The 70,609-nt window shown below is 51.2% G+C and overlaps 1 protein-coding gene across 2 annotated transcripts; it reads right to left on the reverse strand.

Annotated features, from left to right (window-relative positions):
• Positions 1–23,210: 23,210 nt before the first annotated feature.
• TGFBI (transforming growth factor beta induced) lies at positions 23,211–56,910 on the reverse strand. 2 transcript variants are annotated; one of them, XM_039242301.1, is made up of 17 exons: positions 56,737–56,910; positions 51,596–51,694; positions 41,037–41,101; positions 39,608–39,768; positions 39,102–39,266; positions 38,698–38,844; positions 36,554–36,695; positions 33,642–33,854; positions 32,688–32,825; positions 31,954–32,099; positions 30,788–30,924; positions 29,915–30,045; positions 27,360–27,484; positions 26,031–26,133; positions 25,372–25,451; positions 24,313–24,337; positions 23,211–23,850 (listed from the first exon to the last, which is right to left on the reverse strand). In XM_039242301.1, the coding sequence occupies exons 1-17, from the start codon at positions 56,868–56,870 to the stop codon at positions 23,810–23,812; spliced, it is 2,052 nt and encodes a 683-aa protein (XP_039098232.1). In that variant the 5' UTR covers positions 56,871–56,910; the 3' UTR covers positions 23,211–23,809. The 2 variants fall into 2 exon arrangements, 1 of the variants encoding a protein (XP_039098232.1); XR_005530243.1 differs by lacking the exons at positions 23,211–23,850; positions 24,313–24,337 and having other exon boundaries at positions 27,356–27,484.
• Between the last annotated feature and the right edge of the window lie 13,699 nt (positions 56,911–70,609).

Consider the following 70,609-nt stretch of genomic DNA (forward strand, 5'->3'; position numbering starts at 1 on the left):
GATTTTCGCCCAAGATAAATTTTTCTGTGAGAGCAAATGCCATTCACAAAGCAGCTGTCTCATGAATAAGGAAAACTTTGGGGGCCCTCTCTTGCTCTTACCCGGTGGTCTCTTTGTTCTGCCATAGGGTACTGTGTGGGGGGCGGTGGTGATTCCACCACCCTCCTGAGGCCCTAAACCCTCATCTGCACTTGCTACATAGAGACCCTCATTTCTAGAAAATTCAGCCTGCTCCCACCGTCCTTATTACCTCTCACTCTTCCCCATGCAATTAAACTCCAGATGTTTTTTCTTTCATGACCTCAAAACTGCCAAGCTGTCACCTGACCACAGGTCTCCACCCACAAAGCCCCCTCCTGCCTGCAACTTTATTCTGAGACCCTCTCCTTCTTTCACTTCACTGCCCTTTCGTGCGTCAGCTTGAATAATACGTGCAACATTCCTTCTTCTCACATCTTTCACAATCGAACCTAAGATCTTTTACTTTAGTCCTTGCTTTTCTTTCATGGCTTTTATCACAAAATATAATCACAGAGTTAGCTGTATTTTTGCAGCTAGGTGTCAAATGTCTCTTTCTATCCCTAGAGGACAAGCATCTTGGGGGAGGGGGGGCAGGGTCTGTTTTATCCATGACTCTGCTCAGTATCTAGAAGAGCACCTGACCCAGGGTGGGCCCTCCCTAGATAGTGATGGGATGGGTGAGCGCATGTTCATGACCAGGCTTAGACACACTGGATGGTCCCTGGAACACAGAGGGTGGCCTGCTTTCAGGAACAGGGCAGCTCTTAAGAGCCTTCCCAACAAGACATCAACGGCCTTTGCATGACTTTGGCACAATAAATAATCAGGAAGGAGGGTTTCCAGGAAACCCTGGTGCCCGGAGAGCAAATGGATGGCATGGAGCGCCATATTTCCATTTGCTTCTTAGAGACCTCAGTCAGGACTCCTGCATCCTCCTTAACAGAGTATTTTGGGGCCTCTGTTCAGCTAGATTAACTAGAAACCCCTGGCACAATCACATTTATTTTCACAGCATGAGAATGGTAACCATCAGATGCAGAGAGTATGTAAAAAACACCTGAGCGGCAAAGTTGAAGAAATGTGCCTGATCAAGGTGTTGGACACTCAGTACAGAAGAAAGTGGCTTTAATGTTAGAATGCTAAAAGCATTTTATGAGCATTTTTGTATTGTTTTCTTTTATTCCTTATAGTATAGAATAATGCCACAGCAAAGGCCTTGGGGTCAGCAAGACCTGGGTTTTAATCGGGCCCTGCTACTTACTTACTAGCTGTGTGACCCAAAGCAAGTTGCTTAACCTCTCTGGGCCTTGGGGCTTTTTTTCCTTCTGAAAATGGAAGATAATATCAGAACCTACCACATAGGTTATTGTGATGGATGGGCATCAAAATGGCATAATCAATGCAAAGTACTTATCACCATCTCTGGCATCTAATGAACTACTGTTGTGAGCTACTGTTGTCTTCTGTATGTTGCTTCTGTTGTAGATGTAAGGAAAGCACCTAGAATGGAGGAGGGTGAGTGATACACAGCAAATATTAATGGACTGGCGCTACTCTTTTGGGTCCAGCGCAGGTGATATTCAAATATTTAACAACCCTGACACCAGCCAATCACAGCGAAGCCAGGCAGTGACCTTTGGGTGGCTGGACTTGTTAGGTGAATGGGTACCATGGGACATAGGGATAAAGGATTACAGGGATGCCTGTGATGGTCCAGAGTCATTATGGGGGGGCGCGGGGTGTCTGGGCAGTGGCTAGTGACCAGCCCGTGCAGAAGTGGTTCTGCAGTGAACCCTAGCATGGCTGCACCAGCGCAAACCAGCTCACATCAGCCCTGGAGCGGTTACTGGGCTGGAACCTGTGGATGATCCGAACCCAGGGGCATGGCTGGTTCTCACCCAGTTAGAAAATTGCTTCTCAATGCTCACATACACTGCCGGGGCGTTATCAGGCCTCAGCCTTGGCCTCCTTTTCTGGACCCATCTCCAGCGACTTCCTGCACAGGAGCCATGAACTCTGTCCACACCCAGAGATTTTCAGCCTCAACACCTCAACTGCGCTTTGTAAGGACTGGCCTCAGCCCAGGTTCCCCTCTCTCCCCAACCCCACCCCAGGCAGAGGTGGAAGCCACCCCACCCTCACCAGCAATATAAGAGCAATATCTGCTGTCCTATCGGTCACTACCAGCCCCATTCCACCCCCCACCCCCACCCCGCAACTCCCCTCATTGTGAGAGCCTTGGAGGCCCTGAACTTTGCCCTGTTTCCATTTCCCACTTTCCGGCAGGGGTGCCAGACCCTCCAACGGCCAGAAGCTGTAGGGCTGGGGCTGCCTTCTCACCCCCAGCTGACTCCCACTCAGGAAATGGCCAGTCTCTATTTTGAGCCGAAGAACGAAGAAGAACGTGTCACACCTCCCTGGGACGGGACACCTCCTCCCTTGTTAAGAAACCACACTCCCACTGCGCTGAGCCAATGACATTTCAGTCGTGGTCTGCAAAAGCCCTGGGGACCTTTCAAGTTGCCTCAGTCCTCTGAACCTCCAAAAAGTAAATCTTATTTTCTCTTTCTTCCCCAAAGTCAGCTATATATAGCTCCCTGCACAATAGCTAACCTTGGAGGACTGGACTCTTGGACAGGGGGTGGCCTATTGTTTCAACGCCAGCCCACGTGCAGCCGGAGGCCCACGCCCAGCGGGATGCTGTCTGCAGGGAGGGGTCCACAGAGATGGGGAACAAGTACACAGCCATCTCAGGCCCCTCACACCCTGGCCCCACCACCCCTTCGCTGTGCACGTTTGGAGAACTGGCAGGATGCTGCTGAGACTCATTTTCTAAACTGTCAAAACTACTATGAATTTACTGGAAGGGTCGAAAGGATTACTATATGTATTTGTCGAGAATCTGACTCAAGGACGGGGGTCAAGTTGGTTGGTAAATAAATACTTGCTGTTAATTGTATTGTGCGGTGGCTTTCTGAAACCTCTGGTTATTTGGGCACTTGAGAAAAATGTCCTCTGTTTTTGTGTGTCACAAACGGCAGGCTCACACACATCCTCAGAGAATTCTATTTGCTTTTTCTTAATGTTTAACTCATTACTGGCCCATCATGGAGCTTGTCCCTAACATTTACGGAACAAAAGGCAGAGTAACAGGGAGATCAACATACTATGAACCTAGATACTCAACAGCTTTATTGACGTGCAATTAATACAATACATGGTATGCAATAGGTTGAACACATGTATACACCCATGAAACCATCAGTGCAATCAGACTGTGAACACATCTAACAGTCCCCAAAGACCCTTCCCGTGGAATAATCCCCCCCTGCCATCCCCAGGCAACCACTATTCTGCTTTCTGTCAAAAGGGATTAATCGGCATGTTTTAGAGTTTTATATAAACGGATCCATATTGTATGTACTCCTTTCATTTGGTTTCTCCATTTTAGTATCATTCTTTTCTTTAAAATTTATTCACTTTGAGAGCTAGTGAGGGAGGGAGGGGCACACAGAGAGAGAGAGAGAGAGAGAGAGAGAGAGAGACAATCCCAAGCAGGCTCCATGCTGTCAGCGCAGGTCAAGCCCAATGTGGGGCTTGAACTCACAAATCCTGACCTGAGCCAAAATCAAGGGTCAGAGGCTTAACTGACCGGGTAGCCCTCAGCATCATTATTTTGAGATTCATCCATGTTGATGAAACTACCAATATTTCATTCTCCTTTACTGCTGAGTAGTATCCCATTGGATAGATATAACACAGACTGTTTACCCATTGACTAGTTTTTAAATGTTTTTTTAATGTTTATTTTTGAAAGAGAGAGACACACAGAGTGTGAGCGGGGTAGGGTCAGAGAGAGAGAGAGAGAAAGGAAGACACAGAATTCAAAGCAGGCTCCAGGCTCTGAGCTATCAGCACAGAGGCCGATGCGGGGCTTGAACCCACGAACCGTAAGAGTATGACCTGAGCTGAAATCAACTGCTTAGGTGACTGAGCCACCCAGGTGCCCTGTTTTTGACCATTTGTTTCCTGCCTGGGGTTATTAGGAATAAAGGTGATAGGAATATATGTGTACAAGATTTGGTTTCTATATATGCTCTCTTTTCTCCTGAGGAAACACCTAGGAAGGAAAAAACTGGTATGTTATGTGCACATTGACTTTTTAAGAAACTGTCCAACTTTGCCTTACACAGATTTGCAGCATCACTCATTCCTACCTGCAGCTCATGAGAAAATTCCAGTTCCTTCCCACCCTCGGCTGTGTCTACCACTTGGACAGGTCTCTTCCATTCTAGCCATTCTGACAAATGTGTAGTGGAATCCTATTGTGATTTGAACTTGCATTTCCTTCAACAAGAATGATGCTGAGAATTTCTTATCATGTACTTTTGTGTCAACCCTGTATCTGTTTGGTGAAATGTCTGTTCAGACCTTTGGCCCTTTTTTGAAAACTGAGCTGTTTATTTTCTTGATATGGAGTTTTTGAGAGTTTTTCTGTTTTGTGTATTCTGTACGCTTTATCGGGTCTGTGATTTGCACATGAAATTTAAACAATCATTTTTTTCCTTTTATGAATCATGCTTTTTGATCTTGTATCTATGAAATTTTTGCCTAGCTGAAGGTCAGAAAGATTTTCTCCTGGAAGCTTTATGGGGTTTGAGTTTCTCATTTAGGTCTATGATCTGTATGTTCTTTAAGAAAAAAATTTCTTATGATTCCATTTTGTACATGGTGGTAAATATGGCTTAAACTTCCTTTCGCATATGGATAAACCAATTGTTTGAGCCTTATTAGTGGAAAATACCACATCTTCTACACCGAATTGCCTTTGTGAATTAGTTAAGAATCAGTTGTCTATTTTTGGAGTCTCCATTCAGTTCCGTTGATCTATTTGTCCATCTCGATGCCATCATCACTGGATTTTTGCAGTCTTCCCATCAGGTAAGATTAGCCCACCCATTTTATCCTTTTTCTAAGTTGTTTCAGCTAATACAGGTCTCTTACTTTTTATATGAATTTCAACATAAACTTGTCAATTTTTCATTTAAAACAAACCAGATGGGATTCTGATTGGGAGTATATTAAATCTATAGAACACTGTGGTGAGAAGACAGAGCAACACAAAGTCTTCTGATCCGTGAACAAACTCAAAGTCTTTTCCATTTCTTTTGGTTTTTAAAATTTGTCTCAGCCAAGTTTATTCTATGGATCTGGCACATCATATGCCATGTTCTTCCCTAAGGATTTTATAACTTCTGGTGCTATTGTAAAAATAGTATTATGTTAAATTTCATTCTTGGTTGTTTATTGGTGTGAAAGGAAATAGAATTGTAGGCTGATCCTGTATCCTGCCACCTTGCTAAATGTGTTTAACAGTTCTGGTAGCTTGTCTTCAATCTCATCAGATTTTCTCCACCAATGATCACGTCATTGGCTCCTAAAAACAGTTTTCCTTCTTCCTTTCTGATGGGTAGCTCATTACTTTTTCTTGACTTACTACACTGATTAGAACCCTCAGTACAATGTTAAATGCGAGTGCTAAAAGCAGACATCCCTGTTAACTACTTGATCTGAGTGGGGAAAGACTTAGTCTCTTCTACTTATGCAAGATGTTACAGCTGCTCCTCTTGTTGATAACCGTTATCAAGTTGAAGAAATTCCTCACTGTTCCTGGGGTGCTGACAGTTGTTTTTTGTTTTGTTTTGTTTTTTATTAATCAGGAATGGACAATGGACTTTCAAATGTCTTTTCTGCATCTATTGCTATGATGTGTTCTCTTGGCTTTAGTTTAATATAGTGAACTATGTTGATTTTCAAATGTTAAACCAACCTTCCACTTCTGGGGTAAACCCTATGTGGTCATAATATATTGCCTTTTTATAGATCGTTGGTTTCCATATGCTATAAGTTTATTTAGAATTTTCACATCAATGTTTATGAGGGATATCAGTTAGTTTCCCTGCCATGAATTTTTCCCATGTGCAATGAGACTGATGCTAACCTCAAAAAGGGAGTTGGCTTCCCCTTGGGTAAGGTCTGTTCTAGGGAGGATATGAGGAGGAAAAGGTTCACAAGGACCCAAGGAGACACTCAGGGCCATTCTGGCAGGTGACTTGAGTATTCCAGTCACCGAGAGTAAGATCTAAAAGGGGTCCTTGCTGCCCAGGACTAAGACACACCACCTTCATGAAGCCTTTTGGAATTCTGAGAGCCGTCATCTGGAGTCTGCTCAATACAGAGCTAACCTCTCTCCCCCCCGGAAGCCTTGCTGTGTGAGTCATCCTGCTGAAAACACTCTCTAGGGAGTTTTCAACTTCCCTTGGCTACTACTGCCTTCCCCACAGCATTCAGACATGCTCAAGGCTCTCATCTTTTTTTTTTAATGTTTATTTTTGAGAGAGACAGAGAATGAGTGGGGGAGGGGCAGAGAGAGAGAGAGAGAGAGGAAGACACAGAATCCAAAGCAGGCTCCAGGCTCTGAGCTGTCAGCACAGAGCCTGATGCAGGGCTCAAACTCGGGGATGGCAAGATCATGACCTGAGCCAAAGTTGGACGCCTAACTAACTGAGCCCCCCCCCAGGGGCCCCTCCAGGGTCTCATATAAAGACCAATAAAAAATGAAGCTCTCCCCAGTCTTGAAGACCTTTGCCACTACTTGCTCCCTCTCTCTCACAGCCAACTTTCAGAAAGAGCTGAACACCATCCTTCTGTCCCTGCATCGCATCCACCCCTATAAAATGCGATCCTCACCCCCACCACTCCTGCCAAGGCCACCAACCAAATCCTTGTTGCCACTTAGGAGCCCTTCTCTGATTCACTACTGACACCCTTGGGCACAGCTAGCTGTATCTCTGCCTTGGATCATGTTCTGTTGGCTTCTGTAACACCCAGCTCTTCTCCTCTCTATCTGACTTTTACATTGGTGCACTACATATTGGTGCTCGCCTGAGATCTGTTCTTTCCTCCCTTCTTGCTCCTCAGACCGGTCCCCTAATTCCAGGTGATGTACTGCATCCTCACTAGCAGATCACGTTTGCTTGGGTCGTGCGCAGCCTGACTACAGACAGCACTGTTCACGCTGTGGTCATCCTGCAGGGCAGAGCCCAGGTGTGAGTTAGGCACAACGTGGCCACATGTGACTGCTCTGCTTCTCCACAATCTCAACATACCCCTTGAATCTTCCACAGCAATGCTCTGTAGGCTGGAAAGCTTTTAAATGCTCAATGTTCCTCTGAATCATCTTTGACAGGCCTGGTGCATAGTAGATGATCTTTAACAGTGTGCTGTCTGGGGCAGTCGCAGCCAGTATAGATTTCTCCACTGAGAAAGGCCACTCTGTCCCAGGTGGGGGGCTGTCCTTCTTTTGAACCCTGCGTTCTCTTAGACCAGAAGAAGGGGTTCAGCCTGATTCTAGGTGTGTCTCTTCCTCTGCGTCTTTGAGCCTGAGTTTGTTCAGCCAGCAAATAATACCATCAGTCTTATAGACTGTAGGCAGGGAGGGTGACTGAGGCAAACGTCCCCTGCCTTCTGTCTCCCTCAGTCATCCCCAGGGCAATACCTCCAACAAAAGCTACCCCAGGAAAAACATTTTCTTATCCCAAGGAGATAAAAGGAGCCCAGACCCCAGAAGGTATGTCCTGCTTGACCCCTGCTAGTTCCCGAGATCAGTTCTACTCCTGCTTGTAATAGCATCATGTATGTGCTCACTTAACAAAAGCCAAGAGCTTGCCACCACCAGGTGCCGGGCCAGGCATTGGGAGCCAAGGGCTGTGTGTAAGGCAGATACAGCCGCCGTCCTCAGGACATTTCTGAGTTGAGCTTGCTGTGGACTTGCTAATAGAGGAAAAACACCAGCTGCCATGACAAAGAAGAAGGTGGGTGCTAAGTAGAGAGGAGGCCCTTTAGGCGGCATTCAAGGAAGGGCCCTCTGAGGAGTTCAGTGTTAAAGAATGAGATTGAAGGGTGAGGAGACTTTTGAGACAGAGCACAGCAGCTCGAAAAGGCATGTTTGAGGAACCGGAGAAGGCAGCGTGGCAGCAAGGCAACGAGAGCGGGGCGCCAGGTATCACTGGAAAAGGAGACACGTGCCAGATCGCCCAGTGAACAGAGTCTGCGCTCAGGGTTCAGAGCAGGTGTGCGGCGGCTTGCGTTAGGCTTTCCAGGTAGAGCATTTCCTTACTGTCAAGGGACATTTGCCCACCAGGGGGAGCACCCGCAATGTACCCGCAGAGTCCTTCCCTCCCTGCCGCCCAGCTCTTATTCCTAAACCCAGGCTCCAAAGCCTGCGCTACCTCCAACCAGGAGCTGGATGGTAGAGAAATGATCGTTGGCAGGTGAACTAAGTTCATAGTGGACTGAACCCACACACCTGGCCCAAATGAGGCACACTCTCTCTGCACAAATTCCCAGCCCTCTATCCCACACAATATTATCAATACCCCCATTTTGGATGGCAAGTTGGTGATTACAATTTTGCATGGGTAACTGTCTGCCCAGCAACTCCACTGCAGAGAATTCACCCTCAAGCCATAGTCCTCTGTTTCCACCAAGAGGCTTGGGCAAAGATGTTCAATGGAGCACAGTTTTAAAACTGGTTAAAAAAAAAAAGAAAGCCAGAATCAACTTCGGTGTCCAATTCTACCAGGGACATGGCATAATAAATCATGGTTCATGTGCTGTCCTCTTGGGGAGCTATTATAAATAAGGAGACATCTCCAGACACTGTTGTGGGATCGTTTCCCAGACACAATGGAGTTTCCCACAAAGCTGGCTCATTGGAGTCTGATCACAGCAAACAAAACAGAGACGTAAGCAAAATAAAGCTATTTCTAGTTACCGTCCTATGTAAATTTATAGGAAGAGAACTAGGAAGGAGGCACAGCAAACTTATCAAAAATAGGTATAATTGGGGCGCCTGGGTGGCTCAGTCAGTTAAGCACCCGACTCTTCATTTCAGCTCAGGTCATGATCTCCCTGGGCTCATGGAGCCGGCTTCTTAAGATTCCGCCTCTCCCTCGCGCTCTGCTCCTCCCTCCCTTGCCATGTCACGCGCCCACTTTTCTGTCTAAAAATAAAAAAACAAAAATAGGGAAGGATCGGGACGAATAGCTAAAATTAGGTCAAGGGTGGCTTTTATTACCTGTACTGGCTTTAACTGCTCATGCAGTTTTTGTTTCACATATTTTTTTAAAAACCAAGTAATCAAACATTTGAGCTTCTAGTTTCGAGGACAGTTTCTAGAACAAAGCTGTTCGACTCTTCCTGTCACTCACTCACGTTTATAGATGATCTACCGTGGTCCCCACGCTGTGCCAGGCACAGGGTGACGGTAAAACAAAAGGGAGTATCTGTCTGGTGGATCTTACTAGTTCTTGGGGACATTTTAAAACCAGGTGGGCAGAAAGACCCTTACAGGTACGACTCTGTCACTGAGTCGTTGTCCCTCTTTTTCAATTCTTACCATTTCAGTTACTTAAATCCTGAGTCTGTTTATCTACAAAATGAGCTAACATTACCAATTAGGGTATAAGTTAGACAGAAGCTTAACCCAGAGCTTTTCATGGTGCTGTATGTATGCTCTCAATGGGTAATTATCCTTGAGAGTCCAGTCTCTTTTTTAACAATTGTGTAGGTGGGGTCTCTATCCAGCTCCTGAATCCCCCAAGAGGAAAGAAGTGTAGACCCGCCATGGGAGGGGGAAAAAAGTAAGGATAACTCGGCCTACTTTATTCTTGAGAAGAGTTTTCTTATGACTTTTGAGGCTTTCAAGTTTTGAGCCTCCAAGCTCAATTGTGGGCTACTTCTTGGGGTCCAGTAACCGGAGCCTCCTTCATCCATTCACTCACACTCCATCCAAAAGCGTTTGCACATCACCAACTCGAACTTAGTCACTAGGGGCCAGCTCAAGGGCCTGGCACAGAGATGAAAGGATCTGGTCTCAGCCCTAGGCAAAATGACATGCTGTAGGGGGAGATTTTACTGAGAGTTGGGCTCCCGGGATGTGCTCAAGGATACCTTGAGAAGTTTCCAGCAGAGGAGAACTCCAAGTGCTGGCTGCTTATCCCACCCCTCAATCTGAAAACCCACCCCTCGATCTAAAAATCCCCTCCCTCAGCTCCTCGGGTAAAGAACCAGAAGAGCTCCCGGAACACAGGGAACAGGCAGGGCTGGGTGAGACGGGCGGCTCCGGGGGGCGAGGAGAAACGCAGCCCCGCCCCCCTACGTCACTCCGCCAGTACAGTTGAGAGGCTGAAATTGCATACCAGCTGCCGGGTCGGCTTTAGCTCAAGCGGTTACTTCGCGACTGGTTACTTCTAACCTCCCAATCCCTTCGTGGGGTTCGAGACCCGCGGGTGCTTTCTGACCCTTTTGTCTTCAAATTCTAAAAATTCCTTTTTGAGAGTTTTAGATTCTGTTCTGTTTCAGTCTCCATTTTGCTCCGTTATTTATCCTTTGGTAATATATATTGGTGTAGCTTTGATAGCCCGAAGGAGATTATGAAGAGGGTGGCTCCTGGGCCCAGAGGCAGACTAGTCCTGTAGGACAGGCTGACCAGCCTTAGCTCCTGCTGCTTAGTCGAACACCTGCGAGAGGGATGAGGGGGAACGCCGTACGGAAGAGGCAAAGGGCAAGTTCAAAACCGTGTAGTATGGATTATGGATTTCATTTCAAGCTTTAGAGAGCCTCTGTAACTTTAATAGCAATCACTGCCATTTATTGCTCTTTGACCCTTAGAGACTATTTTGTTTGCGTATACCAAGCTCCCCAAGGACCCGCTGGCTTAACCATGGCTAATGAGACCTTCCCCTCCTTTCTTACCCCAGATTTTTCTTTCAAGTCCTAGAATGCCCGGCGTTCCTCCTGCAGCAGCCTGTGAGTTCTTACTCAGGTGGGCGGTCCCTACACACGCCTCCCTCCCAATCAAAAGGCAATCTCTCCTTTTATCTGTCCGCCACCCCTTACTGGTTTTCCTCATAATGCTTACGCAATTCCTAGACATTTTATGGGATTTTGTTTAATGTGAGGGCTCTCTTGAGAATATAAGCCGCATGAGGGAAGCGTCTTTGACCCCTGCTGCACCCTTTCAAGGTTAGATCGAGTTAAGGCACACCTGAGGGTTTTAGATACGTGCGGCCCAAAATCCCTTTGGGAGAGGTCCGGTTGCGGTGGGGGCCGGGGGGGAGGGAAGGGGGTGGGCCTTGCTTCTCACTGGAAGCAATCCCTGCAAGCCCAGGGAGGCTGAGACTGCGCGTGGGGCAGGGGATCCTGACAGTGCCCTCGGGCTACACTTCCGAGCCTCATTCTCAGCTCTGGAGCCCTTCGGGGACAGCCGACCAGCAGTCCTGCCTTGCAGTCTACCCCGCCTCAGCTCTGGACAGTCTCCATGCGTTGGAGATCACACCATGCTGAAGCATGCTTCTAAGTCTTCACATGCTTCCGAGTCTTTCCACCTCCTGGATGCATGGTTTCAGCCCTGCAGCTTCTGCACCCTGCCTCCAAGGACACGCCTCCCCTTCCGCCCACGCTGGGGTGGGGGCAGGGAGGCGGAGGTCCCGGGGGCACCACCGCCCCTCCCTACTGGACAGGCACGGATCCTGAAAGGCACTGGGAGCAGCGAACAACCCCAGCCCACCAGCAAGCACCTCTATCTGGGAGGAACCTTCCAGGCACAAAGAAAGGAGCACGGGTCCATTACAACCCACCTGGATCCCAGCTCCTAACCTCCTCTAGCATCACCGACCTCTCCCCCTCTACTGGGTTCTTCCCATTGCCCTACAAACTGGCCTTGGCATGGTCCAGCCTACCAAAACCAAAATTAAGATCTGCACAAAAAGATTCCTCCTAACCCATGTCCTCTCCGGACAACATTCCTTTCCCCACCCCCACCCCTTGTTGGCCAAGCACCTTTGTCTCCATTTGCTTAGCCTCCTTTTCTCTTCTCACTGGGTACGGGCTTTCCCCTCCATCAGCTGAGTTACCCCCAGGCTACATGCAACTGTCAATTCCCTTTCCTGACCTTATTCTACCCCAGCGACTTCAGCCACACGTACTGCTCTGAGCCTCCTGCCACCACTGGCTCCTCTTTGCCCACCTGCCTCACTGGCCTGCCTTTCCTGGTCTCCTTTGCTGGCTCCTGCTGTGGACCCCCAAGGGTTGGAGGCCCCGTGGCTCCACCATCTTTTCTGGGACTACCCTATCCTTCTTCCCTCCCTCTGTAACCTTATTGCACCCTCTGCCATTCAACTCCCAGTCTGCAGACGATTTCCAAATGCAGATCTCAAGCCCAGGTCTTTTTTTGACCTTCACATTTTAAAATCCAATTGCTTACCTGATATATCTCTGACATTTCAAACTTGATTAACCCAAACTCTTGATTCCCTCCCTCTACCCACCCAAACAGGTCCCTCCCTCCTTCCTATCAGGAAATGGCAGCACTGGCTGCCACTCGCTAGCTTCATCCTGAATTTTGGGTGCGATCTTTGATTTTCCTTACTCCCCCCAATTCAAGCCATTTAACAAAATCCTAATGATTTTACTCGTAAAATACATTTTTAATTCATTGCTTCTCATCGCCCCTGTAACCTGGTCCCCAAGCGTCCTGAATCCATCACTTTTCACCTAGACTTCCTTGACAGCAGCCAGCTGGGCTCCCTGCTTTACCTTAGTATTTTCCAGTTCATCTTCCACAGGGCAGGTCACCTGCTAATGGTGTATGAAAAGAGCAAAGAAATACGCAAAGCTACTGGGGTCTTAGAAGGATATGGAAGCTGGCTGCTTCAGAGGGGCAGAGAGCGGTGACATGAGCTCCGTAGGCTCCCTTAACCTGATTCTGGGGAGGATGGCTGGAGACACCTACATCCTTAACGCAGCAGCTGGGGCAGGGATGGGAGGGGGGACACAATGCAGGGTGAAAAATCCATGTATCTGGCAGAGGGTGAGGCGGAGGCCATGTGCTCCTCTGCTCTGCCCTCCACGGCTGGGTGGCTCTGGAGGCTCATGGCTGCACCATTGACACAGCATCCCTGCAACCCGGCTTCTCTCCTCTGGGAAGAGCTCTCAGCCCTTAGCTATCAAGAGCCCTACAAGTGGTGTCCTGGTTTTTAAGAATCCTCTGTGCAGGGCCAAGCAGAACAGCTGGGCTTTGAAGGGGTGGGGGTGGGGCCTCATGTGACTGCTCAGCTCAGGGAATAGGGAGCTGGGGGGCTGGACTTGTTCTCTTGGACACAAGAGGCCATTTGGCCCCCAGTAACCCCAGGGCTCTTGTTCTCCCTGCTTCTGCTCCTTCAGCTCTGAGGCCTCTCTCTACAAGGCCCAAGGCTCCAGCTCAGAAAGGCATACCTATTATTCCGGGCTCTACTTTTAGAAAAAAGGGAACCCATCGGAATGCCCCCTAAGACCCCTGTTTATAAGCTAGACATTCCCGGAATGTAGAAATGCGTCCCTGGAAAGGGTACCTGGTGGCCTGCAGAGGAGAGGATCCTGGCACCTGCCTCTGGGTCGGCGGGACGGGATCCCTTCCCACAATAAATGGTTCTGCCATTTCTCACTCTGCTTCCTAGCACAATGCGGTACACACCAGGCATTCAATATGTATTTACTCAAAGCAAGGCTGCATCAACGTTCAAAGTGCTAACTCCACCCTCTCCTTTCATGGAAGGGCTCACTCTAGTCATCAGGCCAGGGAAATCCTCAAAACCCTTTCCAGAAAAGGGTATTGAGGCTCCAGAAACTGAGGCACTGAAAAAAAAAAAAAAACTAAACTGTATCGCATCCTTCAAGAATGTTCAGTTTTGCATATTTGCCTTACAGTGCCTACCTGGCTGCTCCAGACCTTGTCAAGAAACTAGGAATTTTTGCTGGTTCCAGTGTGGCTACTGGGAGCCTTGTTTGCTTCCTGTATCACTGATATGTCCTCCTGGCCAAACGAAGCTTTGCCTTTGGAGCCCAAAGCAGAAACAACGAAAAGAGCAGACCCTTTCTCTGCCAGCCCTGAGCTGCTATCCCAGATGTGGCCCATTTCTCACTGGTTCTCAAAATGTACCCTGCCATCAGAATCCCCTGGAAGCGTATTCAAAATGCTTGGCTCCGCCCCCTGATTTTCTAATCCAGTAAGGCTGATGTGGGGCCCCCCAGTTTTCCTTGCTGTTAAGTCTGCACATGACGCTGCTGGTCCCCAGACTACACTTTGAGAAACATTGGCCTAGGACACTTCTTCTAAGTCTGCGAGGACATTCTCCACTTACAATGTAAGCCCCTGGACCAGTACATTCATGTCAGCCAGACACTTGTTTAAAATGCAGAATCTGAGGTTACTTCTCAGACTTATGAATTAGAATCTTCATTTTTACCAAGGTTCAATAGCACGAACCAGGGCTAGGGGTGAAAGAGGCTAATTCTTGGTCTTTACCCCACCCCAACAGAAACTGTCTCAGGGAGGCCCGGGGACCTGCACGTGTCAGGAGGGCTCCAGTAAGGTCCTTTTGCATAACAGTGGCAGAGGCAGTTCTGCACCTTAAAAATCACCAGGAGATGCTCAATCAACTATTAAGGCACAGGTTCCCTTAAACCCAGTTCCTATCCAAGTAGAGCTAGGGCTTTCAGAAGATTGCTCATGCAGCAATCTTCTTTTAGAAGATTCTAACATGCAGCAGTATGATAAGAAGCATTACTCTGGGTTGTGGCGGAGGCATTCCTGCCCCTTGGCTACCCAAGGTAGCGGTGACAAGAGTCTAGACTCAGAGCTCGATCAGAATCCTCACCTTAACATTTACAGTGCCTCCTCAGGTACATTATACAACCTCTCTGACCCTCAGTTTCTCCCTCTGTAAATGAAAACAATAAGATAATAAAAAGAGACTGTGAGTTTAATATAAGCAGCATAAGGCTTTGCAAAGCCAGGCATTCAGTAAAACAGGTCTTTGATTACTAGGATTGGCACCACAGGGTGAGATCGGTGGAGCTCCAGAGTCCTTGTGATTCAATTTCTCTCCCACCAGTCAGTCCTATGACCATCGTTGGCTGCTATAGGATAGAAACTTGCAGGCTTTTACTTGTGTTAAAATGCAAAAGCAGGAATTTGTTCCCAGAAGGCCCTCTGAAGGCTCACAGGCTCGTAATTTGTCAAATAAACTGCGTGGATCCTCTTGTGAGTCTGGGAGAGTTTTACGGGCAGGGAAATCACTCTGCTTTGTGGAGTGGGTAGGCAGTGGGGCCTCACGCGGCCTGGCCCTGAATCCCAGCCCCAGAGACTCCCTCTTGACACAGGCTTTCCTTGGCACCAGAGCCATCAAGAGGCCACTGCAGAAGCGGAGTAGAAAAAAAATGCAACTAAATCCACAGGATCATTCCCCAAAGTGATTTTCCTAATATTGAAAATATAGTTAGAAAGAGAAATGCACTTTCCTGTCTAATCGTTCGCTAGTTTAAATGCCTGCATCAATTTCTACTGCCGTGTAAGAAGTTACCACAAACTTGGGGGCTGAACACAGCACCCGCTGCTTCCCAGTTCCAGGAGTAGGCTGCGTGGGCTAGAGAGGGTTCTCTGCTCAGCGTCTCCTAGGCTGACAGTAAGGCGTGGGTGGGCTCTTACCTGGAACCTGTGGAGCAGAATCCATTTCCAAGCTCATTTAGGTGGGTGATCAAGTCTAGGTCTTTGAGGTCTTGGTTCAAAGTCCCTATTTCCTTGTTAGCTCTCAGCGTGAGCTACACTCACTGTTAAAAGCTGCCGACTTTGTTTTCCACTTGACAGTCTCCAAATTCAAAGAACGACTCTGCCCCCTCCCCTCCCCTCCCCCCCCCCCCCCTCTCCAAATTCAAAGAACGACTCTGCCCCCTCCCCTCCCCTCCCCACCCCTCCCCAACCACTCTAAACACAACACCTTCCTAACTTCCTCTTAGGCCCCCAGCTGGAGAAAACTCTGCTTTTAAAGAGCTGTGTAATTAGATTGGACCCACCTGGCTCATCTCCCTTTTGCCAACAAAGCAGGAGTAACCCTAGGGAGCCAAGGTCACAGAGGCCCCCTCCAAAATTCCGTCTACCGCAACACCTGCTCTGTTTTTATTTTGAGACTTGTTAATAATTTATTTTAGCACAATCAAGGGAGATTATGATCTGTTACATATGCTCACAGTTGCCTCAAAAACGAAGTCTGAAAGGGCCTGCTCCAATAATTTGACAAGGGTTGTCTCTCATTGGCAGACGTGACCTTTACTTTTTTCATTCCACTTCTCTGTATTTTCTGAAACTTTTGCAAGGAGAAAGTGTTAATTTCGCAAAAAGAAAAAAGTTATCTTCAAAAGCAAAGAAATCTGACTCTGAGGTGTTAAAAGATATTAAATTAGCACCAATGGATGGGGTGTGGTCAGGTGCCAGCACAACTAGGTAGATCAGAGGAACGGAAGATGAGAAACATGGCCCTGAGAGACAGCTGAAATGAGTAAAAATCAAAAGTATCTCTGAGAAGGCAAAACAACATAATGAGGGAACAAGTAACTGTTGAATTTCTGGCAGTGGGATAAAGTCTGGAGGTGCCATTATTCATTAAGATCTGAATTCCTGGGGTGCCTGGGTGGCTCAGTCGTTGGTTAAGCATCCGATTTCAGCTCTGATTATGATTTCGTGGCTCATGGGTTCGAGCCCCGCGTCGGGCTCTGCGCTGACAGGTCAGAGCCTGGAGTCTGCTTTGGATTCTGTCTCCCTCTCTCTCTCTGCTCCTCTCCCTCCGTTGTGCTCTCTCTCTCTCTCTCTCTCTCTCTGTCAAAAATAAATAAACATTAAAATAACAGACCCTGAATTCTTGTCTTAGAGTCCATCAAATTCAAATCGAATTTATCAATGAACACGAATAAGATAGATGCATTAGATTCTTCTCAAGCTAAAAAGGTAGGTGGAAAGATGACCAAAGGGCTTTTATTTTTAATCACTTCCTGGTGTAAATTCCATGATTTCCAAAAAAGGTGTTAGACTATTGAGAACTACCTTCCAAGACCGACTTTCCATCTGGGGTGTTCTTGTGGCTGAGCTGATACAAGGATATAAACTATAAACCCCCCACATAGTGGTGTTTCCCCGCCTCTCAAGGGCCGAGGGGGTTCCCATCGGGGTGGATTCTCTCATGTGGAAAACATCATGAGTTCTGAAGAAAGGTCTTCTCACCATTTCCATCTGCGCTGGTGTGTGGGCCATGCCAGGAGACCCTGGCAGGCTTTTGGGCATCAGGCTCGGTGACGGCTTTCTCAGGTCCCTTGCCATCTGGCTGCCACTGTGTCTCTGACGGACAGCCTGTGTGCACTGTTACAGGCGCAGAAACTGGGCTGCTGTGGGGTGGCCCACATTTTATATTTATTGGTGTATAGTTTATATTTGCTGGTATATGTTTGATATTTTGTATAATTATTTTTATTTATTTTGTAAATATATTTTGTCTCTATTGCTGTATATTTATTGACCGTGTGTCTAAGTGGAATGCTGTGGAGGGAGAGGACTCACGGTCAAGACGCTCGCAGTGCTATAGAATTCCAGTCCGTATGAACTGTATTTAGACCGGGGCTTAAGGGGGAGTGGTCATTCAAACTGTATAAGCGCCCATGTCCCCGGGAGAGGGTCTCCGCTTGCACAGAGAGCTCCGGGCTCTAGGAAGATGAGGAAGCCCTGCTCTGGGCTGGAAGTTGATAGGGGCTGATTGGTGGTGTTTCCTGTCAGAGTAGGGCTGGGATCTGAGGCTGCATCTTGGCAGGTCAGAATCTGTTATTGCTTTGTTCTCAGATATGTGTGAGTTCTTGCGTCTGTAGGATGGAAGAACTGAGGATACAGGGGTGTGTGTGTGTGTGTGTGTGTGTGTGTGTGTGTGTGCGCGCGTGCGCGCACGCTAGCCCCGGGTCACTTCCCCTCCCCGACAGATGACCACGGTGTGACTACGCCACCCCCAGGTCTGTTTGCCTCACTCTCCACTTCTGGGAGCCCGACTGAGAGCTGAGAGCTGAGAGCTGTCATCAGGGAAAGGTCCCCCCATGCAGATGGCTTCCTTGAGTTCGAATTATTTATGGGCTGTTGCCAGGAAGCCTGAGGGATGTACTGGCCCCAACTGACAGGGGAGAGAGTGGTTTTTCCATCTGTTTGCTCAAAAACTCATTTCCGCCCAAATGAGGATATTTAATCAAAAGTCTTTCCCCTCTGTCTCTGCTGCTTCCAAATCGCAGAACTTCTTCCTTCAATAGAACTGGAGGGAGAGGATTCCGCAACTGGTGAAAACAACCTAAGCACGAAACTTCCTCCCCAGAGGGGTTAGAGGGTCAGGTCACCTGCTCAAGATGAAGTCACCCGCTTGGCGGTGTGATTAACCAGCCATTTGTTTGGTCCAGACATTCTCCTTCACCTGAGGCCTGCTGGCCCACGGGTGCCCCCTCTCAGTGCGGGGGTGCCTCTCAGCCAAAGTGGATGGAAGCGGAGCAAGCCACCCTCCACTTTCCTAGGCTCGGATATTGAAAAACCTCTTTGACACCCCACCTGGATGTTGAACTGGCTTCCCCAGCATCAAATATCCAAAGTAAAGCTATTAGTTTTGTTCTCCCCACACCTTCTCCCACATTCTTCTGCATTCTAGAAAAGCTGGCACCGCGTTTCAGCCAGCGGTTCAATGTGGAAACGTTTGCACCTTTGAATTCTCCTCTTCTTTCATGTCGCTCCTCTAACCAAGTTCCAAGTCCAACCTGTGCCGCCTCCAGACTAGATCTCATCCCACCGTGTCCTCCCGTCTCCAGTGCCACCACCCTGGTCCTGCACCGTCTCTTGACCACATGACTGTAACAGCCTCCGGACTGGCTTCCCAGCTTCCACTGCTTCCCTCCACCCTGAAGCCAAGGCAATTCTTTAAACACCAACTGGAAAATTAAGAAAACAATGCCATTTACAATAGCATCAAAAAATTAAATGCCCAGGAATTAATTCAACCAAGGTTCTATGAAGGGCTTACACACAGAAAAGCACAAAACATTATTGAAGGGAATTGAAGAAGACAAAAGTAAATGGAGGCCATCCTGTGTCCACGGATCAGAAGACTTAATATTCTAAAGATGTCAGTACTACCCGAAGTGATCTCATTTTCAGTGAAACCTCTACCAAGATACCAATGATTTTTTTTTCAGAAATAGAAAAATCCATCCTAAACTGCATATGGAAATCTCAAGGGATGCTGCTTAGCCCAAACAATCCTGAAAAGCAACAAAGTCAGACAACTCACATTCTTGATTTCAAAATTCACTACAAAGCTACAGTAATCAAAACAATGTGGTTTTGACATCAAAATCAACAGATAGACCTACAGAAAACAGGTCCCGGATATAAAACCTTGCACGCACGGCCAAATAATTTGCAAAGGTAGTGCCAAGGCCGTTCGACAAGAAAGGGACAATCTTTCCAACAAATGTTATGAGAAAACTCGATGTCTGCGTGAAATGAAGTTGGACCCTTACACCACAACTCAAAACAGGTCAGAGATCTAAATATAAAAGCTAAAACTATGAAACTCTTAGAAGAAACATAGGGCAAAACCTCACGACATTGGATTTGGCAATGATTTCTTGCATATGACACCAAAAGCATAAGGAACAAAAGTAAAACAGAGACAGTGGGCTTAATCAAAATTAAAAATTCCTATTCATCAAGGGCAATATCAACAGAGTACAAAGGCAACCCACAGAATGGGAGAAAATATTTGCAAGTCATATATTTCATGAGTGATTCATATCCGGAATATATAAAGAACTTCTGTAATATTCAAGAAGCCAACAACCTAATTCAAAAATGGACGCTGACTTGAGTAGGTATTTCTCCAAAGAAGATACGCAAATGGCTGAGAAGCACGTGAAAAGGTCCTTGACATCACTAATCATTAGGCCTCAGTCACGTGCGGCCTGCCCCCAACAGGCCTGAGGGCACAGCTGGAGGTTCCTGGGGGGACAGTGTGTACCTGCTGCTACCTTCCTTCCCCAGGTTCCAGAGTCCCCTCGTCACCACCACTTATCCATTCCCCAGGCTCTGCCTGGGGCCTTTCAGGCCTGTGGAGGGGTGTGTGTACAAGTGGGTGCGAGTGAGTGTATGCATGTATGTGCATGTGTATGACTGTGTGAGAGTATGTGCGTGTGTGCAGGTGTGTGACCGTGTGTATGTGTGTGACCACGTGAGAGCGAGTGTGCATGTGTGTGTGAGTGTGTGTGACTGTGAGAATGAGTGCGTGCCTGTGTGTGATGATGTGAGAGTGTGTGTATGTAGGTGTGTGCGTGTGAGTGTGTGACAGTGTGTGCATGTGTGTGACTGTGAGCATGAGTGCGTGTCTGTGTGTGACCATGTGAGAGTGTGTGCATATGAATGCGTGAGCATTCGCGAGTGTGTGTACTTCTCCGAACTGCTTCAGTCCAGCATTTGGCCACAGGATCGCACAGAAGGGATGTGTTTCTCTCCTCGCCAGCCTGGGACGGCCAGAGGTGGCCTCATTTGACTTGTCTGGAAAGGGCACTGGGCCCATCCCTCATTCCATGGCTTTCTCCCCTGGCTTTGGAAAGATTTCTGAGCACAGTATTCCGGGCAGCTCCTCTCAGACCATGACGCTGAATTATGGCTTCAGGCACAAAGGCATTTTCCCTGCATGCAAGATCCCTTTCCTCTCTCTTCTTTCCTGATATCCATGAGGCCAGGCCATCCATGGCTGTTGCTGACCCCCTCCTGGCCACCAGCAGCACGGAAACAAGTTATGGTCTAAATTGTGCAAACAGAGACCAGGCTTTGTGGGGCTTCTCAGAAGGGCTGGGGTGCCATACCCTTTCCAGCCCCCCAGCACCATGTCCTACTTGGCCAGGCATCTGGCACGGGTGGAGCAGGAGCCATGTGGGCCAGGTTTATGCTCCCGCCTCTGCCCAGTCTGCCATCTGGCACACGGCCTTTTTAAGCTCCCATTTCCACAGCAGTAAAATGAAAACTAATCATGCTTATTTTATAAGACTGTAAGGAATAGAAAAGAGAGTGCATTTAGCACATAGCCCAGTGCAGTGTTCCCTCCTCTGGCCCCAGAGCTGGGCCGGCCTCTCAGCTGGCCAACGAGGCCGGGTCTAGGAAGCCTCTCCCCACCTTGTGGGAAAGGCACGGCCCTGCTCAGGGCCTCTGTAGGCCTCCTTACCCCGGAGGCATTGGTGGCCACCCAGTGATGGCAGAGAGAGACCAAAGCCAAGCAGAGCCCTCTCCCTTCTCCCTCTCCTTCTTTCTCCCCATTGGGGCCCAGTGATCAGGGCTCAGCCCACAGTTGGGCTGCCCTCTGGCCTTCTGTCCAAGGGTGACACAGGGCAAGCATTCACCTCCCTCCAGCAGTCACCCACCCCTCAACCATCCAGAGGCTGCTCCCCCAGCCCTGGGCATCCATTCCCAAATAGGAGCATCTAATGCTCAGCCAGGCCTCCAGAAAAAACAAAGGCAGGGGTGGGGGGAGTTTAGGACCCAAAAGAGGGAGCTCGACCCTCTTTGCCTGGGAAGGGAAGGCAGGGCCAGGCTGTATGTGCTGCTCCATCACAAGGAGGACATGCCAGCTGAAAGAATGGAGCCCCTTGTCGGGGAGGCTGGGCTGGAGGCAGGGCAAGGATCGCAGGGACACCTGGAGGGGTCTGGGCATGTTTAAGCAACTTGTGTCGATTTTTCGTTTAAATTAAGGGATCTTTAAAAGTGACACTAACCACTTCTTTGGATGTTTTCTTGGAAAGTCTGGGGTGTGAATTTTGGGTGCTTAAGTGAGGTGTGGCTGCAGCACGTCCAGTGAGAGCTAGCTACCACTGGCAGCCCAGCTGGCATGACCCTCTGGAGGCGGGTGAGCAGGCCAGAGCTGGGGGAACAGACCAGGCACCGCAGAAGGGGCTAAACGTGACCTCTCAGAATACTCTCTCCGGAGAGCCCTTCACCCCCGGGTTAGCTTCTGCACCTGCTCTCACTCCTCCCACTTCCAGGAGCTCTCCGACATCCCTTCCTCCAACCCTACATCCTCTGATTCTTCGTCATCTGTCACAGAAGCTCAGGGGGTAGCGCCATCAGCTGATTCACAATTTGCTTCCCCATGAGCAGGGAAGCTTCACGAAAACAGAGCCTGACACAGGTATTTGTGGAGCCACTGAGAAGTGCCATGGGGCGATGGATGAGTGACTATAAAGTGTGAGAGGTAATGCCTGTCTGTCCCCAGGCTGCACGGAAGGGGGTCTATCTGCTCCTCCACGGCTCTGTTCCCAGGAGCGGCACTACAGACGCACCATCATTGGGTCTCTGGGTCCTGGAAGTGGAATGAGCTCTGCCTGCTGGAGCCAGACAGCCCTGGCTTCTGAGTGTGGGACGGCAGCACTGTCCTCTGCTCCAGGTAGGTGGGCTGCCTTCCTTTGGAAAGACACCAGAGAAGGCCTCCCAGCTGCCCTGAGCCTGAGCAGGGCAGGACATCAGGATGGGAATAAGGGTACCTAATGCCATGCTAAGCGTTTTAGCAATCATCTCATTTCTTCCTCAGGATGGACCTAGGAAGTAGAGGCTATGATCACCCCCTGGTACAGATGAGGAACAAAGACCCTGAGAGGTGAAGGCCACGCAGGCAGGGAGCAATGATGCCCCGGTTGCACGAGCCAGTCTGTGCAAAATGGAGAGAAGAGAACGGAGAAGACAAAAGGAGCAGGGGAAGGGATTTCTGTGTGGGTCGGCACAGGGGATATGAGCCTAGAAAACCTTGAGTGGCTCCCCTGGCCTTGTCTCTGGAAGGCAGAAGGCTTGGGAGGCAGTCCCAACTCAGCTTTTTTCTGTGTTGCCAGTGGCTCTCCCTTTCCTGAACCTTGGTCTCCTCATCTGTATAATGGGACTATACCTATAAGCTCTTCACAGGGCCACTGCTGAGCATTCAAAAGTCCAACCCAAAGGCGGGGGTCACAGGCTGCAAGGGAGATGGGCTCTTGGGGAGAAAAGGGAACACTGAGGATTTGAGCTCCCAGGGCCAGTGGAGACTGAAAGGAATAAAATTCAGCAAAGACAGCACGGCCCACAGACTGTCCCCTCAGGGCTCCTTGCTGAGCTGCTGGTGGGTGGAGCCTAGGTCAGAAGGACCGGCCCAGCCCCAGGAAACGGAAGCCTACCCCTCATGAATACCCAGGCCAGCACACAGGTCCCATCCACACAGGCACACGTTTCTTTGGTTTTATTATTACCAACACACGAAGGCTCTGCCACACCTGGGGAATCCCGGGCTCCGCGGGCTCTGCCTGCCCTCTCTTTTCCACCTGGACAGGGTCACAAAGGAGCATCCAAGCCATGTGCAGGCACAAGACATGCCTGACAGAGCAGTTCCAACTCATAGCTTATAATGATGCCATGTCTCCAGTTGCAAAAGAGCTTTACAAAGACCGTGCCAGGACTCCCCCTCAGGAGGTGGGAGTGTGTGATTCGTGTTTTATGAGCTCCGCAAAACCTCAGCTCCCTTTCCCAGAGCACTTGGCATGGGCTCCACGGGTGGGACCAGTCCTTTTTGGAAGCAACTCTCAGGCAGCGATGTCCAGGTCTCTGCATGCAGTAGCTTACCAGCCGTGTTTGGGGGGAACCCAATGAAAAGGACATCTCTTTCCCTCCTCCCGCCACCCACCCAGGGCTCAGACCTCACCATGGTGCCGCCCAGGTACACTGATGTGTGTGTGATATTTGATTTCAAAAACATTCAGTCTCTTTGGTAAACTGAGAGAAAGAGGCAGGGAGCTGCCGAAGTGCGTTCTTGCTGCGACTTCTGCACTAGTGCTTCATTCTCTCCAATAACCGCTGATAGACAGGAGCTGCAAGAGGGGGGGTTTTGAGGTGAAAAGGTGCAAACTGCCCGTGTCTGTCAAGACACCGTCAAGAGGCACAAGCGCATGGCCAGCAGCCCCTTCCGCCACTCTCTCCTGCACATCCCAGGTGCTTTTGGGTTCGTAAGACTTGCTGTCTTACGTGACAATGTTCTGGATTTTCTCCATCTTCCAGCTTAGAGCCACCACGTGCTCCTGGCCTGTCCCCGTGCAGTATGCCCGGGTTCCCAAAGCCCAAAACCCCCAGCAGCCCTAAAAGGTTGGTACGCTTACTATCGCCAGCGGACGGAGAAGGGAAGTGGGGGTCCTGCGTCTGACCCTAAAGGCCAGGCTTGTTTTATTTTTGCACCACGATGTTCTTATTTATACACAGCAGATAGCAGATTTGGGCCTGCTTCAGGGAGAGGCCCCGACTAGCACATAAGGACTTCAAATCCCAGCCAGACTTACCTAGTTTCACAGAGGTCCGGGCGGCCTGCAAAAACAACACACACACACACACACACAAAGTGTCAGGTTTTCCAGTGAAAGTTGTTCCTGCGCGTGTTCATAGCAGTAGTTTTGCCCACTGCCACAGCTACTCAGAAAAAATGCAGGGCTGAGGGAGACGAGTGGGAACGTGCAGCTGCCCGTCGGTCTCAGCAGCCCCAAGGGAAGTGTAAGCACCAACCAACTGGAGTCTGAGGTGGATGTTCCTGGGAGACCCCAAAGCCTGGCTTCCATCGAGACCACAGCCCAGAGCTGGGGGGGCTGGGATGGCCTCAGGGGTGGCCCTGAAGAGTAGGAGCTCAGAGCCAAGAAGCCTTCTCACTGAGGAAAATTCTCTGTCCAAAAGCAGGGGACACGTTCCAGCTCTGGGTCCCTGGGGTAAGAACCACCTGGAGCACACCCTCTTGTCTTCTGTAAGGTGCCCACATTCCCAAGGGGCTCCGCGTCACTTGATGGAGCAAAGGAGCCCGAGTGGGGCTCCTAGGAGGCCCTGGGCAGGCCGGGGAGCAGGAAGGGAAGCACAGGAAGAATCACAGAGGCTCTGCGAGGGCAGGAGAGCTGAAGCAAGGAATGCAGGTTCCCACACACACCTAGCCCATCTCCAGAACCCCCAGTATCACCCAAGTCGGGTCACGGCATGGAAGCCAGAGGGTGGCTCAGAGGCCCGGGCTCAGGCCAGGCCAGGCCACACCATAAAGCTAACTTGGAACGGGTTGCCCTCGTTGGACAGATGGATTCCAGAACTCTATCTGTTCTCACCAGCAGTGCCTTCCCCAGAGAATGAGGCTCAGAGGCCTTGGTTTACAGGCCTGGGGTTTTGCCCACAAAGGAAGCAGGGGCTGCCTGGGTTCTTTTCTCTGAACTCCACATAGGACAGCGCTAAGGATGCCCGAATGGGAGCGAGGAGAAGTTTCACGGGAGCCCAAGGAAGACAGGGACCCAGAGAGTCCTCTGCCACCACGGGTCCACACAGAGGAGTCAAGGGTCCTCAGGCCACAGGCAAACCTAGTGGCATCTTACCCTGGAATACGCTGATGCCTGTTTGAAGATTTCAAGTGCAGAGTCTGCCAGCTCATCCTCTCGTTCCTGAGGTCTGACAGCTGGCGATGAAAGATAAGGCAACTTTGGTGAGAGCAGAACTATTAGCACGGCATTCAGAGCAGCCATGACTGAGGGGCACTGTGGGGCTTCCTGGCTCCCAGTCGCCAATGAATTTTTCCTTCATAATGTTTCATAACTCACAGTGGCATGGGGCCCATGGGGAGAGAGCTCAAAGAAAGGTGAATGTACAGTGCAGATGGGGGCTGGACTCCAGTGCAACTTCGGCGGGGGTTAAGAGAGCTCCCATGAGGCGAGATGCTATAAGAAGTGTGCTTGGAACCATGGTCACAGCAACCACGTGTGACAAATATGTGGGCTGTGGCTGAGTGGGGGCTAAGATAGCCAGGCAACTCAACAAAAAGAAATCTGGCTTGAGTTTCTGGGGTAGTTAGTCTGAAACCAATAGTTCCTAATTCAGTTTTCAATCAGCCACGGCAATGCTGTCCATGGAGGCTTGGTCAGCATGTGGCACATAATTCTTTCCTTTGCTTAGCACAGTTTTCCTGCTGAGTACCAGCTGCTGTGTGGGAAATGGTCAGCTGCAGACTAAGGGGCCATGAGATCCGTCAGGGCCTTACCTGGAGGCTGTAGGACACTAGAGATGGCATAGACCACGCCATTTGTGGCCATGATGTCAGCTTCAGCAACAGGCTCCTTATTGACACTCACTACATTGTTTTTCTGGGAGAAAAAGAGACCACTGTTGAGCATGGACCCTCTGTATCTTACTCTCAGCAAGTGCTTACTGAGCAGTTCTGGATGCAAGATCCCGTGCTAAGTGTGAGTGCCACCTGGTGAATGGAACGGTCCTTGCCAGCCACACACCTTTAGTCGGTGGACTCATTCTAATCCCTTGTGGGGCTCAGCCAGTGTAATTTACAAAATGCCCTTCTGTGCTAATCCCTTGATCTTCACAGGAGTATGTGGTGAAGATGCAGATAGCACTGTCCCACTTAGCAGAAGAGGAGAGAGAGACTCAAGAGAGGTCTGGTGCCTCCTTTAAGCTAAGCAGGTGAGACAGCTGGGAACAGAAGCCCAGCTCCCAGCTCTGGCATAGGGCTCCTTCCTTCTGCTTGTCTCCAGTGCCTTACTTCTCCCATGGGAAGTGCACCCAGGCATCTCTCTCGGGCCTTCCTGATCCTTAGGGGTCACACCCAAGGGGAAGGAAGCACAGAGACCGTGACAGCATCTCACCCAAAATGAGGAGCTGGGAGATTCTCAGATGACCTGGAGAAGTCCACAAGTCATCACATTCCTGTCTCCCTACGTGCTTCCTCACGCTCCGGAGGGAAAGTGATATGCAAAGGGATAGTGGAAAGAGCAGTCGCTCTGCGGGGAAGCCCAGTGCCCTTGGCAGGTACAGCCAGGGAGTTCAAGGGCAGCTTCACAGAGCTGGGCCAGCTACCTGTCCCCTCTCTTCAAGTATGAACCCCCTGAGGCAGCCTCAGAGCAGAATGTGTGTCATCACAGCATGCCACAACAGAAAGCTCGCAGACTGAGTGTCTGAAGCAGAAGGCTCTTTGGATGGTGTAGCACATGGTGCGGCTCAGTGAGGCCCCAGACTGGAAGGGATGGGGCGGGAAAGGGCCCCGGTGGCTGAGCCCTCAAGACGCATAACTAACTGCCTATCGTCTCTTTAAGGCGAGGAAGATATCATGGCCTTTCCCAGATGCCAATGGATGCTTGATTCCTGGGCAAACCCAGAAGTTCTTATTTGTGTGCCCCCACAATCTCGCCTCGTTTCTCTGAAAACCCTTTACTCTTTTCTTTCTTTGGACAGAATGCACTCAGAGATCCAAGGTGCATCTTCCAGATCATGTGTGTGTCTGACTCTGCCCAGGGGCGAGGGACCCCTGGAGCCCCAGTGACAGTGCATGGCCAGCCATTTGGTTCCCAAACACACTCACTGAGCTGACTTCCAGCTTGTCGCCCCGGAGAGACTTGAGCCGCACCAGGGCACCAACACCCCCGCTGACCAGGATCTCGTCGCCAACATGGTATTTCAGGATGTTGGCAAGCTCTTTAGCATTGCCTGCAGGTTTGTGGGAAAGAGAGGAGAGCAGAGTTAGTTCCAAGGTTGGTCATGGGCATGGTCAGGGAGGGCCAAGGGGATGTCTCACCCGAGATGGAGAACCCTGCCCCCCAGCAGGTAATGAGCGCTCTCTGCTGTGTGCGCAGCCCTTAGACCCCCCACTTGCCTAAGGCTCAGGGGAATGAGGCTCATGTCTGCGGCCATGAATTTGCCTCTGCAGTTAGGGGGCTTCTGGGCTAAGCCAGAGCTCTCTGTGATGCTGAGAAGGAGTTAATCCATACTCCTCTATGAGTGTGACTCATTTTTCCATGAGCTAAATATTTGCTTGGAAAGCCAGGAACTTTTCCAGCCCCGGCATCTGGGACATTTCATCATCAGCACGGCTCCCGATGGCTATAACACAGTAGTGAAATATTTACACATTCTGCCCTCAAATGCATATTCTGAGGCGGCTGTTTCCTGAAGGGAGAACTTAAAAGAGTCAACAGCTGCAGTCGGGGTTGGGGGGGGGACTATGGAGCCGATGAGGTCATGGCTGAGGGGGGTATTCCCGCCACGGCACCCCTCCCGTCACGTCTCAACATTCCTTCCAGCCCACATCAGCTCCTCCAACAACTGGGGAGAGCATCCGATGGCTCATAAAGGTGCACAGGCATTTTCCAAATTAAGTGTGGGAGGCAATTCCTGAGGCTGCCAGCTGTCCTCTCCTCTCCATCACGGCCGCCCCAACACTCACAGCCCCAGCCAAGTGGCTAGATTTCCCCCAGGGCCTAGGGACGGCTCTTTCTAGCATCTTAAAACTGAGAATGGAGGAAGTTTTAAAGCATTTTGGAGAGTTCACTTGGTTACTGACAAATCCACATTCATGCCTGTGGGATGGACCCACCAGGTACCAAGTAATTTCCAAACATCCACGACCTGGCGGACATGAATTCCCATTCCATGAAAATACTGCCGGGAGGTGCTGAGCCAAGCCAGCCCCTGGGGTGCGAGAGGCTTCCTTCTTCCAAGACATCTAATACCTGGATTGACCTCCTACACCTGGACGGCCTTGCGTCTCCATCTCCCAGGAGGGCTGGAGATGGCAGAGATGGCTTCTGCAGGCCTGGCGGAAGGTGTGTCTGGGCAGCTTTGCCCACACCAGCACCCCACCGCCACCCCACCCCTGCCCCTGCACGACGGAACACGAGACGGAAGCAGAGCAAGCCTAAGGCCACTGGGGACTATCGCCGTCCTGCCGGACAAAGAGAAGATGGAAAGTTTATGTGCAGAATGAACTTCTCCCTCTGCTCAGGAACATACGTCAGCATCAAAGACACAGGCATTTGCCAGGCAATCAAGAATTTTAAACAGCACACAACTTCAGCACAGAGCTGCCTGCAACCTGAATTTCCTATTTTCCTGCTCCAGAGCAGGAAGGAAGGTGTATATGATGTGGGCCCCAAGGTTTGGCCAAGGCCCTTCCTCCTCCTCCTCTTCCCTCTCTTCCCCTCCCTCGCTCTTCTTCCTTCTCAGGCTCATCTTTTCGTGAGGTGTTTGTCATGGGCAAGCATCAGAGCTCAACACTCAACCAACCCACCTCCTCCTCCTCACAGCCATCACTGAGGGAGGACGCGTGCCCACCACCCTCAGTGCGGGCAGCACATTTATTCCGCACAACACACAGCAAGGTGCTCTCATTTTCCTAATGGGAAAACTGAAGCTCAGAGAGGTTAAGCGACTTGCTAGAGGTCACTCAGCTGGTGAGTGAGTGACCAGAGCCAGGAGGTGAAGCTGCTTTGAGGTAATCCCAGAGCCTAAGCTCTGAACCGCTAGGATTGCCTCCGAAACGTCCTCAACTAAATTTCTCAGGGCCAGGAATAGCTTGTCAGTAAATGTCCCTGTGTCCCTTTTATCCAGAGGAACATTTCGTGCAGGTAAATGGTTTCATTATCGTTGTCCTCAGTGGAAGACATGCCTCAGTGACCAGGCTGGCCGTCACCCACTCAATGCCTTTCCACTCTTCTCTCTGCCTTGTATGGTGCCCAGGGAGGCGGCCGCTGTGAAGCACATTGTCCATCGTCCCTTGCCCCCGCTCACAGCTAACAGGAGGCCCACGGCAACAGGTATGTGGGAAGAGATCAAGGAGGCTAAGGTAGTCCTGGCCCCCTTACCATGGTCCTGCCAGCAGTGGCCTGTGGCTCTGGCTGCTGTTCTGTGTCCCTCCTCCGAGGCTCTGGTCCTCCCTCTCCCCTCCCCCACCCCCTTCCCAACCCCAGGTCTGGGTGTCATCACCCTTTGCTGGTCCTTACTCCTGCCCACAGTTTTACAGTCTCCTCATGAAATTCCTTTCAGTGAAACCCTCTGTAATGTGCCACCTGTTTCCTGCCGGTCCCCTGACAGATACAGTCACTTGAGAAACCATGCAAAATGTACTCAGTTGGTCTTTACCCAAGAGCTTGTTCAGCTCTCCCGACGGCATGGCTTGGAAGGCTTCATTCGTTGGAGCAAAGACAGTGTAGGCTCCTTCCCTGTTGAGCATCTCCGTCAGCCCTGCAGACTGGATGGCGGCCACTAGCATGCTGTGGAGACACCAGAGGAAAAGTCACCTGCCTATGTTGGGGAGGGGGCGGTGACTTCCCCAAATGCCTCTCCATTGTGGGGAGGTGGGGCCCAGCTCCAGAATTCAAACCCTTGCTGGTTTTCACCCCCAGCTTATACACGAAGAGGGAAGATTCCAAGCTGCGTCTTCTCTCTGTAAATGCTAAGCTCAGTCAAATGGCCGGAAGTCAGAGGCCAGAGGGGGAAGGGGGAAGGGAGAGGCCGCAGCATAGCTGACCCACAAACTGGGGATGCTGGCTGGCCTCCCAGGCTCTGGTGTCATGGCGCCCTGTGGTAAGTGAGCAAGTCAGAAAAGGAAAGAGGGGAGCAAGAAAGCAAAGCGACACAGGCAGCCTGAGAAGGAGTAGCAGGGAATCTTCAGGACCCAGGAGTGGATATGGCACAGAGCAAGTCACTCCACACTCAACACCAGGTGCTCTCCGCTGACTTGGGACTTTAAAAAGAAAGCATGATGTCTTCCTTGGACTTCTGCATAAAAATGCAGCTCCCTCCCTGTTCCCAAGGATGTGAGGATTACATTCCCATAACTCTTTTTCTCAACATAAGCTTCCAGCATGACCTTCACCCATCCCAGTTCCCCAGCCCGGAAGGTCACCAGTGCCCCGCCAGTGTTAACTGAATCCCTGGGGAAGAGGGGGGCTTGAAGGATAGCTGAGACCCAGCGTCCTGGCCCAGCGTGACCACTTGGGAGCAACTGGTTACCTGAAGCGATTGTCCGCCTTCAGGACATCCATGACGGTCCCCATTGGGGGGGTTAGCATTCGGTCCATGGTGAAGAGTGTCCCATACCTGCCCCTCTTGTCATGAGCGGCAATGCAGCTGTTCTCAATGCACAGGCTCTGTGCAAAAGAGGGGCAGAGAAAGGGCATGTTATCCTCCCACAAGCGGGCCTCCTGTTTTGCTCAGGGCAAGTGCCTGCCCATGGCTTCACCGCAAAGGTCAATGGATACACACTGGAGTAGGTCATTAAGACTTGGATAAAATGTTGCCTTTTCTCCAGAAAAGAAAAAATAAAAATTGTATTAAGGAGAAAGTGCTACTGGGCCCCAATAAAGATAGAGGTCCCATAATAAAACTATCCCATCACACTTGATGTCCATCAACAATGATCAAATCAATAGATGGAGTCTATTGACTCATCTACGTAACAGACACCAGCCATCTTTAGTCAATGGTACTGGCTGGTCCCAAGGAAGGGCTGCATTGTTTCTGTCTGATATTCCAGAGTAACTGCTGGGTTTGAAGACAGAAAAGAGCTTGGAGAAGAGAAAAAATAACCTTTGGGACCAGGGAGGGCTGTGCTTCAGTTCAGGGGGTTTTCTTCACATAAGCTAAGGATTCCAAACCTCCATCCTCCTCCCCTGTTCATGACTCTGAGCTTGAGGCAGACCACTGCCTACCCAGCCAGCTGAGACAGCTATGCTTTATTCCCAAAGGCTGCCAGCAATGGAGATTCTAATCCCTTTATAGGATCCCATTTTGATCTTTTCAAAGAAGATACTTTCCAGAAATTCCTTCCTTCCTTATTAGAAATCAGTTCACAAGCAAGCTTCTGTTTATTGAGAATATATATACATATAATGTAATATTATATATTATATTATAATAGTATATGTTGTATATTAATTACATGTTGTATATTCTCACCATATATTATATATATTCTCAATATATACATACACATAGACACATACATATACATAAACAATATACATATATATACTCACATACACATACATATATACACACATATACATATACATACACACATATATACATATACATATACATATATTCTTTTACTAATACAGCTTCCCTTTCCTAGAGGGGAGACAAAGAAAGAGCACAATTTGGGAGCCAGAACTTACATTGCGGTAAACAAAAACTCTCAGTTTTTTGCCGCCTAGAGTTTCGAGGGTCTGTCCATGGTACAGATACTTGGAAGCCAGCTGGTCCTTAATCAAGTGATTTAGAAGCAAATTCTTTGCATGTGCATCAATGTTAGGGGTTCCATCTGCAAGGGAAGATGTGCATGGGTCCAGAGGCATGCTCCAGAAATGAAGAGAATGAGAGACAAATGCGGTGAGAAACCCAACCATCCTGGAGTTTGGAAAGGGGAGATTGAGAAATCCAGAGAGGCTGCCAATATTCCTTAACATCTGCCATCTTCTGCAAATTAACCAAACAAAAAAAGGTCTAGATAATCGAGGGGGTTTGGAGTTTTGCCTGTGGAGGGAGGGGAAGGCACGGACACCATCTGGCCCCCTCCTCCGCCTTCCCCATGACCACGGCTCAACTGTATCCTCACTCTGACCTTCCGACTGTCACATGGGCAATGAATTCTGCGAATAAAAAGGCACAAGAGTGTTCTGCTCTCCAGCTAGATGCGAACTTTTGAATTCTGAGGACCAGACCCCCAAAATGCATTCTCAGCTCTGCTAAATGATGTGCCAGAGCCTCCGAGGTTTCTGTTGAGCTGGGTGGGAGTGCTAGCGTTCCGTGGGGTGCTGGCACTCAGGGAGGGTGCTGCAAGAGGTGACAGTGGTGTGCAGGAGATAGCTACCCCAGAGACAAACTCCTGGGGTGGCTGTCGCCATGGTACCTTTGAACACGGAGTTCAGGGGGGCCAGGAGGGTCAGCCGCTCGTTTCCGGAGAGATGAGTGCCGAGGCCAGCTTGTCTGAAAAGGTCAACGGCTATGGAAACGTCCGACTCTGCAGCCAACTCAAACAGCGTCTTGGCTGCAAGGAAGGAGAACACAGGTTCAAAAGTCAGAAGTGCTGTTTTCATTTATCATCTGTCCACTCCAGAGCATGACACACACCAGCAGGAATGTCATCTCGGGAGTCAACGGCCCTCTCGGCACTGCTGGGGTGCAGCAGGCTTGTGTCATCAGGGCACCAGTCGCCCCAGTCTCACTGGGCAAGGGGGTGAGGGCAGGTGCGGGGCGAGCAGAGGCTGGCCTCTGTCCCCACCCTTGGTCAGGGCACCAGCCAAGGCCTGCAGCAAGGCAGCACCATCTGTGCCACGGCTTCTGGGGAGTGGATAAAGCCAGCAACCACACCCATACGGAGTCTTCTTCTGGCTTGGTTTTCTCCTGTGTAATTGCTTCATTCCTGGGCAACTGATTTCCCTCGAATTCCAGAATGGGGCTAGCTAGCATGCTGAATGAAACCCAAGCCAAGGTCCATTCAGTCATCTCTCTCAGGGTCAGCGACTCTGAGATACTTGAGTATCATGGAGAAGGCAGATGCTCTAAGATCAGCAAATGGCCCTCTGTGCCCAACTCTCTGAGCTCTGGAAGACTTCTTCTGTGATCGAGCCACCCCCTCCCCAACTCCCTTCAACTGCCCCCAAGGTAATGCCTGGGCTCCAGGGCCTGCAGCTCAAGATGCTTCAGTCTGGCCGCAACTCAACAGGGACCCAGGCCCTTTCTCCCGAGAGGCTGTGAGCTGGGTGCAGGCAAGGAAATGGCCCCCGAGGTCCCTACATTCCCCCAGGGATGGCAGGGGGGACAGTGGGCCCGGAAGGGCCATTGCCTGGGAGGGCTGGCTCACCCGAGTCTGGGATGAGCAGCTCATCGATGTAGTGGATCACACCATTGGTGGCCAGGATGTCTTTATTGGAGATGATGGCCTTCCCGTTGATGGTAAGCATGTCACCGCTGCAGCCCACCTCCAGCGTAGTGCCCTCCAGGGTCTCCATGGACATCCCTGCAACAATGGCTTCGGCACACATGGCCGACTTGAGGATGTGGTTGTTCAGCAGGTCTGGGGGTCGAACAGGACGCAGGTCAAGTCAGTGATGGCTCTAGGCTGATGTCAGAGGCCAGCCTGCAGCCTCCGGGGCTGTAACGATTCTATTCTCTCTGATGCTGCCCTTCACATGAGGCGGGGAGCACTGTGCTGCCAGAGTCCCCCCTCCTCCTGCTGCTGCCCCCGAGTCAAGCTGCGCTCTGCAGGCAGGCTGCCTGAGTCTGAACCTCAGCTCAGCCAGTCACCAGCTGCTGGGGCCCCAGACAAGTCACTGAGCTACTGTTGTTATACCCAGATTGCAGTATCCTCAAAGACCAGAGACCACCGGGGAGACCGAGTCACGCATGCAAAGGCAAAGGGCTTTATTACAGGCTTGAGCTCGGGCTCCCAGACCTCACCAAAGCAGTGGATCCGTGCTGAGAGCCCCGACTTGTGTCCTTACACTGTGAGCCTTGATTTCCTCCTCAGGTGGAGATGAGCTTAGTATTCCCCTCCCAGGGGTGGTGGAAGCTCTGAATGTGAAATACCTAGCACAGTGCTGGGCCACAGAGCAAATGAATGCCCAACAGATGTTAGCAACTGGCTTAATGGTACCTGAATTTGAGGAGGAATTCTCTTATGAGTACCTGAACCTCAAAATGAGTTTACCCTGGGACTTTTTATCGACAGACCTTTCGAAAATGTAAAATGTGGCAGGCAAAGATGGAAACTGTAACAAATGAGGGTTCTGGAGTATTGGCTCATTTTATCTGTTTTTGTTCCTTTTACCCAAGGGTCTCCTAGTTGCCAGGATTTTGCTTAGGGGCTGGGGATGCTGACCAAGTAGACACAGTCTTCACTGCCCCATTCACCCCACCCAGAAATCATATATAAATTCCTTTATTTACTTGTCCAAGAGTGCTTCAGGGACAGGGCAGAAGCTGGGGGCCCTGAGGAAGCTGCAAGGGGCAGTGGGGGAGGGGCCTAACCCCAGCCAGGCAGGGCGAGTTCCCAGGCTACCGCTCACCAACGTCACCAGGGCCCCTTGTCTTACGTTCTCACCACAGAGGCGAGTTTCAATCTGCACTGAGTGTGAGAACCAAAACCGCACAGTCACGGACAGGAGGAAGCTCCGAGGGCCTGGAGAGGCACAGGGTGGCAGCAGGGGTGCTGGGGCCCTTGAAAGCCAGTGCTGACACCATTCGGTGGCAGGAGAAGAAAGACAGCTGGGTTGCTATGGGAAAGAGGCCTCGGGGATTTAGCTTCTCAGGGAAGGAAACTGAAAATAGGGTGACCGGTTAAGGCCAATGGGAGAGAGTGCGGGGCCAGGCAGGAAGCCCCAAGGCACACCAGCCCGGGGCTGCTTCTCACTTGTCTGTCAACCCACTAGAAACAACAGAGCCTGTCTGGCTGACTCCAGTCCCTCCACCTTCAAGCCCACCAGCTAGAGCCCTGTGCAGAGGGCCTTTGCTTAGAGCAGACGGGTGACTGAGCAGGAAAAGGCATGTGTGCAAAATGGGGAAATGAGTGTCTTTTTCTTTTAATCAGGAATTCTGATATCTACAAAGATGCAAACATGCTCTGTACCAAACAGGTTTCAGGGGGAACATAGCTCTAAGTGGCAAGTTCAATATGCTGAGATTCACCCAAGTTGCGCCCCTCCAGGAAGCCTTGGGAAGCCTCAGGCTGCAGGTGCCTACGAGGGTGGGGCATCTCTGTCACCACTTCAGAGCCCACAGCCTGTCTTTAAGCCCAACTAGGCTTCAACTTCCTTGAAGGCAAGTCTGAACTGTGTTCCCTTGTGTGGCCTCAGTTCCTGCCACAGGTCAGGCATGGAGGCGCCACAACATCTGGACACAATGGATCCCCACCTGTGCTTTCAGAAGTGTGCCCTCGCCAGTCCCTGTGTGGTTGCAAGGAGAACATTTTACATCTGCAGGGCGTCTGATGCAGCAGGTGTTTCAGACTGTAGATTTCAAAGGTGGGTTTAAGTAGATTCAGAAGAAATGAAGCCACCCCTGGATTATATCTGGGATGAAGAGTGGGGTTGGGAGACCCAGGGGACCTGGACCAGCTCCTCTCTGCAGGAGATTCGTGGTCAGCAAGCAGCAGCTCAGCGGTCCTGGAGCTGAAAGGGGCAGTAGCTGGTGGGGGCAGAGGATGGAGAAGACCAAGCCCGGCCTCCCCTCCCCTCCCTACTCTCAGGCACATGGTCCTTCCAATAATCAACGCACCCCTAACTTAGCAACCCACTGAGGAAGCCCAGAAGGACTCTCTACAAAGCTGACTATAACTGATTTTTAATTGTAATTTTGGATTATCCATGAGGTCCCTGGCCAGACGCAGGAAGAATTCAAGGATTCAGCACGATGGGTCCATTTCAAGGATGCCAGGACCTGGCATCCCCTCCCCGTACCTCCAAGCTGCCGCCCACTTGGAAGTCTCGCTGTGGCTTTGATCATTTGGGCCTTTAGCTACTTCTGAGTCTGGCCAGGGCCTGCTTTGGACCTCCAAGTCTGCCTTGCTCCTTAGCCCACCTGTGTTTCTAGGCAGAGGCCATTGGATTCTGTATTTGCCCCTCCAACCATGGCTCTGCTCTGGCCTCTGCAGAGACAGGGCCAGCTGGGAGCAATGAGACAGGACATCAGGTCGCATGTCTATCTTGGACAAGAGCAGACCTTGGGCTCAGTCTGGCCGCTCCAATGAGACGGCAGCAGGAACTGAGGGGTGCTCACCTCTCAGGGCCTCTGGGTCACCCAGGATCCGGTTCAAGGTTTCAGCAGGGATCTTCTCGAAGGCCTCATTGGTCGGGGCCAACAGCGTGAACTGGCCATCACCTTCAAGCACAGTGTTGAGCCCAGAGGCAGCCACGGCAGCCTGCGGGGAGGGGAGAGGATGGAGGGTTCCCTGAAAGTTCTGGGAGGCTCCGCAGGCAAGGGGCACACACGGCCTCTCCAGTCTTCCCTCAAAGGGCTCCAGGCTTGTGCAGAAGCCCAAGACGAGATGGCAAGCCGAGCCAAAGCTTACCTCTCTGAGCTTTGATGAGCTCCTACCACTCCGGCCAGCTCTTAGCGACTTCACGTGGCTTCGTCCTCCCCACCCCAGGCTTTGGCCCTGACATTCCCTCTGCCCTTCCTCCTTTCTTTGCCTCTCTGAATCCTATTCCTTCTTTGGGACTTGACTGCAATGTCATTTCTCCAAGCAGCCAACTCAGCATTGTCCCCACGACCGCCCCGCCCCCCGACGAGAAGGGGTCTGTCGCACATACTCATGGCTTGCCGGCCTCCTCACGTTGTCTAAGGAGCTACTGGCCATACTACTGTGTGAGCTCCAGGTGTGGGAGGGTCCCCTCCTCTGTTTCCACAGAGGAGCCAGAATATCCTGCAAGAGCTACAAGCACCTCCTTGTGCTCTCAGGACGAGGACACACTCCTGGGCCCAGTCCGCATTCCTGCAGGAATGGCCCCTGCTGGGCCAGCTGCTCCTGCCTCACACTCTGGCTGCACGCTTGTCTGCATTCTGGCCCTGCTGGCCTCCTCCTTGCTGGTCCTGTTCCCCTCTGCCGGTCGTGCTCTTGCCTCTGTGTTTTATTTAACTGGCCGTCCTCAACCTCCAGTCCTCAGATCAAAAGTCACCTCTTCCAGAGAGACCTTCCCTGGCCTCCCCTGCTCCCTACTCATTGACTTCAAGGTGCGCAGCACAATCCATGGCTACCTCGTGTGCATCTTGTTTGTCTCCCCAGGAAAAACAAAAAGTGCCACAGAGGACAGAAATTGGTCCATCTTGCTCACCTGTCTACTGCTGCAACAATACGTGGGAAGTAGCAGGTGTTCCTAAGTATGAGTTAGTGGAAGGAGAGATGGGTGGTAGGGGGGTGGCCCCAAGAGGAAGAAGAAAAGAAGGAATATTTGGCAAACCTCAACAGTAAGAGGAGGTTACTCAGCAGAGATCAACCACGGTTAATCAAAAGATGTGCCACCAATGCTGTAGGGACATCTTTCCCTTGCAGCCCCCTGACCTTGGAGTGATCCAGAAGGAAAGGGGGGAAGAGTTTAGAGAGCAGGGTCCCCTGCAGAGCCACTTCCTGAGGCCACCTCAGTGGCGGCCCAGCCTGAGGGTGTTTGTCTCTCTGTGTTGGAGATCTCCAGGGGAGGAACTACACCCCCCCGCCCCCGCCACCACTTGGTGTCCTTTGCGGTCAGGAAGTTATCCTTGCATCGGGGCAAAAACCCTGACGGGGCAGCCTGTGCTCACTTCCTCTGAGCAGCCACTGCCAAGAGCAATGCCTGCTTGCCACTCCAGTTGTAAGACAGATGCCTGCTGGGCAGGGCAGAAGGGTCAGAAGCCAGGCCAGAAGTCAAACCCAGACTCCCACATCCACCTCGGGGGCTTCACTGCCAGTCTGGGTTCTGAGGAAACAAGGTATGGCTGGAGCAGGGCCCCATGGTAGGAACATGCATTCCAGAAGGTCAGGCAGCCTGACATTATTCCAGTCCCATGTATGGGAGCCACAGGCTGGGAGGAAGGGCCCTCTCACCCCTGGAACCCTCAGGGCATGCCCAGGGAGCCTCTGGCTCAAGGAACCTGTCCAGCTGCAGCTGGAGGCCACTGAACTTTCCAGGGGAGTCACAAGAGGAAAGTTTTACAAGGGAGATGGGAAGAGACATTTTTTTCCAGCAGAGGATTATGACGTTTCATTGTGGTCAAGCTGAGGGTCTGGTAAGTGGACTCTCCACATTCATGGGCACTTAGAGGGACTTACTTCATGTCCCTTAAATGCTCTTGAACATGGAGACACCCTCTGCTTCTCCCACAAAAGAAGGCCCTTTTAGGAGGTGGTGTGTCCCAAGGTTGGCTCCCCTCCTGGGGCAGTTCCTCACCCGAAGAGTCTCGAAGGTGTCCTCAATCTCAATGATCTGCTGAATGTTGTTGCTGATGGTGGAGATGACCTTATCGATGAGATGCACCACACCGTTGGTTGCATGGTGGTCGGCTTTCAGCAGCCGAGCGCAGTTGACGGTCACGATCTGTCCAGAGAAGAAATGAGAATGAGCGGTTGACGCATCAGAGCCGCAGGCTTGAAGGCCCAGGAAGGGAAAACACAGCGCAGAAGTTGGGCTCCACCGCTGTGGAATGGGAGGGCCTGAGGAGAAGCAGGTGCAGGAGGCAGGGATGACCTCCAGCGCATCTCACCTGCAGAACAAAACCCCCAAAACCAGCCCCACGTGCAGACCAGGAGCGGGCACAGTGTGGACACAGGGTAGTGTAATTGAGGACTCCCTACCCCATTGGGATAGTGGTGGATCTGGATGTCCGAATTCTGGTACATGGAGGTGAGGGCCATGCCGTGTTTCAGTTCATCTGTCAGGACTCGTCTGTTCACCATGTGGTAGCGAAGGGCATTGAGCAGCTCGATGTTGACGTTGCTCACCAGGGAGTCCAGCACTTCCTAGAAGGAAGGCCAGAGTGGCAGTGAGCTGGCTGCAGACCGCATGTTCAAGGTGGGGGAGGTTCTTGCTACCCTGGGAAAGGTGCTTCTGAAACCCCAATGGCCCCAGGCCTCTATGCTGTCAATGACTCTCCTCTGTGAGCACCAATGTCAGTCTGCTCAGCTCAGATGGACAGATGGGGCACTGGAGGCAACCTGCGGAGGGATATTTTAACTCAGACTCCCTGGGTTTCTCTGAGGGCTTAAGGAAGACGTTTCCTGAAACAGTGGGAAATCACTCCAGAGCCTCATCCTTCATGCCCCCCAGCGCCCCCCTCTGGGAAGGAAGGCAGGCATCTCACGGCTGGCAAGGATGCCCAGGCCTCGTTGCTGGGGGCGAAGATGGTGAAGCTGCCAGGCCCTTCCATCTCGGGCCTCAGCTTCTCTGTGCGGTCCGTGTACAGCTGGGTGGTGGTCGAGCCGACGACTCCCAGGGTCTCATAAAGGTTTGAGAGAGGCAGTGCTGCAGGGGCAGAGGACAGAAGAGGCACAGGCTGTGGGCCCACCCCAGGCAGACGGGACCCTCCGTGGTCTGCAGAGAGTGTGGTACATCTGCACCACAGGTATGCAGGAAAGGCCAGACACAACCATTGTGTTTGAAAGTGGCTCAAGCTTGTCACGTGTGTCACATGCTTCTTAAAGCAGCTCTGTAGGTCAAACGCCTCCCTACTCACACTCAACTAAGTGGTAATTTTTCATCTTTTAGCCATGTGCAAAATGAAGCTTCTGTTCTTAGACATTTTAGAGAATACCGGCAGGAATGGACACCAGAAATAGATATCCTTAGTCACAAACTAGGCTTTCAGATTCATCTAGTTGTTGGAACTGGCTTCCTGATGGCCTCTACTAGAATGAAAGAGCATTCCAGACCTTCCAGGTTCTTTGTATACTTCCAAAAATAAAATGTTATGTCCTACAAGGGGTCTAAAGCTTAGGAGGGCCTTCTCTTCCTGCAGGGAGCTCACCGTCCATTTCAGAGGGCATGAACGGAAGGCTCAGGGGCTGAGCTCCCCTGTAAGGCCATTCTCCTTTCTCCACTGCCTACTTCCCACTTGCCTTCCACCTAAGCCTCCCACCACGCCAACCACAACCCCTTGAGACCTTGGCACCAACCAAACTGCCCCTTCCTTAAGTCTACCTCTCATCCTCAACGAATCAATAGCAAGTATTTCAAAGTTAAAACTCTCCCTGTGCACAGTCCCTAAGGATATGCCTATAGGAAAGCCTCTGATAAAATTCACAGGGGCCATACAGTCTATGGCCCCTGTGGCCATTCGTGGTTCCCTTTGCCATTTCTGGGTGACCCTGACTGGTCTACTGCTCTCCTTATTGGAGTCCAACGAGGAGCCAAGTTCCAACAGGGAGGAGGGGTGGCTTGATGCTCCAACCTGGCTCTCTGGCAGAGCTGATCAGAAATCATTCCTACCCAGAGACCTCAAGGCCAGCAGCCCATGTCTGGGAGGCCAGCATGGGCAGCTGGGAACTGGAGTCGGTTCCACCAGCCCCATCAGGAGGTCAGCTTGGACAGGAAGGGGCAGTGCGGGAAGGTCCATGTTTCCAGCCTCCATCTCTGGCCCTCTCACGAAGCCCAGAACCAGAGAGCATGTGGGTGGCACGCCCATGCAGCTCTGAGTGTCAGACCCCCTGTGGACACTGCTGTGTCTCACGTGGGTGTTCCTCCCTTGCCATCTCCCTCCCTCTGCACCAACAGGCCAGGCCTGGCTTACTCACCTGCGGGACAGCCCTTCTCTCCTGGCACCTTCTCGTACCCAGGGCAGCACTCATAGCTGATGACTCTGCAATGACACATACACGTGAGGGGGAGGCAGGGCTCCCCTTCTCCTGGCTGTCATCAGTCCTCGCTCCAGGAAGGGCACCACAGGCAGAGGAAGGGAAATAATGGCACAACAGTGTACCGCCTGGGGGGAGATCATTCATTCTCAGTCCTATTTGTGCCTTGTGGAGCAAAGAGCTTGTCACTCCTCCTCAGCTTTGTAGAATGTTCCCAATGGTTGCCATTCCTCCAGCTATCGGGACTGCGGCAGCATGCTCAATAGCAGGATTAGGAAAGAGCCCCACCAGCAATTTATCTCCAGCATCACTCATGGTGAACCCGATGGTTAGCGTTCTTGAGAGGCAGCGGGGGGAAGGTGGGGGATTCCTGGACCTCTTCTGGTTGAGTCTGCCACTAACCAACTGGGAGATCCCCTGCCAGTCCCATCTCCTCTCTGAGCCCCAGTTTCCTTGTCTGTAAAATGTACATGTGTATCCTGCAGGGGTCATGGGATCCAATCTCTCACGGTCATCTAGCTCTCCAATTTAATGACCCAGAAGGATAGAGGATCATCACGTTTTTCTGTCTTTACAATCAAACTTGAACACTTTTAGAGTTAAAGTAAAAACTCTTTCCGTTTTTTCATTTCTTTAAAATAAAAACATTTCTATGGTTTCTGATTGAAAATGTACAAAGGATTATATAGCAAAGTGTTCCCCATCTACCCTCATCCCTCAACCAATTCATCCTATCTTCCTTCCAGGGCAATATCACTGATACCACCAGTTTGCAAAATTCTTTGGTATCTGGATGAAAATGAGACAGGCAGTATATAGTTTGCGGGGTTTTGTGTGTGTGTTGCTGTTGTTGTTGTTGTTGTTCTTGTTTTGAGAGAGAGCAAGAAAGGGAGGGTCAAAGAGAGAAAGAGAGAGAGAGAATCCCAAGCAGGGTCCATGCTAAGTGGGAGTCATGACCCTGGGATCATCACCTGAGCCAAAATCAAGAGTCGGATGCTCAACTGACTGAGCCACCCAGGCATCCCTGGCAATATACAGTTTTAAACTCTGAAATCACGTGGCAGAAAAACTTATGACTCTCTCTGCTCCCAACTCCAGCCAGTGTATTCTGGGGCAGTTACCATCTTCTGGAGGTCTGAAACACACACCTTCAACTAACCCATATTCTGGGGAACCAAAAAGACTGAGAATTCCAAGCAACATCACAAGCAAGTGAGTGTTCTAAACACTTACACCTAAGAAAGACTTGCTTCTGCTCAAGTCAAACCCAAGTTCTCTCGAAGACCACCTTCTGCAGGGCAGTGTGAACACAGCCCTCTCCAACAGCCTTGGAAGCAGACGGGAGCAGCCAAGTCCTGCCCCTTCCTTTCTTGCACACAGATACACCCTCAGGGACACGAGACCATTCACACCTGAACTCAGGGTGACACAGAAGTACTCACCATGGGGCTCTCAGAGGACGTTTAACGACCTCGCTCAAAGACAGGAAGGCAGATGGGGAAGAGATGTCGGCTGGGGAGTTGGGGACGCTGCTCTCAGTGAGCCCAGGACATTCTGCTCTTATTAATTTAACTGGAGTCAGCTCAGGGAAGCCCCGGTGAGGCATGAGAAGATGAAGCCAGGTTTGTCTGTTGTCCAGGGGGTGTGGCAGAGACAGAGGCCAGGGTTCTCAGGCTGCCAGAGAGCTAGGGAATCACTTTGCCAGAAATGAGTCCTCCAGGAAACGGCTAAGGGGGGACCAGCCACGTACATTCCTCTGCCTGGCCCCCTCCTTCTCTCCAGCCTTCCCCTCACCCTGCTCCCTTCTAACCTTTCATCCCTAAACCCAGAAGCGTTCTGCCGGTAAGGGCTAAATAGTCCCAGGACTCACCCTGACCAACTTACAATTTTATTTTCAGAAACCAAACTCATCTTCTGCAACTAAAGTAAGATTTGACAGATATGCAAGGGCATGTCACTGATTTCAAAGGCAGTGTGGTGTCACGGAAACAGTACTAGAACTAGGAGACCTGGCTTGCGACCCATCGGGAGCAGGGTGACCTCAAAAGTCTACTTCTCTTGTGAGGTCTCAGTTGCCTCATCTGTGAAATGGGGTAAGGTTAAACTAGATGATCTCCAAGGTTCATTCCAATCTCACATTCATGGCCCCAGTGCCCGGGAATATCTCAGGGGGCAAAGAGGCTGTCTTTTGAAGGACAGTGTCCACTGGCTTCTTCCTGCTAAATCTGGGGAGAACTCCAAGCCTTGGGACCGTAGGTCCAGGGGACACCCATCCATGCGATCCCAGGGCTTCTCTGATAAACACCAGGGCTCTGTGGCTGGGGTTGGAAAGGTGGGATTAAGGTCAAGTCTGCCAAAGCTTAGCTTCTTTACAAAAGTGCTTGGGTGGCACTCTATGGAATCAGAGAAGCGCAGTGGGAGGATGGGTCTTCTCTTCAAAGCTCTCCTCATCCCGGGGTCCCCTGTGCACATGGGTGTAGCATGCTCCACACCCTCAAGACCCCCAGCCATGCTGGCCAATGATTCTTTCAGGGTGCCGTCTTTTGAGTTCCATCTCAAAAAACAAGAGAAAGCTCCAGAGCTCAGGCGGCCTCACCAGGATTTTACGGAGGACGGAGAAAACCAAGCCCTCCAGTGTGTACTTACTAGTTTCTATGGCCGCATGTATATGTGCATCTGTGGGGGGAATGGGTAGCATGGGGGACAAATGGGGTTAATGGTCTGGGAGGAGGGACCGAACTAAGCAGAAAAGTCTCAGCATGGAGAAGGATACTGAGTATGGAATCAGAAAGCTGCAAGGGTGCTCAGGGGCAAAAGGGTTTCTTAGGGTCACAGCTGGGTAGGGGTGCCTGCGTGGCCCAGTAGGTTAAGCTTCTGACTCTTGGTTTCAGTTCCAGTCATCATCTCACGGTTTGTGGGTTCAAGTCCTGCACTGGGCTCCGTGCTGACAGCTTGAAGCCTGCTTAGGAATCCTCTCTTTCTTTGTCTCTCTCTGCCCCGCCCCCCCCCCCCCCCCCCCCCCCCCCCCCCGCACTAGCACGTATGTTCTCTCTCTGTCTAAAAAATAAATAAACATTAAAAAGAAAAAGATCACAGTGGGGTAGGAGTGGACCTGGGACTCCCCTGGGATTCATGGAGTCTAATCCCTTTTCCATTGCTCTTGGCAACATATGGACTGGGGAAAAGCAGACTGATCTGACATGGAGGGGACACAGGTACGCTCTCTGATGTGGCCAGAGCCCAGCCTCGTCAGCACCCACCATGCCTCACCACGTGGGCTCTCTGCAGCTGCGCCTCCCAGCAGCTGGATGTGGGTGGCACACGGCCCGCAGCAGAGCTCAATCCGCCAGCCGAAGGCTTTTTCCTGATACACTGAGTGTGACTCTGGCCAGGAAGCTTTCTCCTCATCTTCCCGCCCTCCTGGTCTTCCCCCACTCCTGCTGTCACAGTCTGGCATCCGTGGCACTCCCTAGGTGTGCAGGCATGAGCCATGCCTCTCACCCCTCAGCCCGACAGCCTTCTGGGCAATTTCCCTACTCCCAACGGACCCCACAACACCAGCTCCTCTCTGAACAGGTCTGCATGGCCCCAGAGAAGCCGAGGGCAGCTGGAAGTTGTGGACTGAGAAGATAGCCCATCGAGTGCCGGGACTAGCGGTGTCTGCCATCAGCCCCGCATGTGTCCTCCTGGGCTCTGGCCCTGGGGAGGACACATGCGGGGAGACGGGCCAGGAACCATCACAGGCTCGTGCGTCTGATGCCATCTCTCAAGGGTGAACACAGAAAAGATGGATGCTACGGGGGCCTCCCTCTGTGTCTCCCCAGTGTCGTGGCCTCCCTGTGCTCAGACAACCAATCGGATGGTCTCTGAATCCAATCTCATCAGCAAACCTGTTCTCAAGAGAGGCTCCTGGCTTTTCCTTGACCTAACACAGTCTAGTAAGTAAAGACCTAAGGTCAGAAAAAGAATATCCTCCAGGCCCATGAGACACTAACATTCTCGTTCCAGCTTCCCTGGTCAGAAGAACAATTTGAGGAAGAAGGTGAGGGAAGGTGCCCAACTTAGACGGGTGTTTAAAGGAGGAAGGCAAAGGCAACATTGATCTGAGGTCTAAGAACAGAGAGGGTTGCGAGGTTCCCTGCCATTCCCCTCCAGAGTGTTCCTCATGATCAGCCAGACGGAAGCAGAGGTATTTCTCTCCCCCAAATCATTTTCCAAGCAGTTAATATAATAAGTTAAAGCAATCACTCTCTCTCAGTGCACTGCACAGCCCTGGCCGGCTGTCACCACTGTAAATGTCTAGGGACTAAGCAGACTCTGGAAGTAGGTGGAGTGAGGAACACAGCCCCAGAGCCAGTTTCCCGCAACAGACGGTAAACCGCTCAATGTGTCGTGATTTCCAAGCAGAATCCCTGAGCAAACATAGCCCGGTATGGTCTAGACACCAGTGGTCCCCCGCAGACCATCCCGAGTGGCTCCTTTTCTGTCCTCCTGGCCTTGAAAACTCAGCTGAGCTTTCTTGAGCTCCGAGCAGAAAATCAAAATCCTCAGCTCCCCCATGAAAAGGGCTTTTTAACCTCCTGCCTCCCATCAAAGGCCCCATCACCAACCAGGGTTTGGCTTGGTTTGTGAGGAAGACAGCACCTTTAAAAACTGCTTGTGTTTTTGATGACGATCTGTATGTAGTGTGAGGACATTTTGGGGGCTCCTGGATGCTGACTGTGTCTCTTCTGTCCCCGTGCCCTTCATCTGACCAGGGGGACCCCATGCAGCAGGGGACCAGCAGCACTACCAGACTGGGGGTGAGCAACCAGAAGAAGGCTGGTGACTCTGGGCCAGAGGGCCTCAGGAGGCCTCGTCTCTGGGGCCTTCAGTCAGAGATTTTAGGGCTGCAGAGAGCCATGCGTGGCAGTTCACCCAGGCCCTGCGGGGGGCTGCTCACCCAAGGGTCTCCCCACATCACTCACACTAGCTGCTGGGTTTAACTCTCCCTGGAGGGGGCACAGCAGAGTAGCCAGACGTCCCCCTCTTCCCAGTGATGACTTAGAGCACGTTGCTGAGGCTTTCTGAGCTTCAGTCTCTCCATCTGTGAATGGGCTAACGATCACACTGATCTCACAGGGCACCTATGGGTATTCAACGAGCTCACATATGAGACACACTTCTCAGAAGCTTGATATTTACTGTGTGCTCAGTTTAGGAGCTTTATTTTATTTTATTATTTTTTTAATGTTTATTTATTTTGAGAGAGAGAGAGAGAGAGAGCGTGCACACAAGTGGCAGAGGAGCAGAGAGAGAGAGAGAGAGAAAATACCAAGCAGGTTCCACGCTGTCAGCACAGAGCCTGATGTGGGGCTCGATTTTACGAACCGTGAGATGGTGACCTGAGCCGAAATCAAAGTCAGACTCTCAACTGCCTGAGCCACCCAGGTGCCCCGTGGAGCTTCTTTTTAAAAGAACTCCAGGCATAAACTTGAAAACTGAAGTTAGGTTAATAACTCCATTGAAAACAACATCCTGCATGAGACCACTGCTCTGATTCTACCAGGATAGACGAATTCCCCCATCGCACCTCTATAGGACTCCTCAGACAGGGTCTGAGTTAGCTTCCCACTGATGCAGGAACAAGGAATCCCAAACTTAGTGGCTCAAAACAAGGCAAATTTATGGTCTTACAATTCTGCATGTTAGAGGCAGAAAGTGGTCTCATGAGGCTGCACCCAAAGGCTGCTTTCCTTTTAGATGTTGTAGGGAGGAACCTGTCTTTTCCAAATCTGGGGGCCGTGTGTACTTCTTGGCTTGTGGTCCCATCGCCCGAACCTGAGTTTTAATTGCACCATCTCCTTCTCTGACTCTGACCTCCTGCCTTCCACTTATAAGGACCTTTACGATCACACTGAGCTCACAAGATAACTGAGCATAATCCTCCCCCCTCAAGACTCTTAATCTGGCACCTGGGTGGCTTAGTCGGTTAAGCATCTGACTTTCGCTTAGGTCATGATCTCACAGTTCATGGGTTCGAGCCCCACGTCGAGCTCTGTGCTGACAGCCAGCTCAGAGCCTGGAGTCTGTTTCCAATTCTGTGTCTCCCTCTCTCTCTGACCCTCCCCTGTTCACACTGTCTCTCTCTCCTCTCTCCTAGAAATTAAAAAAAAAAAATTTTTAAATTAAAAAAAAAAGACTCTTCACTTAATCGTGTTGGCAAAGGCACTTTCTCCTGGTCAGCTAACACTGTTCACAGGTTCAGGGTTTAGGATGTGGATGTCTTTAGGGGGGTGTGATTCTGCCTACCACAGGACATTACCCCAGATGGCACACGGACTCATGTAAACACCCAAACAAAATTCCCTGGCAGCTAACCTGCCTCCTTGGAATTTACAGAGTGGGACAGAACCTTCAGGAAAACTGGTATGGCCAAGGTGTTTGGTGAACCCCCAGGGTCTGGTCAAATCTGAGTTATTTTGAAGCAGATTATCCCAGGTGGCTCCACAAGGAATATCAGACAGGGAAGGTGGTGCTGCCGGGGGCCTGGGGACCGCCTGGCATCCCCGGATGGCGTCTCACCATCTTCTTCTTTGTCCTCACGGGACCAAGGCTGCAGGATGCAGGGTGGGGAGGGCTCTTGCTCAGCTCCCTAGGAGATGCCCGTGGGTGCCCTGGCAGCAGGAGCCCAGCCGGGAACAGCTCGGCCAACTGACGGAAGGGCCTCGGCCACACCCCAGTTGCCTCTGGGGCTGCAGCTTTCTCGCTGGGCTGACCAAGCGTTAATGCTTCAGCCCCTGGGCAACGCGGGGCTGCTCCTAGAGGAAGGGATGGGTCCTGCCAGCTCATCCTGGCTTCAGAGGATCAGCTACTGAGCTCGTGAAATGCGTTCCTCGCAGAATAACCCTGAGACTGTAAGAATGGCCAGCTAGCACTCCTACCTGCTGGCTGCCCGACTGGCCCTGCCTGCGCCACGTTTTCCATGTCTGCGCTCCAACGATGACTGCTACGTCCCCATGAGGTCAACTCCGACCTGACTTGGCTCTTAGGCAGGCCTCCCTCTCCCAGGGCTCGCACAAAGGAGGGCTGTTGAGAGGCAGCAAGGTTTCCTGACCACAGTTTCCTGTGGCATCGCTCAAGCCGCGACACATAAAGCTTTTACAGCGACTCATCAGACTGGGCCCTGAAATCACAGACGGGGATGCCGTCTCCCCCCAAACCCCCTCTGCTCGATTAACTATTATATCACTCTGGTGCTCTTGAGGACCTGAAATAAAAGCTTGTGTGAATTTCCAAGTAATCAAATTCACCCAAGTCGCTAAACAGGGGCCTGCTGTTCACGCTTCCTATAATAAAATCCATATGACAGGCCAAATAGCACCAAAGATTCAGGTTCTTCTCTTTTTAGAAATGCGGTCAAGCCACCATCTGAGGACAATGTCGTGTCCTTCGGCCGGGAGTGCAGAGCATGGCCAGCACCCTCCCTTCCTTCATGGAGTTGGGGTCCAAAGGTCCCAGGTCTCTGTGTGACTGGACACTGCAAAGTCTTCACCCCATGGCCCTGGGTTTGGTGCCACTTGTCTGCTTTCAAATTTAACTTCTTCCTCCAGACTTGGGCCCCGTGGTGACCTGTGCTGCCTCCTTCCCCCGAGACACCTGGCGTCCTTTCACCCCAGCACACACCTCTGCTCCAGCCTCTTCCCTAAACCACCTCACTGCTCACATTGGCCCCCTGCTGGGATGGCCCTCTCTGCTCCAACCACAACTGTGCTCCCCATTTCCCAGTCTCATCTTCACCCAAATAAAAGCACCGAGGGACCTGTTTTTCCCCGGGGAATGTCAGCTCCCTTCCTGACCACCTGTGACGCTGAATTCCTGGGGGTCCAACGGCAGCTCTCTCCCGGGTCTCGGTCCATGTACACATGTGAACCACAAGGCTGCTCGCTCTCAGTTCTCTGAGAAGGAGGAGGAGTTCCACTGCTTCCCCCTTCCCTGCGGGAAGCCTCTGGACTTCTTCCAGGCCAGCTCCTCCGATGTTGCACGTGATGTTCCAGGAAGGGACCCTCTTATCCTGGATCATGAAGTTTTGTATCAACTCATGGTTTCCTATCCTCATTTCCTCTTTCTGAAGTTGCCCAAAGCAATGGCCATATGGAAGAGTCGAATGTGCACACCAGCCCTTCTGCGTTTGTGGGACCAGGTCAATGGTGGGGGCTGGGCACTGGGCGCCGCCTGACTGCATGCTATGCCTCACTTTCCCACCCACAGCCTCCCACCCAACCCCTATCCCGGGCTCCTCTGTGCCACCACATCACTACCCTCTCAAAGCCAGACCTGCCCAGAGGGAAGAACGGCTCATGCCAACACACAGCTGGGAGGCCTGTGCCCTGTCCTGGCACACAGATGACAAGGGTGTAGGTACAGAGAGCCAAGAAGCCAAGATTATGACTCATCGACAGCGGTGTCGGCCGGAAAACTGCCGAGGAATGTTACCAAGCCATGGTTAACCGGTCCGGCAAATGCTTCCCAAAGGCTGCCCCAAATACCACAGCTAATGCCACCTCACGGCCAGCTTGACATCACAGGTGGGTCTCATTTTTAGGGAAACCAGGACTAACAAAACTGTGCAACTCTTAAAACCCAGGGGTCCCAGACGTAGAAGGGGCTATTTGCTTCGCACAGGTCGTTGGTCACCTTCCAAGAAGCAATTATGTGTCACCTAGCTCTGCGCTTCATTAAGTAATTAATTCACTGTTAAATTGAGTAGGTAATATACACACGTGGGAACAATCAAACAGCACGAAAGACTTTTCTGTTGTGTGTGTAACTGAGGACACCACGGAAGGATGTATGGTATAGAATGTGCATGATCCCTTTTTGTCCATGGCAGCAAACACTGCCGGCTGTTTATTCACTGAACCCAGAAGGTACATCCTCTGAGTCCCTCAGCCCTTACCTTGGAGGCTAGGCGTGGTCATGCTGCTACGGATCTGCCCTTGACAAGCTCCCAGCGAGCTGCTGGTCTCTCGCCTGCTCTGCCGAGATGCCCAGTGTCTCTTGATTCATACCAGGATTGATAAGTGCCTAAGGCAATCAGGGTCACAAGCTGGGGCATTTATTTTCTATGTACATTTTCAGGGAAGAGCATTTCCTCTTCCTTCGCAGGTTATGAAGTTGGAGGAAACATGTACTCAAAAGCCATGTCCCAAGCAATATATTTAAAATTCCCTAACGTGGCAATGAGTTCAAGAGAGTGGCTTAGGGGCTCTTAATCCTCCTATGGTGCAGATGAGAGGGAGGTCAGGCCTGCACACGTGCCAGGTTTCTCATGCCCTTCTTCCTATCTGTAGCAGAGAGCCAGCTTTGAGATTGGCTGACTACTTGTGCCAAAACAGATTAAGCCTCCCAGGAGTTCTGTCAGAACATGCCGGACACCCGGTTTCCGCCAGGCAGCAGGACAGCTGGGGCCAACGCCACCTCCCCGGATGCTGACAGAGGCACCAACGAACCCTGCTGTAACCACACTGGTCCACACCCACTGGCACTCTCACTGCTGTCTGCGTGGCCTAGATCTGCAAATCATGGCAGGTAGCACCTCCTGAGCACGTACTACTTGCAAGGAACCTTATTCAGCCTTAAATGCATCCCTTCATTCAATCCCTGTGATGATCCTGTAAAGGAGTCCTTTGTTGTTCCCATTTGACAGATGAGGCAACTGAGGTTTGAAAGGTAAAGCCGCCTGCCCATGTAAATGGCAGATCCAGCATCCGAAGCAGGGAGGCTGAGCCTATGTTTTTAACAGGTTTGCTGCCACATAACATGCATATTTCTAGGCACCTGGTCTTTTGGGGGTGTTTACCTTATGACCCTAGAGAGGGAGTGCTGTGTAAGGTCACCAGGGGGCTTTCTTTCCTAGAGAGATAGGCGGTGGCATCTCCACTGACTCTGTAGTACTTGGTGAGGACTAAGAAGCATGCACGCACATATACACACACACACCATGCTTCATGCTGCTTATAATCCCACAGCAGCCCTGAAAAATATATCCAACTCTTGTCAGGAGCCTTAAAATGCAAACCAATGTTGGCCAGACTCCTGGGGCACCTGGGTGGCTCAGTCGGGTAAGTGTCTGACTTCGGCTCAGGTCATGAACTCGCTGTTCATGGGTTCAAGCCCTGCGTCAGGCTCTGTGCTGACAGCTCAGAGCCTGGAGCCTGCTTTGGATTCTGTGTCTCCCCCTCTGTCTGTTCCTCCCCTGCTTGCACAGTCATTCTCTCCTTCTCTTTCAAAAATAAATAAAGATGGAAAGAAAAGAATTAAAAAAAAAATTGGCCAGCTTCCTAAAAGGGCCCCTCCCCAGCACACAGCTGTCTGACACGTTTGCACATGCATCTGCGTGACTCCTTAGGCAGCCTAACCTTTCAGAAGGCCGGCCCTGGCCCAGGGGCCCCGTGCTGGCGTGCGTGCAGCGCGGCCTCGGAGGCGGCTGGCGGTCTCCAGTGCTTACACATACTCACGTTGATTTGCCACAGATCTTCCTCTGGTACCACTGCTTGCAGTTGGTGAAGTACTTCTTGTTGGTGCCGATGAGCTTCTGCACAGCACACACGTTAGGGCTGAAATAAAAGCAGCAGTGTCAGCAAGGCGGTAGGCACCTCTGCCCCACTACCATGTCCTTTCTGCCACGTGGGCCTTCCTGGGTCATTAGAATGTGCTAGAATGGGTCATTAGAAGGCTCTAGAGACAGAGAAGGCACAGTCATTTCAGTGTTGGGATCAGTGGGGTGGCTCAGGGGCAGATACTGTCTCTCCTGATTTTGAGCTCCCTGCCAGTGTCCTACCAAATTAAATACTGTCAAAGTGTATCCTCCACACTGACATCATTTCATGGAAGTTTCCTTCTTTGACACAGGTGGTGTCCGTGTAAATAAAAGCATCTTGACATTTTTAGATCATGTAACAGATTGAGAAAACTAGCTAAATACTATGTTTGCAAAGCAAGGCAGCTTTGGGAGAAGCCCCCACCCTTCTCTGCACCTCCAAGCCCCCTCTGAGCCAAAACGCCCACAGGCTCTAACAGCATCCCAGTCCCTCAGTCATGAGAAGAGGCCAAAGTATGGGCCCGGCAACTCCACACAGACATACTCTGTACCTGAGCCAGGATCCTGGCTTGGAATACTACCATGCCCACTGTGGTGAGGACCTTGGTAGCCGACGCTCTCCCACTGGACTCTCAGCCATTCACTACTTGGGTCCCAGCCTGAGTCCACTGTCCCCGGAAAGCCTTAATCCAGTGCCCCAGGTGACACTCTGACTTGAAATATGGCCCTTGTTTAATGCTTGGTACCAAACAGAATCCCAAACTGATCAGAGAACATTTCTTTCATCTCTCTAAATACCCCCTAAAGACCCTTGAGGGCAGGTGTGCTGCCTTCTTCTAGGTTCTAGATGGGGCCTAGCACTGAGTCAGGGTGAAAAAAGAGTTTGGAAATGACCTTGCTGAAGATATGGGTCCTGGAACCCCCTGCTCGGAGGAGATCTAGGGAATGCTGGGAAAGTGCAGGGCGATGCCCAGGGTTCTGCTGAGAAGCCCCTCCTTCCCAGTGCCGTGGGGTTTGTGTGTGTGTCTTTTAATCAGTGTACGAAGTCGTAACCCAAACCACGCTCAGGCCACGCGATGACAGGTCCTTCATTAGGAGCCCCCGGGGAAAGGAGTTAGCTGTGGCTGTGTAGCGACAATTGGGAGGGGGTCTTCCTGACTTGAGCAGAAAGTTCCTTTGCTGAACCCCAAGTCAGAGGAAAACACAGCAAAGAGACTGAGGGCTTCCACAAAACCTCTGTGTCCTGAGAAATTCAGGTGTTAGTTTTATGTATCAGACACTCTGTCCCTTTAAAAACGTGCTCAGTTGGGGTCCCTAGGTGGTTCAGTCGGTTGGGCGGTTGGGTGTCTGACTTCGGCTCAGGTCATGATCTCCTGGCTCACGGGTTCGGGTTTGGGCCCTGCATCGGGCTCTATGCTGACAGCTCTGAGCCTGGAGCCTGCTTCATGGATTCTGTCTCCTTTTCTCTCTGGCCCTCCACTGCTCATACTCTGTCTCTCTCTCTAAAAAATTAAATAAATAAATAAATAAATAAATAAATAAATAAATAAGTGTTTAGCAATCACCACTTGCTGTCAGGAAGACATGGGGGCTTCCACAAGAGCTACCCTTACCGTCCCCATCATATCGGCTGCAGGAACGTGGTCAGCTCTCAAAAAGTCGAGTCGGGTTATTGGGTAGGAGGACGTGCTGACCCTTTGCTTCTCTCTCCTCTCTCTTCTACCATGTGGATGTCACCTTTTTGTCCAGTTTGTGGTTTGGGAGGTGAAGGTGCACAGGCCAAGGAGGCACAGTAAATATCAGTGAGTCGATGTAAGAAGCGGAGGGCAAGGGAAGTTAAGGGGGGACAGCAGACCACAGGCCGGGAGGGATGTAAGCCCGTGTCCCCTTAGTCCTCACTGGGTCTGACCAGATACCCACAGCCTCCAGAGGATTCTAACCAAAGCCACCTTGCTCCTCTGTTTGCTGCCTGGGATTCACAGGTTACAGCCGTCCCTGAATAACCCCTGGAGAGTCCCCGCTGGCCACGCTCCAGCCCTAGGTAGTGTTTACTGCAGTACAATCACAGAAGTTCTTCTATCTGACCAAGCAGGAAACAATTACTGTCGATGAATTCCCTGCAACTTTCCGTAGGCGGCTGGCGAATCTTCAGTGAGTCTCTTGTGGATGTGGCTCTAACATTCCTCTGTGGAGTGAGTTTCCACCGCAGCGGCCCCTTTGAGACAGGAGCGGAGGCTGGGGGTGGTTCCCCCTCACAGCAGCGGCGGGGAGGGGTGGGCCCTATACACAGGAAATCTAGGCTGAAGTTTAATAGAAATGACCTAGCCATTTCTGGGCCTTCTGCCTCCAGCACAACAGTTCTGCTGTTCAACTTGGATTTGAAAATCAAGTGTTTAAGGGGGTGCACCTGGGTGGCTCAGTCAGTTAAGGGGCCAACTTCAGCTCAGGTCATGATCTCACAGTTCATGGGTTCGAGCCCTGCACCAGGCTCTGTGCTGACAGCTCAGAACCCAGAGCCTGCTTCGGATTCTGTGTCTCCCTCTCTCTCTGACCCTGCTCTACCCCTGGTCTATCTCTCAAAAATGAATAAAAGTTAAAAATGAAAAGAAAGAAACTCAAATGCTTCAGGAAATCCAGTCCAGTTTTGGATGTTGATAGTCAGAAGTGCAAATGTGTTTTTACTTCTCTGTCCATATTTCTTTTCCCCTCCTTGTAGCAACATGGATGCAGCTGTGAGTCAAGAGATTGCATCACAGTCTCTACTCTCCGAACAGCTTCCTGTGTTGGGACTGAGTCACTCCATCCCACTAAGCTGCACTTTCCCCATCTGTAAAATGGGAATGAGAACAACAGACCTCCTGTGCTGTGGTGGAGATGGGGGTGTGGGTTGATAAAACACCGCCACGGGCAAGGCACACTCGCTGGTTCTCCTTCACGTCTTGGAGCATGCCGCATTGCCTGCAAATAGCAGAGATTTTCCTTCCCTTTCCACCACTTCTCACTTTGAATGAAGGGCTGGAGCTTGAACAGGAGTACCATTTTGCACAGGGGGCCACATCCACGTACAAGGCCAGGCAGCCCCTCGGTATTTACAGGGACAGTTAGATCACAGCAAACGCAACCATGCCTGCAAGCGTTTGGTCACAGTTTGCCTGCCTGCACACCCACATGTTACTGGGGAGGGTGTGCATGTGTGACTTCCCAGACCATTCTGCCCACCCCAGGTCTCTGTAGGCGTTCCCCACTGCACCCCAAGAAGTGAAACAACAGGATTAGCCTGCAGGGGCAACGGGGTAAAGGGTGCAGAGGAAGTTGAAATAGTATCTGAAATTCATAACAAAGAAGACTTGCCTTGTTAAAAAAAAAAAAGTCCTATTTTCCAGCTGGACATTGTCTCTTCCAAGCTCTGAAGGGAAGGAGCTTCTCTACCGAGATGAGTCTTGGGGGAGTCCTGTCAATACTTTGGGGGAAGCTTCACTGTGGTGTGCACGGAGACCCGCCCTGGGTGACGCGCTGCGGGGCACGCTATCGGGATTTTCTCCTGACTTAGTGGCTAACGTACAGAGGGGACAGAAGCCTCCCTGGCGGACTGCAGCACCCACACAGAACGTGCTTCTTTGGCAAAAAAGGCAAGAGGGGAAAGGTGAGCTGGGCAGAGATGATGAAAATGCCAGCGGCACACAACTGGACTTTTATGCCTCATGTGATCCCCCTCAACTTACTGAGCCACTCCCTCGCCCTTCTGCACACACAGCCTAAGTCAGAGGTGTTTCTCCGCCTTCCCTAAAGACCCTGGGACATGCTCTCTGCTCTGCTCTTTCCAGGAGGATGTTGAGGCTGCAGCCCACTCTGCAGAAATTGCTTTTCCCACAGCCCTGGGCACCTGAACTGCCAGGTAAGCCCACATGGAAGGCCCCAGGCAGAGGGAACAAGGACAACCACTCCCTGTGGGGGGCAGCCTGCACCCCCCCCCAGCACTCCTGGGGGTGGGGAGCCAAGGCATGGTAAGGCCTTGGAAGTCACCTGTAGTCACCCAACAGTGAGTTCTGACCCAAGTACAGATCTGCCAAGTCATGTGGCAGTCTGGGCCCTACCTGGGTTCGAATGCCACACCCAATGTCATCTGAGCTGCCAAGGCCCAGTGGCAGGACTCTATCCACCTATAGTTTTACCGAGCTGTGAAGAAAGAGTTGGTGCAACCCGGCAGGCTGGAAACTACGGCAGAGTCCCTGAAAGTGTGAAGCGGGCTGGCCTGGTCTGGCGTGTAGAAATATTGCCCATCCCTGCCTAGGTCTGGGCTGGTGTCTTTACCAGGTCAGATGCTCTGCCTGGGTTTGCCTCCTTAAGCCAGCATTATCAGTGTCAGGATCTCAAAGGGATCTCTGCGGTGATAATTTATAATCCCACATGTATCACCCCTGCTAGTTAAGTTTTAGGGCAGATTTCCAATCCTGGCTCCAGGGCAGGACTGTAGGAAGGTGATGTGCCCTCTCTGGACTCAGTTTCCCAGTTTGCACAGTGTCCGCGAGGTCCACAGAGTTCTGCTCCTCATCTGGCAGGGGAGGAGGTGCTGCACAGCCGCGCCGGGCCTGGGGAGCACCGAGCGGAGCCAGGTGGCGGCTGCAGAGCCCCGGCCAGGCGACCTGGGGCCCCTGGGCTTCGGACGGTGCCCCCTGGTGCGGCCCCAGTGCCACATCTGGAAGGACTCTCTGGCCAAGGTCCTGGCCGGACTGGACTCTGTGCCCTGGCCACCTTTCCACGGCTGCACTGGGCAGGGCTGCCCACTCCCCCTTCCCACCGCTGACGGAGGAAGCTGAAAGCCTTGGTCGGCCAGCGCTCTTGGCCCGAGGGCCGGTGTTGCCGCTCAGCTCGCCCACCCCTTCCTCTACGAAGCCTGTGCCACGGGCTTGCCGCCCAGGTCCTCTACCTCCTTCCCTCACCCCCGTGCAGGGCCGGTCCCTCCGGGCGCCCCGTGCTGCCTGCTCTTCGTGTTGGCGCTTTGTCCCCTGCGCCCCCAAGGCCGTCCCGCGGCCACCCCCGGCGCGGCGGCCGGCTTACCCGTGCTGGCGGCCCCGGAGCCGGCTGTGCTGCAGCACCAGCTGGTAGGGCGACTTGGCGGGGCCCGCCAGGGTGGCGGCGGGGCCCAGGGCCAGCGCCAGGGCGAGGGGCAGCAGCCGCGCGAGGAGCGCCATGGAGCGAGAGGACGCGGACGTCGGGAAGTGAGAGCGCCGCCGCCGCGGGCCAGGTTAAGTAGGCGGCGGGCGGGCGGGAGCGGCCGCGAGGGGCGGGGAAGCCCGGCGCCCGGCGCCCCCGCCTCCGACCCGCCGCCCCCGGCTGCGCGGCACCCACGCGCTGGCTCCCCGCTCCCCGCCGCGCCCTCCTCGGGGCCACGGGTCCTCGGCACGGGATGTGGGGGGCGCTGGCAGCGGGGACGCGGTGGGAGCCCGGTTCCTCACTCACACCTCTCGGTCCTCCAGGCCTGCAGCGGGCCCAGCTCAGAGACCCCTCCCTGGCCTGGGGCTACAAAACTCTGTGGGGAGAGAGGTGAGGGGCACCGCTGATGCCCACAGCACTCCGCTCACACGCGGCCTCTGCATTTCAGGAACAGCCCTCAGCCTCCGGGGCTTGCTAACGGAGAGACAGATAAGGAGTCTACCTTATGGTCCACAGAAGCTATAAAAATACGTGGGGCAGGTTTCATGGTTTCATTAGACGATAAGCTACCCTTGGAGTCCCTGGAGAAGGGTGGGGTCCCTCGCCTTGGGACACACGCATTCTCTTTAAGTAAACCCCTCTGCAGCACCATGCGCCAGGTGGATGCTGTGATGAGATGGAAGAAGAGGCAATATTCCTGGCCTGGAGCAGCTCAGAGAGTCTGAGCAAATCGTTACATGGGAGGGAGCGAAGTATCCATCCAAACACCTATTAATCACCCACCAGTTACGACACTGCTAGCCCTGGGGAGACAGAGACAGCCTAGCAAAGGAGAGGGAGGCTCTTTCTGGAAAAGCTCACACAGTTGGGAGATATGAGCCAGTACTGTGCCATGGAGAGTGGCAGCTGGGGCCTGGGGAGCTGGGAGGGGACACCTGGCTCTATGGAAGTGACACCTGAGGGTGAAAAGGAGTTAGCCAGGCAAATGGGGCGTGCATTCAGTACAAGGAGGTCAAGGATAGGGAAAGCAGGATGGCACGTCACAGGACCCAGACCCAAGCTAAGAGTCACGCAGGTGATGGAAAACAGGCAAGTGACATGATCAGTGTCAGGAACAGGCTAGAGAGGCTCAGGCGAAACAGGGTGAGCCTGGAGGCGGGAAGGTCAGGTGACGAGGAGGGGGACCATGTAGGAGCTGGACCTATAGCGGTAGAGGTGGGCATTCAGAGAGGCAGACAAACTCCAGGGGTGTGTAGGAGGGAACGGACTCAGCAGGACTTGGAGGCCGCCTGTAAGAACGGGAAAAGGAGGAGGTAAATGACTAAGGTGCTCTTGGCAAGGGCATCCAGGCGGATGGTGATACAGTATTTAGAACAAGGGACGTGGACGGGGTTGCAGGTTTGCCAGGAGAGGTTAAGTGGTTTGGACCCACTGAGGTTGATGTGCTCGTGATTCGTTCAGGTGGAGCGTCCCACAGACAGCTGCATGTGGGGTGTGGCTCTCCACGGGGCCGGGGGTGTGGAGATTCCCACGTGGGCGTCACCCTGGGCCTGCATGAAGCTGAAGCGGCAGGAGTCCATGAACTCTGGGGGAGGCAGGCAGAGCAGCAGGTGGGCGGCGGCAATGATGGGGAGGAGGCAGGGCACAGAGCAGCCACAAGGCAGGTGATGCGATGCGGCTGATGGGCAGGAGATGGGGAGTGTGGAGCTACCCCGGGGAGAGGGCCCCGCAAGGAGGGGCTGTTAGCAGCGCTGATGCACACAGGACAGGCTCAGCCTGTCCGGTTACACACAGAGAGCCCCTGGGGACCTGGCTGGGGGCGGCAGGAAGGCTGAAGCCAGACAGCGGTGGTTTGACAGAGGGCTGGAGGTGTGGAGATCCGAGAATGGAGTATAGATGATTCAAGAATCCTGTCTGGGTAGGGAAGGGGAGAGTCAGGGCGGGGGTCAGGCGAAGACAGAAATCAAGAGAGGCTTGTACATGTTCGAATGCCGATGGAAAGGAAGAAAAGAGAAGGAGGTTAATCAGAGTGGGGGGCACAAGGAGAGGTGGGGAGCAGAGCAGCTGAGGGGCTGGGGAAGGGGCAGTAAGAGCTATTGGGGACCTGACTTGGAACAGAGGGAGTCGAGAGGGGAGGACAGGTTGCAGGGAGATTTCAGGGTAGCCTTCACTAGACTTGGGAACCCCGTGGGCAGGGAGGGTAAAGGTGGGGAGAGTCAGTTAGCCAAGGCTTGTGGCTGGGATGACTGGATACATGAGGCCCACACTGGGAAGGGCACAATGGGGCACCAGTGGGGAGTGAAGCATGGCTCCGGGTGTGTCCACATCATGCCTTCTGAGCCACCTGCATTTCCAGGTGGAGAGGTCCGTGTGGGACCTGCCCTGAGGGCTGGGGGCCAGGGGAGGTGTGAGGACTGGAGACGCAGATCTGAGTCGCCACACTAGCAGGTGGCGGCCAAAGCCAGGGTCTAGGTGAGCTCTCTGCAGTTCCTGTGTTGGAAAAGAGGAGGAGAAGCAAGGGGAAGGGAGGCACAGAAGCAGGTCCGAGCCTAGGGGAGGCTCCACCTGACAGGCCGAGAGGCAGGCAAAGAAGAAACCCGGAAGGGAGGCCAGTGGAGAGGAGGATTTCAGAGAGCCACCGTCACTGCCAGCTGGGGCAGAGGGTGCCAGCTGGGCCCTATCAGTGAGTGGGTTCTAGCCTTTGGCTGGCACTCAGGAAGCCAAAGACCAGAAGGCTGTAGTTTCCTGGAAACCCCATTTGTATCTTCTGCATTGAATACCAGGAGGTGATCTAGAGTGATCCTGACCTTGACCTTCCCTGATGCCCTCCTTGTCTCCTCCCCTCCCCATGTCCCCAGAGGGGAGGGGGGGGGAACATTTGCTCTGCTGGCTAGCTGTGGGGGCCAGGCTCAGCGCTGGGGACCTCTGCCACTTTGGGGGAAATGTTCCCTTTGCCTATCTCTGTCCAGATGGGGCTCATTCTGCTCACTGGCGAGCACCATCAGACACACACTTCAGTCTGGAATAAATGCACTTTCCTGAAAACAAATTTCTGAGAGGAGAATGTCTCTCCAGCTGCCCCAGGTGGTGGGTTTGGGCTCCTGAGATTTAGCTCCACTTTATCTACGACTTCTTTTCCTCATCATGGTGACTATTATCATTTCCTTTTTCTCTGGAGCCTCGGGGAGAAAATCCAGAGAGGAGCATAGGAAGAACTATTTTGATGATTTCCTCTTCAAAGAATCCTATCTGCTGACTTTCCACTCAGCCAGTGGTCAGGCAAAGAGAGAGGTATCTTTGGCAATGACCCCACTCAGTGAGTCAGGATGGATGGCTGCTGAGATCACCTGCTGGGAAGGCTGCACTGGTTAGGCTGAGGTCTGAGCACACAGAAGCCTCCATGGATGGGCATCTGAGTCAGAGCTGCTGTAAAATAAATTCCTTTGGAAATCTGTGGTGGTTTTGACAAGAAGGGTAGAGTAAGAAATGATAGAAAGTTTCTGGGAAGGAAAGGGAGGAAGTAGCCTTTGGCAATTTCGCTTGATGGTTCAGGTTTATGGCTGAGGTCCCCATGCCAGGATCCACCAGGTAGATAGCCAGCCCTGCCTAAGTAATGGCACCTGTATAACAAAGCTGTCAAGTACAAGCTCTGGAGGCAGATGGCCTGAATTCAAATCCCAGTCCTCCTTCTTATAAGCTGTGTGGCCTTGAGCAAGGTGTTCAACTCCTCTGACCTTCAGCTGATACTTATCTCATAGAGATGATAATAAAAACTACTCCATAGGATTTAGGGTAGATTATAATATGACTCAGGTCAAGTGGTCAATGAATATGAGTTGCTTACTTCTCCCCAGTAATTGTTTTATATAATAGAGGTCACTGAATAGCAACTATAGAAGCGATCATGTGAAAATGATCTTTTAATGAATTTCAGGCAGAACACTTCTCTGCTTCAACATGACCACTTGGCACAGGACATTAGGAAGCACTCAAAGAGATCCAAGCTCAGGCTTGAGATTTCCCCTGGGGCTGGAGCATTGGCTGCATCACAGTTTTAGGGAAGATGCATCTTGTGTGTAAGAGCTGGGGAGCCCTGCCTTCCCAGCCCAACTCTCCCTGTAGCAAGATTTACAGGCATTGGAGCAAGTCAGGTAATCTTGCTGTAAAACTTCCCTCATCTGTAAAACTAACATTCGATGACTTGAGTTTTTCCATGAGCTCAGTAAGAGATTATAGTAATATTTCACTGGCTGTTTAGATGTAAGAAAAAAAAAATCACCTTCTTGCCCACCACCCCCCCTCTCTGAAACCGTAAAACACGGAGCCCCATGAATGTAAACATGCTCTCCCACCAGAGATAGCTGCTTGGAGGGGTGTTTTTGCTTCACAGGACGAGACGCAGCTGGAGGAGAAAGCAGGGGTCCTCCATCCCTGCTGACCTGAATCCAGCCAGGGCGAGCACAGCTCACTAAAAGACTGCTCACTTGGAAAGGATTTTCTTTTTCTTTCCATGTCAGACGAACTGAAGAGAAAGAGCGGCTTGTTTGGAACAATAATTACGAGGCTTTTTCAGGCACTTTATATAAATGACTACTTTCACATTCTGTGGCTCCTGTAAGATCACTGAAAACAGTTCAGTTTTTGAAAATAACCCTGTTGTGCTTGACAACAGGCCTTAAACATCACGGTGCATTAGTGGTTCCAGCAAGTTCCCCACAAAGGAAACCGAGAGAAATGGCTTTGGGGTCTGTGGGTAGGAGATGTGGAGTTTGTAGCCTGGTCCACTTCATGCCTCCTTCTGGCCATCCTCCCCAGAGCTCCTGGTGATGTCTGTGCATCGGCAGGGATGGATGACATGGCCAAGATCATTTCCAGAGTGCACTCGGCCTAAAAATCCTGCCACCATGTAGCAAATTTGCTCTTCAGCACCCTAAGCCTTGCTGGGGAAAAAGAAGGATGGGCTTTGGCATGAGATATCCAACTTAAAAGAGTGCATGAATCACATTTTAGGGAAAGTTTCCATTCTTTGTACAACACAGTACAGTACTTGACACACAGCAATTCTCCATCTCCCTGACAAAAGCAAGAAACGGCCCTGTCTGCTAAAATTGAGGGGTTACTGCAGTACCATGTGGGGAATTCGGATTTGGGTTGTCAAGGCCTTCGTGTGTGGAACACACGCCGAATCTTAGACACCCCTTCCACGCCCCCCTGTCAGGTTCTGTATTTTAACAGATCACCAGGTCATTTGTGTGCCTGTCAAAGTCTGAGAAACAAGGCCAGCGGCGTTTTAGGTTAAATAGATAAAGCTCAGATGAGTTTAAACTACGATTCGATTTATGTACAGCGTGTCAAGAAACACAGCCATCGACAAAAAGAAAGACCCCTGAAAAGTTTTACCAGTGACGGACCACACGGGAAACGTGGTCAGCTGCTGCACTGGGGCCCAGCTGACTTTGTGAAGGTCGGTCAAGACACCCAGGCCACTGGCAGGTGGTTTGTCTTTTGTTTTGCTAAATCCAGTCCTGAGTTATTCAGTGTCTTCTATACACAGAACAGGGAAAGGAAACTGTGTTCAGATGGAGTCCCCTTCAATTCTTGCTTTTCAACCCCTGCACAGGGGGCCTGTGTGGTCCACAGGGTTGTAACAGCAAGCACTTAACACAAACTTGCAGCTTCAGGCTCTACGTCTGATGGGGACAGAACCAAGTGGCACAGCCCTAAAATGGCATGAGGCCCCCAGTGTTTACTTTCCTAAATGACCGGCTGTTGTCGAAACTTCTCCAAACACTGGCTTTCTTAATCAGGGCTTGCCAAACGCTACTTGTTGGTGAGAACCCAACTTCATTTTCCAGGGAAATGGATTTTTCACAACAGAGTTGCATTGATTTGGCTCAGATAAAATCTCCTAGAAGAATCCACAGGCACTTTTGAGGTTGCCTGACCTCAAATACTTTCGAGGAGTGATACCCACAGTAGGGAACATGAGACAAAGCTTACCCACGCCTTTCCTCTACTCCCCTCCATTTCCCTGCTTGGAGGGCAAAGGCCTCAAAGAAACAGACACCACCCAAAGGCAATGCATTCCAAACTGCAGCAAGCCCCAGTGGCTGCTTGTTCCCACTCCTCTCCTTCGCCCCACTTCTCTCGGCTTCTGTATTCCTGCCAAGGGCACCGCCCGGGGTTGGGAACCCCGCAGCAAGTTTTGTCTCTCCCCCTTCCTTCCCCCAACATGTTTCTGTTCCTTCACGTAGCACTGAAATACCCAACTGCCTTACTTCTCACCAGCGGCAGCCCCGGGCCAGTCCTCACTGGAGCCATCCATCTTTCCCAACACGGCCTGCCTTATCTTCCCCAAACACCACTTCTCCGGAAACACTGATCTCCTAGGACACATCCGATGGCTTCTATTGTTTATGAGAGAAAATCCAGACTCCCCTGCCTGTTTTCTTTCATTTTAATGGACATTTTTTTTCCGGTGAAAAAAAGAATGCATGCAGGTTATAGAGAGTTTGGAAAACACCGAAAAGGCTAGATCATAGAATAAAACTGATCCCATCCATAATCCCTACACCCAAAGCTACTTTGGATGCCTTCTGCATCCAAAGGCAGAGGTGCCTGGCCTCTAAGGCTTCTAGAGAATTCCTCCTTTTGATGGCTCTAGCCTGCTCTTCCACTATCCTGACATCAGCCCGACTCCTGCGGGGCACGGCACACAGGCACACAGTCCACACCCCAAACAGCCCCACTTCTGCTTCCGCTATGCACACTGGGCTCCTCCTGGTCTCCACTTATGTGTATTCTCTCCCTTTAAAAACAGCTCTGAGATGCTGTGTGTCCTCAGGCAGATTCCTTAACCTTTCTGGGCTGCTGTGTTATCATCCAGTCTTCCTTCCTTGGCCTTCCCACTTTAGGGAGGCTCTCCTTTCCTATGTTGAAACTGGCCGTTAGCCCTTAGGTCGGACACTTAGCCCAAGTGCTTACACGTGCGCTTCTTTTAGAACTTCAGAATAACTCCGCATAGGGCCCAGTTAACATCCACAGAGTCAGTAACTGACTGCTGTCTGTGTTTTGGAAGTCTAGCCTAAATCCCTTCTGGGGCAGGCCCCACCCAGTGCAATGGACCGCTTTAGTCACAGCTAGGACTCTGATTTAAGTAGCCCTCAGGGTCAGACAGAAACCCCTGGGGCTTCAAAAACTGTCCTGGTTCCCCTCCCTGCCTTCCCTAAAAAGAGTGGAGGACACGTTCAGTCCCAACAGGAAAGAGCAAGCTTCTCTGGGGCTGGGTGCTCCCAACATCACATCCTGATTTTGACTGCCCATCTCCCATGCTGAACGCAGAGAGAGCCTCCACTTCCTCGGCTACATGCGGTGCGAGCCTCAGCAGAAGGGGGAAGAGGTTGCAGCCATCAGGAGATGTGGCCCTATAGCAGCCATGCTGAGAGCCACGTCAAAAGCACCTAAGAGATGCTCTGATCCTGACCCTGCTTCACCCAAAAGGACTAAGGACATTTGAACCATGGTACAGAAGGTGATTTGTGCAGGCCAGACAGCTTGAGAGATAAGACACACATTTTTGGGCGCCTGGGTGGCTCAGTCGGTTAAGCCTCCGACTTCAGCTCAGGTCATGATCTTACGGTTCATGGGTTCCAGCCTCATGTCTAGCTCAGAGCCTGGAGCCTGCTTCAGATTCTGTATCTCCCTCTCTCTCTGAGCCCCACCCCCACCCCCCACTCATGCTGTCTCTCTCAAAAGTAAATAAAAACATTTTTAAAAATTTTTAAAAAGAGACACAACATTTTGCCTCATGGCTTGCACATTTTGGAACATGCCGGTTCTCTAGATCAGCACCTTTACCCTGAAATGGAAGGGCAAAATTACCCGCCCACACACACACTCCCCCATTTCAGGGTTCTATGATACACACCCTGACTCCTCTGGTCCCTCCACTCCCCTCAGGTAGCAGTTAGGCTCTGGGCCAGGCTCCCTCCCCCTCCCAGCCTTCCCCTGCATTTCCTCCTGTCTTCCACCCCTGGGGCTCCTGACCTTTCCCCAAGATGTGAGGGCCTAAATACTGTGGTAAGAGGAGCCAAGGAAGGAGCTTGGATTGCTGCTTCTAACGACAGTAAACGCAGGCATTGGCCCGGAGTTTCCCCAGATGAGGCTGCGTCTAGGAAAGGCGGTGAGCTTCCGAATGACGGGGAGGCAGAAGGAAGCTGATACGTGCACGCATGCGCACAGGCTATACGTGCACGCATGCGCACGCATGGAGTATTTGCCCGCTTGAAGGACACTACTAGCTTACTAAGGGCAGGTACTGTTTTAAGTACTTTCCATGCATTAAGTCATTTCATCCTTAAAATAATCCTATGGGTTGGGGTATAGTTAGTTATTTTTCTGTTTTATAGATGAGGAAGGCAAGGCTCAGAGAGGCAAAGGAGCTTTCCAGAGAAGTGATGAAGCTGTAAGCTGAAGAGTCAGCGTGTGAACAGAGGTAGCCCAGGTTCTAGCACCCGCTCTGCCCATACCTCTGTCGTACGCTCCTTGGCAGGAAGTGTAGTTGCACACTTCTCGAAAGCTCTAGAACTTTCTCTCCCGTGCACAAATGTTCATTGAGCAAACCCCTGCAAGTCCCCAGCAGACTTTCTGGTGAATGAGGCAGCTTCGGAGAGGAAAGTGGTAACACACAGCCATTCTCCTCCTACCCCAGAGAGGCAGAGCTGCCGGAACCATCCTTCACCTTCACCATGAAATCTGTCTTCATTTGAGCGGCTCAACTAGAATTATTTAGCACTCCTCAACAACCTTACCGTGAGGCCACTCCCAGCCTACAGAAAGAACCAGCTGTAGTTACTGCTTGGTGAATCTAGATGAGCCAGTTTCTCCCAGATACCGGGGAAGGGATTATCTGCCTGCTCCAATAGCAGTGACTTTTGGCTCCTCCAGATTAGCCAGTTGCAGGGTCCTCCTCTGAGGAAGTCTCCAGAATTTGCGTTAAACAAATTAATATGCTACTCAGTTGGCACGGGCAAGATGGGAATTGCTCTCTTAAATTTGGGGGAAGCACATCCCCATCTTTTCCCCAGTGCTTAGGCAGACACTTGAGGGAGTTTGCAGCACTGACACTGGGCTCCCGTGGCCTGGACCTCCCTAAGGAAACATTCCCACCAGCACCCACACCCTCCCATCCCCCCCAGTTTACTATCGGGTGGCCCCTAGGCTCCCAGGGCTAACTTACAGTCTCAGCGCATGTGGACTCTTACACATATTGCCGCGAGTGCTGGCAAGGCCTCACCATTCCTCTTTAATGATCTAGACCCCTCTTTGCAGTCTTTCATACTCCAGCAATGACCTCTGCCTGACTCCTTGGTTGGCAAGACAGATCATTTTCTTTCTGAATACATTTCACGCTATGGACTGTGTATACTGAGCACTCACTGTTTCTCTTAAAGCACTGGAAAAGTGTGTAACATAAGTGAAAGATAATTCTTTGGGGTGCTAGGCACAACCCCATATATGACAACCCTTCGGCAAGACTCATTTAAACACAAACCCAGACTTTCCTTTCATTCCTTTTTAAATTACTGATCAAACATCCATGATCTGCGCTTGAGAATTCTTCCAACTAATGGTGCAGTCACTTGGATTAACATGTAATACGAGAGAATCTCAGGACAACAAAAGAATCAAAATGTTCCCTAGAGTCAGTAGAAAAGATATGTCCATATTAATTAGCACGTTTCTGAAGTCACAGTTGAACTACAGTTTGAGTAAGTCCTGCTGTTCTACGTCATTCAAAAAAAATTGCTATTGCCAATATATGGGTCAACCGTCTTGCTCCAGAAAGTGGTATTCTACAACCACGCACAGAAATCATGCTCCAAGCTCAGCAACGGGCTGCCTGTAGCAGTTGCAGAAATGACTCAGTCATTCCCCATCCATGAGGCATTCAGCCTGGTAGGGGAACAGGCGTATATACAATGAAATAAGTGCTTAATACATGGCTCCATGGAAAGGAGCTCCAAAGGAAAGTACCCAACCGCACGGGGTGAGGGGGGGCTGGCTCGTCGGTCGAAGGTGGAAGGAGGGGGGCTGGCTAGTTGGTGGAGGGTGGAAGGAGTTGGGGGGGATTCTTCCCAGAAGAGGTGATTCATCATCTGGCTGGGAGGGAAGCCAAGTCAGCAAGGTAGACTGCAAGTCATCAAACCCAAAGGCAGAGACAGGGTTAGGACCAGAGACATACATACTGGTAGTCTGGATTTCTGGTTCTCGTTAGTGCTTTATAGTTCCTGAGACCTATAAGAGCCTGGAAACTTGCTTTTCTGGGCATCCATTTTTAATGGCCAAGGAAAATGCCATCTTGATCATTGAATTTAAAACCATCCTCCCCCCTCCCCCACCCCTTCCATCGTATAGAAATCGAAATATCCTAAGGTTTGAATTTGGGTCCTTTTTAAAAAACCCATCTTCTACGTGGGCACTTTAGAAACTTTAGAACCAATAAGCACTCTGGAATGGGCCCTGAGGCCTTGTGGACTCTTTCATCTTCAGGGCACTGTGTCATGCAAGCACAGGTCAGCCTCCACTGAAACCTTTCAGTTACAGTTTAAAGGAGGTAGGCGGGGGAGGTAACGAGTGTGTCCGTGTGTGTGTGTGTGTGTGTGTGTGTGATGCGCAAACAGCAGGCTCTATCTGCACATCCAAATCCAATGAGCACAAATCCTAGCGAGCCCTGGAGACCTACGTGGCAGAGTCCTGCCAAGTTGAGGAGGAGCACAAAGCTCGAGGCAGAGCTTAGAAAGGCTTGGCTGGGTGATTAAAGTCCAACACACTATGCAACTTCAAAACATGTTTATTTAGATGTAAAGTTCATCCAAGACCCCATACATAAGATCCTGGCTCACTTTTGGAGCATATTGTGACTGTTGTGGCCCCTTTTTAACTTTGGTTCCTGTAACTTACACTGGGGACCTGAGCTGATCACTCCAAACCAGCAAATTAATAAATAAAGCAGCAGAAAGAAACACTGCAAGGTCATGAGGCCCCGGCTTTCATGCCTCTTCTTTCTTCATAACTGTTTCCAGATGTGGAGATTGGCACAGTGCCAGCCCAGTGACAACAACTAATGAAAAGTCCTTCCTCCCCAGCTAGCAGCAGGCGGCTACTGGTCCCGGCAGGATGGCCTGTTTGTGTTTTCATTTCAGAGGACTCACTTGGCTGGAAGCATGGCCCTTGTTGCGTGAGTCGCCGGCACAGGCCTCGGAGTTAACTGTAGCCAAACACAAGCACCGCAGTGCAAGGTGTCTCCTGGGAAAGGCAGTTGTGCAAAGAGCAGTTCTAAACAATGGTGGAAGACAGGAGCTGGATTTGGGCTCAAACATCCCACCAGGAAGGAAATGGTGCCCGTCGAGTTGGTAGCCTGGGACCCCGGCCTTCCCATTGACAAATCTTCCTCTAGCACTGCAGAGAGGACAGTCAAGAAATGGTTTGTTCCTGACTTCACAGGGCTTACAACCTGAGGTGGAGCATGTGCCCCTGAGAGAAAACCCGAAGGAGTGACCAGGGCCAGGTGAGATTGGTCAGGAAAGACATTCTGGAAAACACGCATGTTAAAGGTGTTGTAAAGGTAAGTCGTGACTACTTTTAGGAGGAAAAAGAAGTGCTTTTAGAAAGTGGCAGGTTCACTACTAGGCATTTATCCAAAGGACACAGGAGTGCTGATTCATAGGGGCACGTGCACGCCAATGTTCATAGCAGTGCTATCAACATTAGCCAAATTATGGAAAGAGCCCAAATATCCAGTGACTGATGGATAAAGAAGATGAGGTATATATATGTTATAATATATATACTATATATATATAATGGACTACTACTCAGCAGTGAAAAAGAATGAAATCTTGCCACTTGGAACAATGTAATATGCTATGTGAAATAAGAGTATTATGCTAAGTGAAATAAATCGTTCAGAGAAAGGCAGATATCATATGTTCTCACTCATATGTGGAATATGAGAAACTTAACAGGAGACCATGGAGGAAGGGAAGAGAAAAAAATCGTTATAAAGTGAGAGGAAGTCAAACTATGAGAGGCTCTTAAGTACAGAGAACAAACTCAAGGTTGATGGGGGTGGGGGTTGGGAAGGAGGGAAAAATGGGCGACGGGCATTGAGGGGGCCACTTGCTGGGATGAGAACTGGGTATTGTATGTAAGTGACGAATCACAGGATTCTACTCCCAAAGCCAAGAACACACTGTATACTCTGTATGTCAGCTAACTTGACAATTAATTAAATTTTTAAAAAACGCACAAGAAAATGGCAGTATGGTTCAAGCGGCCAGGTCTCCATGTGTGGGGCACTTCACCCCACACCTCAGACTTTGGTCAATGTACCAGTCAGGCCAACAGAGCCAAGGGGCCTCACATTCTGCTTGACTCTTTTTCTGACTTTTGGGAAAGTCTCCTTCTACTGATTTTTCTTTGCCAGCCAACCTGCTCATCACAACCATAAATAAATGGAATTTAAAATGGAATTTTTAAAACTGGAAACATATAAATTAGTTTGACATCAGCGTGGCCTTCACTAGCAGATGGGAGTGTGTGTGCTTGTGTGGTGGTATCACTGACTACTCTGGAGCCATCCGTGAGAATGAATTTCATTGTTTGTAGCACGCAAGTAGCACTTACCTGTGGATTTCCAGGAAAATCTTGCCACTGGGAAGGCTCTGAAAAATTGCAAATACTCTTTGCTTTCGTGCCTCCAAAGACCTATCTGATCTCAGTTGGTTGATCTGCAGTGACCGAGCTTTCTTCTTGTTTCATGTGCAGGAGTTAATTTTGCAGACTGGAACAGAAAGCCTCAGAAAGGATGGGCAGAGAGAGAGTGGCCAGGGCCACTCTGGGGAAGCAACAAAGGCTAGTCTATCTGCTGGTGATGGGATATGACCTTCAGTCACAGAGGCAGAGTGTAAACAGACAATTCTGCTCTCCCAGCTCTGCTGCTGACTCCATGCCCTTCTCTGATCCTGGGATGGAAAGGCAGGCTGGGACAAACCACGTATTTCATCCATCCTAGAGGCCCAAAGCCCCAGCTCTGAGGCCACAGGGTCTGTATGACCCTTGCAGGTGAATTGCTCCCACATAATCCCGATTTTGATGTATGAAAAGATATTTCAGAGCATGGCTTCCTGGGGATCCATGTCTTAGGGACAAGCAGATGTGGCTCTGTTCGCCCGTTTCCTGGCTAGAATGGGTTCTAGGCAGTGCTCCGGGAAGTAAGAAATGAGCAAATACGGGGTGAACACAAAAGATGTCGAAAACTCCTTGTGTTTTCCAGAAGCATACCACCATCTGGGAGGGCCAACAGAAGGCAAGAAACCAAGCTTAGGACCAGGAAATCTTCATCCATGGTCAAGTTTACTAAGTCCTGTTCACACAGCTCAGCGCATCTCTCTTACCCCCAGGCCTATGAACACACTGCTCATGCTGTCTCACTTGTGCTTGTCCGTTTGATTTTAGTTTAGACAATCCTTTCTTCCAGGAAGCCTTCCCTTCCTTGATGCCCCTTATGTGGGCTTGCACTGGCCTCTATTTTTCTACTACCTTGGCATCTGTCAGTGTTGCAATTGTCTGGTACTATCTAGACTGTAAGTTTGGTGAAGGCAAGGAAGTGCCTTCCTCATTCACTACCTGATTCCCAGCACTCATTCGCTGATTCATTGTTCTATTTGTGGAGACCTAGCATGAACCAGTCAAATGATCAACAAAAAGAGAGGTC

This window comes from Hyaena hyaena, unplaced genomic scaffold (genome assembly GCF_003009895.1).
Source record: "Hyaena hyaena isolate Hyena2069 unplaced genomic scaffold, ASM300989v1 scaffold_214, whole genome shotgun sequence".
NCBI classification, from domain to species: Eukaryota; Metazoa; Chordata; class Mammalia; order Carnivora; family Hyaenidae; genus Hyaena; species Hyaena hyaena.

Bases quoted from the DNA above. Each gene is read 5' to 3' on its own strand.
- TGFBI (XM_039242301.1), bottom strand. From the start codon at position 56,870: ATGGCGCTCCTCGCGCGGCTGCTGCCCCTCGCCCTGGCGCTGGCCCTG. The intron at 39,267-39,607 runs GTGAGATGCCTG...CCTTCCTTCTAG, and splicing joins CCTGGGCATCCTTGCCAGCC to GAAGTGCTGGACTCCCTGGT. The intron at 36,696-38,697 runs GTGAGGAACTGC...CCCTCCCCGCAG, and splicing joins ACACCTTCGAGACTCTTCGG to GCTGCCGTGGCTGCCTCTGG.